This window comes from Trachurus trachurus, assembly GCF_905171665.1.
Source record: "Trachurus trachurus genome assembly, chromosome: 10".
Taxonomy (NCBI): domain Eukaryota; kingdom Metazoa; phylum Chordata; class Actinopteri; order Carangiformes; family Carangidae; genus Trachurus; species Trachurus trachurus.
In genome coordinates, this window is record NC_139894.1 from 9790207 (window position 1) to 9862295 (window position 72089).

General features: G+C 42.4%; 1 protein-coding gene across 3 annotated transcripts; it reads right to left on the reverse strand.

Annotated features, from left to right (window-relative positions):
• Positions 1-20577: 20577 nt before the first annotated feature.
• On the reverse strand, positions 20578-59382 carry ankrd50 (ankyrin repeat domain 50). Of its 3 annotated transcripts, XM_083980444.1 has the most exons (5): positions 59064-59382; positions 56357-57529; positions 41043-41275; positions 21808-25337; positions 20578-21490 (listed from the first exon to the last, which is right to left on the reverse strand). In XM_083980444.1, the coding sequence occupies exons 2-4, from the start codon at positions 56881-56883 to the stop codon at positions 21811-21813; spliced, it is 4287 nt and encodes a 1428-aa protein (XP_083836570.1). In that variant the 5' UTR covers positions 56884-57529; positions 59064-59382; the 3' UTR covers positions 20578-21490; positions 21808-21810. The 3 variants fall into 3 exon arrangements, with proteins under 3 accessions (XP_083836570.1, XP_083836568.1, XP_083836569.1); XM_083980442.1 differs by having other exon boundaries at positions 20578-25337; XM_083980443.1 differs by lacking the exon at positions 59064-59382 and adding an exon at positions 58665-59058 and having other exon boundaries at positions 20578-25337.
• Positions 59383-72089: the final 12707 nt, after the last annotated feature.

The window sequence follows — 72089 nt, forward strand, 5'->3', positions numbered from 1 at the left end:
TTTCTTCATCATGACTAGCCTTTACATTTGGTTGGTACAGGCTGAAACCAAAGATCACAGGAGAGGATCATGGGAACTTTTAAAGTAAAAAGGAGTTAAAATAAAAACTTTAACTCCTCAAATTGAGGAAAATAGTCCATTCGTTGGGGACAGTTGTCAGCCACAGATTCATGTGTTAGAGAATATATGTTCAGCAGGATTGCATTTGTGACTGTAAGAAGATACCAGCACAGATTACCACCAGACTTATGCTTAAAAAAAACTCCTCGAGTACAGTTAGGTAACATCAGTGGTTGCGGCTGAGGGTATGGGAACCTTTAGTGGTTGGAGAAAAAACATCCAACTTGGCTGTTGGTGGGAGACAGGGCATAAATTGCGGTTTCGACAGCCTAAAGTGGCAAGTTTGTAAACCCATGCGTTTGCGTTGAATTCCTGAGACTTTATTACAGAAGTGAAACGTATCTTCTGTTGTTTGCAACCTTGATCACCAACATTATAAGAGGTGGCTGCTTGTTCGGGAGCATGAAACAAAGGTCAATTCTCCACAACAAAGACAAAAAGTGATGCTTTGTTTTTTCTCATGACAACATTTCAGCTGACCATCAACTGTCAGTTAAGGCTTGAACTTGCACTCTTATACATTTAGTGACTTTTTGAATCCTTTCATAGTACTTCATAGCACTTCAAATCCTGTCAGTGCTTTGATAGCAACTGGCACATCCAGCTGTTTTAGTTGCTTAAACTACAACTCCCATATAACATCTCTAAATTCAAATATTTTTTATAGGATTTGAGGAGTTTGCACCTGTTGTGTTTAATGTAATGTAGTTTCCTAAAGTCTGATTCATATGGGTTTCATTGTCCTATTTCTGTGAGGTCCCTCAATCTTTTCAGATCTGTCTCTGCAGCAGGGCAACACAGACAGACAGACAGACTTATATGTATGTATTATGTTTGATTATATGTATGTATTATGTTTGACTGATCATAATCTAATTCAAAACTAGGAACACCTTATTTGTCAAATGCCCCATAATTAACCTACCACATAAAATGACACTGTTGTATACGTATGGATCTGGTAAACACTGTTTACTTACACAAGTGTCCTGAAGAAAAAACACAGCAGCATGTTTTATTGTAACATGTAATTATACAGTGACTTTGTTGGATGTGCTGGTTGTTTATTGCACTCACTGCATGTTTGGTTTGAAGGCTGCAACAAACAGCGGATTTAGCGAGGCTTTGCAGAGCACCAGTTAAGGAGTCACCTTTGCTTATAGGGAGAAAAGTTTTGGGAGTTTTAAAGCTGCTGTTGAGACGAACTAATTAGGGTTGATTTGCACTGCAAAGTCTGCCCAGCTCATCCATTTTTAAAACAAGTGTTGTATTAATACTCCACCACAGCAATATGTACGTATGAGGTGAAGTCATTTCTCTTTGCCCAAAGAAAATCCATTTGGGAAGGAGACAGTTTTTTCTTCATAAGGATGAGCCATAGTTTTAATATTTAATAAGTGATTAAATTACTTTGTACATGGGAGACTTTTTTTTGTTAAGACAGCGTGTTTTCATTTCTCGAATGCCAAAACTCAACTTAATAAAATGAACACATGGCAACAACTTCAGCTCTCAGAGTTTATTGAGGAATTAATCCTCGAGCTATCAGACAAAACCACGCGGTGAGTTAATTATAGGTTTGTTTCTGTCAAGCAAAGCTCAGAAGTATTTTTAGCAATGATGTGAAATGAGCTCGACACACTTTGCTTCTCGACTTGGGAAAACAAAATATAAAAAGTAAGACACAAACTCATTTACCTAACTGTTTGGCTTTAAACAGTTGCAAACCGCTTTCAAGCTTTTCAATTGAAGGCCTTCAGTTTTATGACAAGGTTTCCTACTGTCCATGATACCAAAGCTTGACATCCAGTCCAGGAGACACCTGACTGCCTCGTCCTCCTCCAAACCTCTCTGACTTTACATTATTGGCCTAAACAGATAGGAAATGAAGGGCAGGATCTTGCCTGTAGTTTCATTTATATGTTAATCTGTCTGTGGGCCTTGGTTGGGATTTGAGTGATTCCAGCATAAGGTTTGGTAATGCATTCAGCTGGACATATTCTGACGGCAGTGGAAAGCCTATACATCCTTGTAGTGCAGAGGCAATCTATCATTTGCGATGTTTGGCAGCATGTCGGCCCTCCAGACTCCATAACTGTTCCATTTACTTAGAGTGGTACCTGTAAAATATCTGTTGAATATAGAGCAGCTGCACAGCTGAGGTTAACTTTTGTCATAAATCCAGAAGACAAAGTAGGAATGTGGCTGTGTGTGATTGACTGTACTTTCTTTTCCATTCAGCAACTTGAAAATTGTAAATGGCAAGTGTGGGGAAGAAAGGAGGAAACAAGAGATTTTTCACCAGCCACTAATGCAAAGACATGCCAGCTGAAAGCCATGGAAAGAATGGCATGATGAATGGGAGCTAGTGTCTGAGAGAAGAAGGGGGGAAAAGGCTTTGGATTGGGCTGTTTGCTTTGAAAATGTTTCATATTTTACAAAGGTTTCATTGCTTGGACTGCAAACTATTGTCTATTCATCTGGCCATGAATATAATAATCTACTACTTAACATGTCATTAGCAGTCATTAGTGTTTTATTGCTCTTTATTGGTTCTATATTTTTTTATGCTGCAGCAGATGTCCATACTTTTTATTTTCTGATCAGATTTGCAATATTTTTCATATATTGTTCATGAGAATCTGCATTAAAAAAGCACATTTAAAATACACCACATCGGTAGTCTGTCTGCCATGCTAGCTGCTCTGTGAAGCTACTAAATGCCAACATCAGGTAACACGCTCATAGTGCAATGCCAATCCTGATTTACAAAAATTCACTGTCTTAGTTTGGCATGCTAATATTGTCTAATTATCATGAAATATGTTGTTTCCCCCCCCCCCCCCCCATGTTTGTTGACAAAATTTTGACTTCAAGAAACCACAGCATGAGAAGTTTAGGTACCACCGAAGTGATTACACTGAAGCCTTAGGGGATTTGAACGTCTGCAGTTCATCAAATAGTTTGTGAAACATTTCACTCAACCTTGTGATGGTGCTAGAGGAAAATTAGTGGTTCAATGATTTGTCCTCAGGGCAACATGAATGTATGAACCCAAATAGTTGTTGTGATATTGGGCCGAAGTAGTGTAGCAACCAAAGTGAAAGAAAGATTTCATAACAGCACAATAGTTCAAGTCTTTTTCCATTTGGTTCATCTTCTGGAGTGCGTTCTGTGATTTGCACTGTGGTGAGATGCATTAAGATGTCATCTTTTATCAAAATCTCATATACTATACAGTATGAAGCTGAAATGATGAACAAATGGAAAAAAATAGAATATAATTAATCCACAATCCAGCCCCATGTTTTAAGGCCAATTGAATTAAAGACTAAACCAACCCATGCATGAAGCATCCCAGCTTCACCACAGCAGGGAGAAACTCTTAGATCTCCTCCGTGCTGCACATCGGTCCCTTCTGCTCCCTGACCAGCTCCTCTTGGTCATTCATCGACAGCCTCTCCCCTGGCTAGCTGCCATGGTTCTTAATGAGGTCAGACTCCTGCTCGGCTGGGCTGATCAGCAATATGTGTGTCATTACGTGAGTGTGTACGGGAGCCACATGGATAAAGCAAACAAGACAAAGAGAAGCTCACAGAAAGACAGTGAGTGAGTGTGTGTGTGGCTTTTAGAGAGAAAAAGAGTGTGTGTGTGTGTATATTGGGGTGCATACTCTTTTGACCTGGAATAGGGTTAGTGCTAATGAGGAGAGAGGGCAACAGAGAAATGTGAAAAAGTTCAGGGTTGCCAGGTCAGGCCCAATTCACATGTAAGGGAGTCCAGATTTGAAGAGTCATGCACTGGTTGTGCTGAATAGCAGCTACTTTCAAGGTTTGGTGTCACACACAAAAGCTTGGCCAGTGATTTGAACAGTGCTAAGTGAATGTCCACAGCAAAAAGACAGACACCTCAGCCAGCAAGCATCACTAACTAATAGCTACTGTATAGCAACTGTGTAGCAACTTGTTTCAGTTATGCAAATGTCTCTCTGGCGTTCAACACAAGATTAAAAGTCTGTTGCCGTGCTAACAGAGCTGCAATAGTCAAGCAAAGAAAAACAGATAGATTTTTTTTTTTTTTTTACTATTCATAGATTCTTATCACACTTTGCCCACAGAAGACTGCACAAAGTATAGTGCTCTGTTAAATGTTAACAAGAGTGCTACTATATCTGCTATCCATGGTAACACCACTAACTAATTAACAGCACAAAGCTGAGGCAGATTTGATTGCTAATGTTAGCATACCATTCACGTGAAATATGCTTACATGATTTGGCTATTAGCGAAAACAAGGTGCAAACTAATTATTTTATCCTGTTACATTGAATGCGTAGTAGCCTAAACATTTGGAAAAACATTATTATTATTATTGTTGTTATTGTTATTTCACCTGACAAATTCAATACCATTCATTGAAGTAATTTTAATTCATTCAAAACAAATTTAACACCAACACAAAATCTAAAGTAACCCTAACCCTGGAATAGAGAGGTTCAGAAAGAAGAATAGTCATAATTCATGCTTAGCATATTAATTGACCACATTAAAGTCTCTGTTTGTATGTTTTGCTATTGTGACACAGCTAAAGTTAGCATTTGCAGCTTTTACTGTGTGTTCACACCAAAAGCTTCCAAAGCTTCAAAAACGCCCGGAAGTCATTCATTTTCAATGAGAGCCCGGCGACCTGAGCGACCAAAGCATCACCTGCCGTCAGCCGCGCTTCCAAAGCGTTCAAAGCGTCACCAGGCGAGAAGTCGAGTCTCGGTTGACTTTATGGTAATTAGCTATGACGCAGTTCGGCGGCAACCTGTCAGGATAGAGGTATCCTTCCATGTGTCCTGCTCCTGCGCGATCAAACTTTGTCGTCAATCACGTGAAGAGTGAAAGCTGTCTTGTCTGAAGTAGTAGCAGTAGCCTAACTCATCAAGAAGTGTCGTCAGCAATGGAAGTTAACCCTTTTGTTATTCTGTTGATCTTTTTCTTATGTTTCTTTTCTTCTACGTAAGTTGACAACCAGCTATGGTCCATTTCAGTCCAGTTCTGCATTCTGAATAACGTTTTGCTCAGAGGACGTGAAGTAATTGGGAAAACTGTTAGGCTAAGGCAAGGGTCAATGCTAACACTGGCTATATGTACCAATAGAAAAACATATTATTAGCTCCTTTATGTCAAGGAATGTAAATATGAAATATTTTGAAAGCTATCAAAGGAATTTTATATTTGTTGTCCCCAGTGGATGATCCCATAGGCTACAGCAGCGTTTCTCAAACTTTTTTCAGTCAGGGCACCTTTCAAAAGTGCATAAAATCTCACGGCACCCCTGTGTAAAATATAATTCAAAATGACACTGCATAGCCTAAATGTAGATGTCCTGTTTATTTAGACGGGACAGTATTACAGTATTTATGCATAGGTGCCTCTGTAGCCTACATATGCACACACACACACACACACACACACACACACACACACACACACACACACACACACACACACACACACACACACACACACACACACACACACACACACACACACACAATAATCCACAATGTGAGAGGAAGAGAGAAAGGTCTACATGCGCGGAGAGAGGAGAGGGTGTGATACGTGTGTGATCAATGTGAGACGTGAGCCTGGTACGACGCATTTTTTTCATAGCGTCCGGTGGACACGGACCCTACTGCTCTGAGTGCCCGTGACCAACGGCCGTGTCCACGGAGCTCTCTCTCTCTCTCTCTCAGAACGCTGCCGAAACGAGCCGCCTCACGTCCGAACAGAACATATCAACAACTAACAATGCCCTTTGTTAGTTGCTGATATGTTCTGTTCTGTTCTGAAGTGAAAATTTTGTTGTAGTGCCAGATATAAAGTCGGTGGGGGGTGGAGTGGCAAATCTGTATGGGATCATCCTCTGGGGACAACAAATATAAAATTCCTTCGATAGCTTTCAAAATATTTCACATTCACATTGAGTTTTGGAAAGATGATGGACAGGCAGTATTAACTTCCCCAAAGAAATGCTGCTAGCGTGGCCAATCACACTGGTTGAGTTAAATTTCAGCATTTGGAGCTGTGGAAAAAGTCTTTCTGGCAACACACTGCTAGCGATTTCCCCCCACAAAGTGATTTCTTTTTTATCTTATATTGCATCACTCTAGTGTTAGATGGATGCAATTTATATGTTTGTCCCAAAACTTCCACCTGGAATCAGACCCTTCAATTTCCAACTGCACTGTGGTGTACACACTGTGAAAACTGATATCCAGCAAAGTCTTGAGATTGCTGATTAACATCTGCTACAAAAGTCAAATCAGGTCAAATCTGTTAAGCACTCTTGACAAAACAAATTTAAATACTGGCAGAAGCAAGACGGAGCAAACAGACTGCAAAATTGAAGCCAAGAGGGCAAAGTCTCTGCCAGTTTTTTTTTTTTTGTACTTATTAATGTGCAAAACACAACTGAACAGCATCCATTTGTGATATCATGTGGCTTCTTAGCCTTAACCGGTCTTGTCATTTCAATATTTCTCGCCCTAAGTCTGTGCGTCAGAGGAACTTGGAGAATGTCTTTGTTTCATGCTCACGGTTCTCCATCTGTCCCCAGGCCCTGCTACACCCAGGACTTTGATTCGGTCGACAAACGGTGTGTGTGCAGCAGCAGCAGCAGAGCAGGGTTTTGTCCTGAGGTGAACTCTGCAGCACCCGTGTGGAGGGCTGCTGACGGAGAGAAGAAACAGGGGGAGGGAGAGCAAGCAAAGGCAGGGGAGGGCAAAAAACAGACAAAGAGAGCAAAGCGACAAAGAAGGCGGACATGACAAATAAGAGAAAGAGGAAAAGTCTAAAAGAGACAGACGAAAATTAAAAGACAAAGAGGAAAACTGTGACAATAAACAGCAGGGGTGAAGTGACATGATGGGGGAGAATGAGCCACGAGGAAGAAAAAGCATCAGGAAAACAACAAGAGAGACCAGAAAAGCAAGAAAATGAGAAGTCGAGAGAAGAGACAGGGACAGGAAAAACACAAAATAAACACACAAAGAGGATAAACACACAAAGAGGATAGGGGTTTTGGAAAAGGAAGAAAAGGAGGGGGAATAATAGACCAGAAAAGGGAGATAAATCAAAATCAACACAGACAGGTTGGAAAAACAAACAAGGTAGAAAGTGAAAAACCCCAAGATGGTGAACAGGGAGAAAGAGAATGACAGGAAAAAAACACAGACTGAAAGCAAGTAAGAAAGACCGAAAAAAAATAAAAAAAATAAAGGAAACTGCCAAGAGGAGAGAGAGAGCCAGGGAGCGAGAGACAGGGGGAACCATTGCCAACTCTGTGAAATTTCCTCAACTCCCGGCGATAATAGCTCTGCATAATAAGCCGATTTAGCAGCTCAGTACCAATAAAACACCCAGGTGGTGCTCACTTTTCTCAGCTTGATCGGCAAAAGCTGTGTTTCAAGCGAAATCTGCTTCTCATCTGCTTCTGTTTGTGCTGCACTCATAATGCTTAGGTACAGTAAAACCAGTAAGGAAGAGGCTGTGGGGGGTTCACAGGGTAACAATGATCTTCAGGTCTAGATAAAAAGTAAATAAAATAAAATGTAAAAGAAAAAGTTGTGCATTTATTGATCTGTCAAGGTCTTTGATGCACAACTCAACTTGATGTTAACATACTTTAAAGAAACAACATGTGGTTGGTTAAGAAATTCCTTTTCAAACACTTCAGTGTGTTGCGGCTGATTTAGTTGTCTATGTTTATTACAGTCAAAGAGAGGAGTTCCTCAAGGTTCAATGTTGGGTCCTCTTCCTTTCAGAATTATTGATTAATCATACTGCCTACACTATATTACTGTACAGTTATATAGACAAATAAAAGTCCACTTCCACTGAAATAAAGTGTGTACATACATTCAATGTTATTATACAACGGCAGTGGATTAGGAGGTAGAGCGGGTCGTCCAATAATCAGAGTGTTGGCAGTTAGAATCCTGCTCTCTCCCAGTCTCTGTCGTAGTGTCCTTGGGCAAGACACCTTACCCAACTTGCCGTGTGTGAACAATGAACATGTCATGGTGGTAGCCGGAGGGGCCGTTTGGTGCACATTGGCAGAAATGCTTCCATCAGTCTGCCCCAGGGCAGCTGTGGCTACACGTAGCTTACCACCACCGGTGTGAATGTGGTATGAATGAATAATGGTAAAAGTGTATTGTAAACCATTCTTATTATTATTATTAATATTATTATAATCATTATTATATTTGGAATATGAATGTTATCACTAGAAAAGATAAAACAAAAAAAGTTCAGTTGTTCCAACTTTGTCCCAGAGTTTATGATTCTGGTGTTTATATTCACAATTACTTTGAGCTAGATGCTAATGCTAGCATGCCGAGTGGCTACAACATAATGTTTAGCCATGGATATACACTATATCTACTGACTGGATGCAGCTCTATTGAGTGGAATATGTCAACGCGGTCGCCATGTTGGAACGGTGCATATCGATGGCCGAAATGCAAAACCTCCTATCTGCAAAACTTCCGAATTGTGGATTTCACTTAAAATGATGAGAACAGGGAAGGATCCTCCTATGTAGTCTGTTTGCAAGATAACCCTGCCCTTAATTGTGACAGAAAAGTCACCTAACCAAAACCTCCTATCAGGTTTGCTGGGAAAATTTTGAAGCACAAAACCTCCTATCTGCCACAGCAGCAGCCTTAGCTGGAATTTGGGATGCCTGTGTTGTGTAGACCTGTCTAAATTTCTGTCAGATTGTAATAATCCATTGTTTTCTAAATAAGACGTGTCTTGCAACCGTACTAGTGAAATATTTGATAGTATCTTTGTCAAGTTAATGATAAGAATAGTCTGAATCATGCAGGATAGCATATTAGCACCCAGTGGTGAAACTTTTAGCACATCAAAAGGGTGAGTTTATCAAAAACCTGAGGAAATAATGCTTGAAACAGCACTGTAGAATGTCATAATTGCATAATTGAGCATACTAAATAAGCATTATTTTGTAAATATTGTGTTTGTTAGCCTAACTATTGCTAGGTAAAAACCTCCTATCTGCATGTAGATAGGAGGTTTTGGCGTTGAGCATTTTGAACTTGTGGTTTAAGGTTGTCATGCTGCTTTGATGTGAACGTCTTCATCATGATCCATTGTTAATTGTTGATCAACATTGCAACACCATGAAGTGTTTAAAATGTATACATAATACAACTGTATTAGTAAGATTCTGCTTACAAAAAGATAAATTCAAGATGGCTGTCACAATTATAGATTTTCTTGGTAGGATTCACGTTTACGATTATTATGTTTTTTATAGGCTACATTAAATAATTTTACAACACTATGAATGTGTAAAATAACATTGCTACAGTAAAAATATAATTACAATTCTGATTATATAAGAAATATATTAAGTATTTCAATTATTAATGTGGAAATGTTTGAAATATTCAAGTCATTAATTGTCAACAAACACCCCTATATATATAGGGATTATGGCAATAGTCGAATTTGCCAAAATGGTGAGCTATTTCTTGAAATTCCTGCCAATTCAGTGTTATGTTAGGTGCCAATTCCTGGGTGCTCTGGTGCTGGAGCATCCACTGAACAGGTTAAAGGTGTACAGAAATGGCCGTTTGTCCTGTTTGTCGCGCCGAGTTGTCACGAGTTGCAACACGAGTTTACCCGAGTAAGGAAAACAAATTTGATTGGTCGTTATCGAGCGGGCGGGATATTCAAAGCTTGGGGCGAGACCGAGCTCCGTGTGTGTGTGCGTGTCTCAGACGTTTGAATGACGGATTACGGATCCAATATCAGTGGCTGGTGAATCGTGTACAGGCTGACGTATAATCCGTGCGCCTGCATTATCCAATGCGAGAAAAAAAAATACACACTTTCATCCTGGATTTACTCAAAAATAGAATTTTGCACAAAGTTTGGCCTACATCGTCTGAAAGATGAGTTAGACCCAGAGTGGGCTTAAATTCAATTTTCTTTTCTGTACACTTTTAACCAGGGCTTCATTTGAATCAGTACCTATTCACCTGATTGGATGCAAAATTAATTTAATTTAGCATCCAATCATCTAACCCTTTTTCTTTTTTGCAAGAGTACATTGTAGTCACCATGTGAATGGTATTTTGTTCAGTTTGTTGTATTACTGGAGGATTTTGAATAAAATAATAAATACAGTATTCCATGCAATGTTTTGAGTTGAAAATAATGTTATTAGGCAAGTCAAGTTCATTTATATACAGCATCATAACAATATCCTCTGCCGTTAGACCCTCACATCAACTGAGGAAAAACTCCCAATATTACTTCTACAGAGTTTATGTACATCCAGTACTCATTGTCATTATTTAGTAATGCAATCACTAACCATTATAGAAAACTTGACCATGTTCATTTCCAGTGCATAAGAAAGCAAAGACACTGAATTTCAGGAATTTCCCATTTAAGGGGATGGTTCAACATTTTGGCAAATTCTCCTATCACCATAATCCCTATAGTTATAGGAGTAGGTTCATCCCCTTTAATTATCGGTGTATGTTTTGAGATCTGCGGGGCAGAGTCGTGAGATGCTCAGTGAACACAATGAAACTACATTTTTGAAATCACGTGTCTGAAGATGCATTTGTCTCGAAAACAACTCTGTCACGTAATGTTACATGATTATTTCATTGCGTGGTGAATGTGCAGATCACAACTTGTCCATGAGAGGTGGACAAAGATGGTTGGATTGTGTATTTGATAAGTTTTGAGGGACAGAGGACCTGTACCGTTCACCTCCATTGTGTTCCCTTAGCACCTTGCGTCTCTACCCCACAAATCTCAAAGGGTGTTATGTGAACAAGTGGAAAATGTTCAAATTTTTGACAAAAAACTATGCATCACTTTGGACCCCTCTATACATAATTACATCCAAATGACTCACAATTATATAAAGTAGACTTCGACTTTTTTATTATGAAAGGAGCCTGATTGAGCCTTACACCGCTGACCAGCAGGACAGCCTTGTCCTGTGGTTTTCAGCCTTTTAACATCATCATTTTATTTTATTTTTATTGTATGGCAGCCATCTAGGGAAGGTTTTCACCACTGTTCTAAGCTTAGCGTTCTCCTTTAGTGGATAAAGGCGCCTCTCACCGTGATTCACTGGCGTCCCAAAGCTTTAGAAATGTCTTTGTAACACTTTCCAGACCGGTACAGTAGGTGTGAATTATTAGTTTTTTCATCTGTTCTTCATTTCTATGCATCACTTTGGACCCCTCTAGCTATACATAATTCCATCAAAATGACCCACAATTATAGAAAGTAGACTTAGACTTTTTATTATGAAAGGAGCCTGACTGAGCTTTACACCGCTGACCAGCAAATACAGTGCAGTGAAAAAGTATTTGCCCTCTTCCAAATCTCTTACTTTCTTGCAGATTTGTCACACTTAAATGTTTTATTTATTTATTTATTTTTATAGTATTTTGGCAGGATTTTGGGGGATGTGTGAAAGTTATGGATGTGTGTGCAAAATACGCTATATCTGACCCCCCCCCCCCCCCCCCCCCCCCCCACACACACACACACACACACACACACACACACACTTTTTAACCAAGGCGCCTGTCATCTCAACTTCAGTTTTCTGCGTTCCGCCGATACATCAATTTCCCGCGTGTCGTTTCTAAATAAAAGCTGACCGATATGTTTATCATGCTATTTAGGCACTGTGGCTTCTTCTATTTTTTTCTCACAGAAATTTTTACTGAGGTCCAGACCTCGGTGACCTCATAGCTGGCCATGCTGAAGGACTAATAATTGGTCCTGTATTAATAAATACTTGAACTATCCCTTTAAGGAATTCTGACGCTAGTATACTAATAACTATTACATTACCCAAACTGGCCCACCTTTTTACCTGATTTTACCTGTTTAATTTTTAAGTAACTTTTCATAATTAACCTAATTTAGAGCATTGTTTTGTAGAACCTCTTCCAACCTGCACCAAGTGCAAAAGCTCCTATCTGCAAAATGATCCAGGAAAAGTAGGGAAAAACCTCATATCTGCACTTTGTGAGGCACCAATACTGGTCGGTATTGTTAACATGTAATAATAGTAATATAGTCCAAAAACAGTGTATCATGCATTGATACCATTGACAAATAGCATTCCGCAAGAAAATAATACGTTTTTTTTAGTTTTCTCAAAAAAGTAATTTTTGCAGATAGGAGGTTTTGCATTTCGGCCATACGTTTCTCAACAAATACATCTGAATTTAGTAAATTTTTAAATTTAAAAACATAATAGATCATGTCTTGTCTTTATTTTATTTTAAAATATATGAAATTTCATTTCATTTCATTTTCAGAATGAACCCTAAATTTTTAGACCTTTGTAGATCAGCTCATGAACATGCTGCTTTTCTTTAAATTCCTGCTCTTTTCTTTAAATTACTGTGAACTGTTGTGAAATATAATCTATTAAAGCAGAAGTAAGCGATCCGGTGGTTTTGGCTAACTTCTTGTCAGCAGATGGAGTTAGCAGTCCCCGCCCTCGTCCCTACGTCACCACATTCACGCGCATCCCTTGGCTGCACACACAGAGAGGACCGCCCCTTTATGCCGTTCTCTCTCCTCATTGGATAAAGGTTGTAGGATACAAGGAAAGTTTTCTCCTCGGCTTACAGCAGAGCAGAGTGACTGACAGACCCATGTTTCGGATCAAAGACTCTATATAAGTGATTGCTGTCGGAAGATAGAACTATTTAAGACTTATATTAACACAAACATTCCGCTTACTTCTGCTTTAACTTTTTTTTTTTTTTTTTTACTACACTGACTCCCTTGTGCATCTAAATGTATATATCCCAGCATCTAAATGTATATATAGTCACACTGTTTACATTGTGTGTTTTAATCAATCCTGTAACACAGAATGTGTGACCGCACTACTGGGCAGTGACTCCCGACACCAAAACCTGAGTTGCTGCTATACTAAAGAACTCTGACATGTCAAACTTTCGGATGCGTTAGATAATTAATTCATCTGACAAACCATTATAACTATGACACCTGAAACGATAAACACAGCCTATCGATCAAAAACAAATTACCGCTTGAGTGAATTCATTTTCTGTCGTTGAAAACAGGTTCTTGAATGTAACTCGGTCAAAGTAAGACGTAACCTCAAGAATTTTTGCTGCAGCTAATGTGAATGTCATTAGCTTTACATTTGTGTGGTCATAGTATTATTGGCTGATGATTCTGTAAGAAAAGTCGGTCAAATTTATTTGCAAGTTAATCAGTGACAAACTTTACCAGATTTCAACCTGGATGCAGTGGATCACTTCAGGCCTTGACTGTAATTGAAAAGCCACAGTTTACCATTACATAGTTCATTGTGAGTCTGTCAAACCCAGCACAGCCCTCTTTTGGAAATTACTTGTATTAAGACAAACTTTGGAAAAGGAGCTTTTACCAACTTTGTACCTTAGAAATGGAGTAAACAATGAGACCAGTATTGGACCTGGCACACTTGGTTACTCTCAATTTGCTCCAGTCATTGAAACGTTGCCACAAGCTGAATATGTCTGGTTTAATCTTTAGTTTTCAGCCTTATTTGTGAACTTTATATCTTCATTGTGTAACTTTTCACGTTGTGTGCAATATTAAGTTTTGAGATTTTCTATTTCTTCATGTCTGCATCTAGTTTTGTCTGTTATGATTTTGTAAAACCCTGTAGAGAGGACACAGAAAACAGAGCTCACTCTCTGGGAGGTTTCCCTGCATGTACTGAAAGCTTTCAATTCCCAGCTGCTTCTGAGAGAATCCACCCTCCCACATGTTGTTTCTGTCAAGGGCAAACCTCGTAACTCCAACAAGGGTGAAATGGAGGTAAGGAAAAATCTCTGACCTTTTGAGCCTATGAAACCTTTTCAAAAACACTGTCCGTCCTCGAAACCTGATTGTCTTCAAGCTGAAGTCAAGAGCGAGCAGTTTTCTTATTTCCTCTCCAGCTGACATTTTGGAGGTACAAGGTTTACGCCTGAGAGCATTGGGCCTACGAAATACCGAGCTCTCTGACTTCCAGGCAGCTGCTTTCGCCTCGTACCAGAATATCTCGGCCTGTGGAGCTACAGTCCTTTCATCGGGTTAAACTCTCGCCCCATTTATTGTCCCTGGCTTCAGCCGTAATGATTAATGATGCATATTGTGCTGCTGCACTATAGCCAACTCAGCCGCGCTCAAAAGGCCGGTGCCTGAGTGTTTTGTCCCTCCCAAGAACAGACACTTTAACTTTAGATTTTACATTCAGGTGTGTTAATGATCCTATTCAGCGTTTAGCGAAAGTGGAGCACCTGTGTGCATGTTTGGCCACTGTGTTCAGCTTCAAAGAAGAAAACAGGTTTTCCACTGGGAGTTGATGAAAGCTTTTCATCCGCGCTCCTTGATGAGAGACTGTAGGGATTATGTAAACAGGCAACAAAGAGGAATACAGTATGTGTAATCTCTCATTCTCCAGCTTTGTTGGCCATGAGTTGCTGCATTGTTGTTGAGCGGAGGCCGCTTTGAGAGCTGCCTGTTTTTAAGCAGGCTTTCTTTTTTCTCTTCCAAATTTTGAATTCAACTTTTGAGTAAATGCTGCACTGCAACAGATAGTAGGGTATAATTATATATCTATGAAAAAGTCTTTGAAATCCCACCTTTTGTAAGAATTTGCTTTCATACGAGTGCATTCAGGCCTTTTGATAGATCCAAGAGCTGTAGCCTATGTATATGAAAACGGATGAGTACAAGCATGTCTGGTAATGTTAAGCTCAGGCCACTGAATACCCTCATTCCCACCTGCTATACTACTGACACAAATCCAGCCCAGAATGGCCTTGTTCAACTCAAACACTCCATGTTTGAACCGTTGCCAGTAAAGAGTATAAAATTCAACGCGCTGGCTGTCACAACAACATCTGAAACCAACTTCGTGATTACTGCTTGTTGGCATTGTGGGAGTCCAAAAGTTTATAGGAGCTATAGCTATAAGATTTATAACACCCCACTGCACAAAGTGATCATAATGTATCTGCAGGGGGAACGAAAGGGGTTTTAGATCGATACTAATAACTCAATGACTGCTTCAGAAGGATCAGAGATTTCTGGCTTTCTGACTCACTTTGAAGGCTTTTGAGGTTACAACTGTAACTGTGGTTCTCTGAGGTATGGATTATGTCCATATCATCGGTTGTTTGTAGGAGAAAGGAGTGGAAAACAAGCTTCAAGAGCCTGATGTGGATACGTGTTAAAGGTCACAAGCTTCCCAGCAACTAGTCAGTTCAATATATACAGTACTGGGATTTCTTTTTTCCAAGTATATCATCATGCAAAACGTATCTCCTTTACATATGTTGAGAGAGTTACTCAGTGACTGTATACTGGCTGTGAGGAGTTTTGATAAAGTGGCTGTGAAGCGATACCGTCATTGAGAAACTACGCTGTAAGAAACAGGGAACAACTGGGGCGTCCTGGTTGCCAAATTGTTAAAACCCACACCATGTAGCTGCTAATGTGTACTTCCGACCGTTGCATGTCACGCTCCCCCCGACCTCACACTCTCCACTTGTTTACTGTCTGTCGCGACTCTCATCTGTCCAATAATGATGGCAAAATACCAAAAAGAAACAGGAAACAAAACCCACATTCTTTGCTTCATGCAATTAAGTATTTTGCAGAGCATCTAAATGGGAAAAAAAATGCAGAGCCTCTCACACTGTCCATCACTTATTCCCTATTTATTAGCAATGCTTCGGTCTCCAGGCGTGAGACAAACAGTTCGCTGTATGACCTTTGCCTAATGAACGTCTGAGGAATGAAGCATTGGGAGAAAAAAAAAAAAAAAACTGAGTACAAGTGATGGAGCATGCAGTACTTTTTGTTTTCTCCCCGGCCAAGTATTTTTGATCCTGTGCACCTGTCACTAAGACTTTATGGTGTGTAAGTGTAAGCTGATACACTATACACTAGGCCAAAACCATTAAGTGTTTTCCATTCTCCCTCCAGTACAAAGCTCTTTCTTTGCCTGAGCTGCTGCAGTTGGATGCTTTACATCCTTGTAGTTGCATATAGCTCAAAACAAAAGACTGACATTGTTATGCACAACTTTAATACAGAGGTTACCATTGTTAACCGAGGCAATCTTATCTCTTTCGCTAACCTATACCCTCTTTATTTATTTCTTCTGTTTACTGCAGGGCCACACAGGCATATACCAGAGAGCTGGTTTTGCAACTCCTTTGTCGAGAAAAAAAGGTTAGTAACTCTGTGTTTGTTAATGAAAAGTCAGCATAGGATGTATGGTGATTTGCATCACTTTGGGAAAGAGCCATTATAATTGTTGGCAACTTAAATAGCAGCTGAGTTTATAACTGGTGAGGGAATAAATGTGCTGTTTCTTCCTGCAGGAGCTACACAGTCTAACTTTGAGGTGTGTGTACATGTGGAGCGGGGCTTTTCTCAGAACAGGTGTGGTCAACAAACGTCTTTCCTGGATACATGAAGGATAGAAACAGCATTTCCAAAGGAGGGGGAAACAATGACAAAACTGTAATTGACCCTAACTTCAAAATCACATGAAAACAGCCAAACACTTATTAAATGTACTGGCGAATGTATTTAAAGACTCTCTCAAAGCCATTGGACCTCCAACCACAACATGAATTTCCATTCAAAGCACTTAAAGTGCAGTCGTTTCCTCCTCTGAATTGTCGAGTAATTGCTGCGAGCTTGGAAAAAAGAGATCACCTTTTTTTTTTCATCTCTGTGTTTGAGCAGTGCTCCTACGCCTGCAATTCCAGTCAATCCAATTTGAAACCCGGTATGATGAAGGGCTCTGCATGGCTGCACTTGTGCCATTATTTAAAAAAATGGATGGACAGATTTAAATACCCCTTTGTCTGCCACTTGGCTGCCGCCTCCACCAAATCACTGCTGGCATTGATCCGCAGAAGTTGACTATTTATGCTTGTACGGACGCCAGGTTCCCAGAACAGCAATTAACATTTAGGAAATAAAAATGGTCTGATACAATGTGGCCTTAAACAGCCTCACTCAGGCGCTGATGGAGGCGGAAAAGGGTTCATTATAGCCAGCATATAGTCTAATATCTTATCTAGACATGAAGGCTCTCATCTAAGTTAATAGATTGACTAACCTCTGATGGTGATCCACTGGTGTTGCAATGAACATCAGGGATTGGGGAAAAAAATAAATATGACAACAGTAATCTCCCCACAGCAACAAGAGTTTTGGAGCCCATTCACACATAATGTTTAACTTTGTGCAAACATATTTCTTTTCATCTTTTGGCAAACTGAGCTTGGATTGTCCACCAGCCTAAAAAAAAAAAAGTTTTGACAACCTCCTGCTTTTGAGAAAACTAGTCTCACACTACAGTTGTAGCGCTCCAAGGCATGTCAAAAAGACTAATGTATCACTGTCTTGTGACAGCATCTGTCCTGTGATCAGCTATACTGAAGCGCAGCATGTGATCACACAGAGAGTTATCTGGAAGCAAGACACTAAGCGCACAGCTCTGCCAAACTGCAGAGAAATCTGTTGTTGTGTTAGCATTCTTGTGAAGTTCCTTGTTCCAAAGACAGGCTAGGAGAAAAAAAAAAAGCTCCACGCAAGGACACACCGGCATTTTTTCAATTTGATAATTACCTTGAGGCAGCTTTCAGCCATATGCATGTGGCTTTTCAGCGCCATAAAACAACAAAACAGCTGATTTCACTCAGAGGTTCCTTTTGCTTTGAGCTACAACAAAAGTGCTAATCAGAGAAATCCCCTGCTAAAGTGTTTTTCTGGAATATAAACCTACACATATGGCTCAGGATGGCACGTTGCATGAATGGAGGCCACTGAGTTTAAAGTTGCTTCTGGGACGAGCCGGCTGCGACGGTCGCCATGTTATGTATATTGCGTGGGAGCTTGTTAGCACTGTATCCAAAACAAGGGCATGGGTGGAGAGGAACCAGATGTGGCCACTGGCAGATGGTTTCACAAGGAGCTTCTCCAAGCTTGGACAGTGCATGCTACATGACATCAGTACCAGATGGTTTGCTCATTAACACCCACCCTCTCAAAACATGCAGCAGAGGCTGCGCTGAAGGTCCAAGCATTTGAACGCCTCCTCGGCTTCTCCGTGGCACAATGTGTCATGAAATGTTGTGTTGATGGCAATTAGGCCTAATTAGTCAGAGTAACATCTTTGTCCAATCCCTACTCTTTGAGCCAAAAGCTAAAATGCAAAACAAAGCTCAAGTGTGAGGCCATTTGTCTATTTTATAATGACTCATTCTATGATTCATATTGATAAACCAAGCAATTCTAGTTCTTATTTGATATAATGTGAATCTCTAAAATGAAACAAATCCTTAAACCCTTTCTGTGTTCGATCTCTCTTGCAGCTCCTGTTGAACTGAGATGAACCGAATGAACTGGAGGGAAGAGGGGAAGGGGGGGGGCAGCGATAGCACTTGGCACGCTTGCCTGTTCCACTTCAGCGTGATCCATGTGTTGTAATGCCTGCAGTGTCCTGGTTTGGCCCTCCACCATCAAATGACCAACAGTGAAATAGGTATTAACAGCATGGCCTGTGGTTTTTTGCAGCCTCAATACAGGGAGAGAGAAAAAAAACAGTTCAGTGAATAAAAAGGTCGTTGGATTCAAAGAAAACAAGAGGTAACTGTTAAAGGATTGGATATCTGTGAGAAAAAATAATCACCGTCTGTGCGGGTTTGTCAGGTTTTGGTCGCTGCCACTGCTTTCTCAATCAACTGTTGAGCTTTTCTATTTCACTATCCATATTTTCAAAAAAGAATGCAGACTTCTGATGAGTTAATGGAGCATCTTTTCTGTCCAAGACATCACATATCACAAATCAGCATTGAATTTCAGGAGGATTCGTCATTTCAACGGGTAAAAGACAGCAGGTGAAACATCATCCTCACTATAAATACCAGACACGTTCATTTAAAAGGTCCCATATTTTCCCCTCATCCTGTTCTGCATTTAAAGTGTTGATCCATAAGAGGATATATTTGCAGTTTTATTTACCAAAAACCATCTATGTGTAGTTTTTAACTCTACTCTCTCAGGCTTATTACAGGTCAGTGTGCCTCCTCTCCTGATTGGCTGACTGTTTTCTGTGTGATTGATTAAATATTGAGAGATTTCAGTGAAACCAAACCCTGTAAGGCCGCTCTGTTGTGACATCATAAAGTTACAGAAGTCCTGACGGCTAATTTTACGGCTCAGTTTCTGAATACAGGCTGTGTGCAATTCTCTGTGGACTGAGGCTTTGATACTTTCACAGTATAATTATAGATCCCAGAGCTGTTTTCTAATCAAACTATACATCCTCACACTATATGGGACCTTTAAATGTCTGCATACCCCAAAAATGAGAACTATTTGGGCTTCCTATATCGACAACCTGCAGGTAATACATAAAAGTGCAAAAGATGTCGTCTTCAGCAGTAAAGCAAATATGTTTATTAAGCACTTTAATATACATCAGAAAATTCCACTTCATATAATACAGGAATTCTTTTTAACTGAAAGTTGAATGTACATGGGAAGCTATTTACAATCCAATCACTGACAGTCAAATCAAAGATGACAGACAAAACACAGTCAAGACAAACAAGATAACTGCTTAATAAGACTATACAGTATGTTTTCCAACACTGTTTCTAGACCCGATCCTGCCTTGAATCCTTCTATTGACCCTTCATGGCATACTTTTGAGCTACTGTAGTACTGAAGAGCTGAGAGCTTTCACTAGGGCTTATAAGTGTTTGTGCATGCGATAGGTTTCTACTACCCCCCCCCCCCCCCCCACAGATCCCAGTTCTTGGCGAAAAATAGCTCACTGTTAACATTATGAAAAGCCTGCAAAAATATGACACAGCCTGTAAACGCTAACGCAGCTCCACATAGTTCATGAGAAACAGATGTTTCGGTTCCCTCAGCATCAGTCGGGCACCTCCTCCTCCCCTCCGTCTCCCTGCTCCCACAGGGTTAAATCCTGTCGAGCTGATACTCAGCTTCACACAGGGGGGAGGAGGAAAGTGGGACAGAGTATGTTGTTTCAACTTTGGCTTTACAACTCTGCATTTCAAACAATATCACTGACACCGCTACAAGTCGTCTTATTGGCTGAGCCCCCTTTTTGAGCCGTTTTGTGTCATGCCCCTGAAAAAAAAATCCACCAGGAATTACTGAAAATTAATCACATGACAATAAGGAAACAAAGCCTGGATTTTGTTTCTTGCAGTGCAGTAGGTTATACATGTAACTCTGCGGACAAATGCTTTTTTCTTTTGTCTGTTTTTTAAATCACTGCTGTCACTTGAAATCGCTGCATTTTAGCACCAAACATTTGTTGACGGTACACAATGGGTTATTTAAATATCTTTATGCACACAAAAACATAACACACAAACAACTCAAAAATCCCATAGGGACAAAATAAACATCTTTTTTTTTTTTTTTTTTTTTTTACATTTTCAATGCACCCCTCTCTTCCTTAGATATTTGTAATAATACACAAATGCACAAAGCCAACAAAATTGGGAGTCCAAAAATAACTGCAGGCAACTTTTGAACACAGCACCATGGTAGAGCGTAATGCAACACAAATAAAATGCAGCAAAAGTGGCTTTTTTCCAAAAAATAAATATGCTTGTATATACCCATGAAGTAAATTGCCATAGCTATAAACATATCACACACACAACATAGGCGTAGCGCACTGATCAAGGTTAACACAGATTATTTGGGGTCTCTAGAAAGGCAGACTATCAATGCGCTGAAGTTCATACCATGGCATCAGTTACTGTTATGTCCTCTGGTTTGTGACAATGTATTCTGTGTTACATTGCTGTCAGTGTGAAAAAAAGACAGAACAAACATATAAAATAATAATAATAAAAAAGCATTATATGTTTCCATCAAACAATTGTGTTGATAAAACATGGATGGGATACATAGTGAATAAAACAAATGCATGTCTGTCATTTTACTCTTTTAAAAGTGCATACACTGTTTATTAAATAGCATTACATTAAATTAAAATGATAGTTTGCATGAGTACATGAAGAAGGCTGTAACAGATGTAGGCACATCAAAGTATCAGTTCACATAAGCCTTAGGCAGCAAATCAACAATCTTCCCTAGGTATTATTATTTTGAGGTCTTCCACTGATGAAGAAAAGAAATGTGTCTTTTTTAAATGCAGATGAAAACAGTTGCTTTGGCACATTCCCTCCAATGGTGTGCATGATGAATGGCATTCAAAACATCTGAAACGGTATAGGAATGATTTAGGTTAACGTTTTGTTTGGGAGGGAAAAAGTCTGCTTCATCCAGATTGAGGCGTTCTTCATGCAAGTCTGATTAACTCCAGCTAATGATGGCTCTGTTGAGTGCAAGTAACCAATATCTAACTAAAAAGTCTGTTATTAGTCTCTATATTAGCCACTGTGAATGAACACACAAGCCAAAGTATTTATTACCTACGTGCTGTCGCTCTGACCTCAACGTCAACTTTGAGACAAATGCTTGATGTAATTGAACGGGCACATACAGGAGGATTATTTTTTTGAAATGTAACTCTTACCAGCTATAACGGAGTCTCCTTTTTGTAGTTAAACCCAGGGTCTGATCCTTCAATCTGCAGTTTCAGGGCTTGTTTAAGGCTTAGCTCGGTTTCCCCAATGGGATAGTTCTCTAGAACGTCCTGGTGCCCTCTGTTCTGCACAGTCCGAGGAACTGATACTCTACCCAGGAACACCTGATTACCCTGTAGATGATAGTTGGGGTTGGTCATGATGCCGTTCCTCTTCTTCTCGGCAGCGCTCTGCTGCTGAATGAAGAACTGGTCTTGGCTTTGTCCCCGTTCCTGCTGCACTGACCCACCGATCATGATCTTACAGTGGGGATCCTTCACTGAAATGTTCGCTACTGATTTGTTGAGGGCGATCCTCTTGTCAAACTGTGTCATCTCGTACTCCAACACCTGACCTTGCATTGAGCCACTGTTCTTGAGCTTCTTCTTGTCTCCTTTCCCATTTGATGTCCCGTTCTTACTTCCCTTTGTTGACTTGTGACCAGGTTTTAACTGGGACCAGTCAAAGTCATTGGATGGAGATGACGGCTGCTGACCGATGGACTTAGTGGTGGAGGAGGGGGACACGATGGACTGTCTGCTTCGGCTGCGAGGCAGTGAGTGCTGCTGGATTTGCTCTGTGAACGTCAGTCCGTGAAAACTGTCGATTGGCACAGTCTGTGCTGTGGCTGTGGATGATGTGGTTCTCAGGGAGGAGTTCTTTGAACTTTTGAGGGAATTGTTGGACAAGGAGGATTTCTGTCTATCTACAGTGGAGTCGGGAGATTCTGATGGCGAACTGAATGCGTGGACAGGGCCGTTGGGTATACCGCGGCCAGATGATTGCATATCTCCAGCTCCTGTGCTGCCAGAACTACTTGATTTGATAGTGAGGGACTGCATTTTACCAGTCACAGCCAGTGGCGTTTTTTCTTCCATGGTGTGTACGGGGGAGGGATTGCAGCCATTTAAAGTCGTAGCCCCGTATTTTTCCAGAAGTTTGATGATCATGGAATGGCCGCCTTTTGCTGCCACTCTCATTGCTGTGCGTCCGAACTGGTCTGCGTGGTTGGGGTCTGCGCCGTTTTCAAGAAGTATTTGCACAACATCGATGTGACCCTCCTGCGCAGCGATCCCCAGTGCCGTCGCTCCCTGGTTGCATGTATGATCCACATGTGTGCCATTCTCTATCAAAAATTGTACGACTTTCGTGTGGCCTTGCCACGCAGCAGACTGGAGGGCGGATCGCTTCTCATTGTCACAGGCGTTCACATCAGCATGATAGTTAATCAGCAGCCTCACCATTTCAACATGCCCTTGCCAGCAGGACACGTGGAGGGCTGTTCTGCCCTCGGTGTCGCAGGCTTCCACATTTGCTCCATTTTCAAGGAAATACTCCGCCATGGCCAGCTGGTTTTCAAGTGCCAATATGTAGAGCGTTGGGCGTCCGTCTGCGTCTTTGTGATCTATATCAGCACCGTGGCTCAGCAGCAGTTCAACAATGTCCCTGTGGCCTTCTAGTGCAGCCACCCTGAGAGAATTCCTCCCATCATACCCCCTCTGGTCAATGCACGACTTATTTTCCAGAAGAATCTGCACACAATCATAATGTCCCTCTTGTGCAGATAATATCAGCGGTATTCTACCATCGTTGTCTACCTCTGTACAGCGAGCACCTTGCTCAATAAGGGCGTCGCACACTTGGCGGTGACCCTCAAACGAAGCCATGTGGAGCGGGGTCCAGCCTGCGTCATCCCTGTGATTCTCATCCAGACCTCTGTCCAGCAGAGTTCTGACCACCTCCACGTTACCCTGAGCAGATGCGATGCTCAGCACAGTCCTCCCCTCGCTGTCGATGCTATCGACAGCGGCCCCCCAGAAAAGCAATGTGTTGACGACCGAGGCGTGGCCCATCGATGCAGCAGCGAGAAGAGGGGTGCGCCCGTTGTTGTCCGTGTGATCCACATCGGCTCCGCCTTCCAGAAGCAGATCGACCACATCAACGTGTCCTTCATAGCCAGCCACGAGGAGAGGGGTCATGCAGTCTTTGTCACAGTGGTCGACCTCTGCTCCCCTGTCGATCAGAAGGCTCACGACAGAAGCGTGGCCTTTACTTGCGGGGACACAGAGAGCAGCGACCGAGAGGGCCGTCCTCCCGTCCACATCTTCATGGTTGACTTCTGCCCCGTGGTCTAAGAGGTGCTCGACAATCTCTCTGTGCCCCATGTACGCTGCAGCAATGAGCGCCGTTCTTCCTTCATTGTCTGCTTTGTTGACCTCGGCTCCATGCTGGAGAAGGTTCAACACTATGTCTTCATGACCTCCCCAAGCAGCGGCTCTCAAAGCAGTTCTACCATCGGCATCGGCACAGTCCACTTTGGCCCCAGCGTAGAGCAGAGCGGATACAACCTCTGAATGTCCACCCCAAGCTGCTGAGCGGAGGGCTGTCCATCCGTCATGATCCGTGTGGTTTATGTTGGCCTCGCAACCAATTAGGCAGTTGACCACTTTGGTGTGGCCCTGCCTTGCAGCAAGGGTAAGTGCTGTTTGTCCGTGGTTGTCTTCCAGCTCCATGTTTGCCCCTCTGGATATGAGCAAATTGACCACATCGAGGTTTCCGCTGTATGCGGCATTGGCCAGCAGAGTCCTTCCACTGGAGTCGGACTGGTTCACAGATGCCCCATTGTCAAGTAATGTCCGTATCGAGTCCTCTCTCTCTAGGGCCTGTTGCACAATGCATGAGGCGTGATCGTCCTCGTTGTTAACATGAGCTCCAGCTTTGACCAGAAGTTGCAGAACTTCCTGTTCTCTTGGTATGGAGGTGGTCAGAGAGTCTTTAGCGGGAGTCCCATTCCAAACCATCCAAAGAGCCAGATTAAACGGCTCAATCTGCAGATTGGAATTGACGAGGTGTAGTGCGAATTCCTGCACTTCGAGTGGTTTAAGCTGCTTTGCCCGGCAGGTGTAACTCATTGCCAACATCCTGTGTCCCTCTGCTGCGTTGCACAAGTACTTCTGGGTGCAGTGCTTAACATCCAGTAGCCACTCTGCAAAACTGTAGTGAAAAAGGATTTTAGTACTCCCAAGGCCGTCGACCAACAACTTGGACAGAATGTCCATCTTTTTCTGAAACTCTTCCATAGTCAGTGTCATGTTTTTGGTCCAGACTGCATGGTACAGTTCTTTGACTGTGAGTGGCCTGCAGGTTGCCAGGATTACGTTCAGGATGGGTTGGACTTTGGCAAACTGTTTTCTGACAAAGAGTCTCTGGCAGAGCCACAGGTAGAGGCCGTTGAGAGTGCCAGGGATGTCACGGATCTCGCGAAGCATGATGAAGTTCTCCACCACGCCGTCCAGCACTCGCTCCAGGTACAGGAAGCAGCCGCTGCTCTTGATGTGGAGTTGGTTGAGCATCTCGGCCGTCTCCTTGGTCAGGTGCTGCCTCAGAGCCTCCTCCTGGTCCAGCCTGTGGAGGATGTACTGCTGCACATCCTTAACGATGTAGGCCTTGCGTAGATCATCGAGGCTGATTTTGCGGAATCCTAGAAGAGAAAAGAAGAAACAAACATTTGACAGGTTAATGACAGGTGTTAAATATGTGGTAGAGATCTAGAAGGTGAGAGAAGTAGTACTAAAAATAACTTCAAGGATGGGAACTGTGAAGAAATCGTAGCTGATGATAATGATTAGTGTAACTTTCCCCACGGTGCTTCTTGAGTCATTAGCTCCTGACCTTGGGATCATACCCAGTATTTATCCACTGATCTTGTACCTTTGGATAATTAGGTTAAGCCGACCTTTAATTTCCTAAAGCATAGGATAATTAACAGTAAAACCATGTTGCTATAGAGAAAAACCTTTCAGAGGAATTGAGAGCACAACCCCTATGGCTGGCAGAGGCAGACATGATCAGCGGGAGTTTGCTATCAGTTTAGCCCATAAAGCACCAAGGAAAACAAATTCATGCCAATTAGTCCTCTGCATTATGTTTGGTGCAGAAGCAATTTCAGCTGTAATAATTTAGAGTATGCCTGTAAGAGGATAACAACAGCAATAATTTAAGCATGAAAATGAGTGAAATAATGAATATATTACATTAAAATGTGCCTGTGCCCTTGCTTATCCATGTACTGCTACACCCAAAGGTAAATAACCAGTGAAAGGCAAAGAAAGTGCCAGAGTTCACAGAAAAAAAAAAACATAATTGTCTGCAAAATGTGGAACACTAAGCATAAAAGAATGATTTCTTTCAACACTGAAGCCCACTTGATTGGTCATTCAGTCCATTCACTGATTGTAGAGGTTATTAGTGCTTAATCAGCAGGAGCAAATCTGCAGTAGGGGTTGAAGATGTACAATAATGAAAATGGGGGAGAGCAAGGGAGACATCATTTTCATGCCTGTAGCACATCAATGGCCTGTAAAACATCTCTCCTGTGCCTCACTTATTACCCTGCTACATGCTCCCACCACAGACCTTTACTGTAGAGATTCTTCTGGAAAAAAAAGGAAGGAAATGATCACAGTGGGTCTTAATGAATGATCTTTAATAGGAGTTCCTCTTCAAGACGTGAAAAAAATAGCCCCATAATGGTCTCGGCTAATGGGCATAAAGTGAACTTTCCTCCATGTTAAAACAATCTGTTTCATGGGCTGTGCTGCCTGCAACCCGAGGGCAAGGGGAACATTTTTGCATACTTTTATTTACAGTTCCCATGGTTCTCGGGGGTTACTGGGACAGGAAAAATGTCACCAGATGCTCTCTCGGTGTTGGCTCCTTATCTGTTTGCTGCTCTCCTACACCCTGTGCTCCACATGTACAGTATTTTAACGCTGCCAATTTCCCAGGAAAGTGGATCTGATCTACATGTTTTTGCTGTTTCTGTTGTCACACAATGGAACAAGCATGAAATGTCACTTCTAAGACTTTTCCAAGAGGCCGTGGACTGCTAAAATCCTGATCTTATAACCATGACGCCGCCTGATTATTAACCCACCATTTATAAAACGGTTGCCCAGAGAGAAAGTCAGAAGCAACCGTATCTTTCTCACAGTGCAGTGGGAAACAAACTGTGGCTCTTCTTCTCTGCCAGGGATTAGACAGAGTGGACACAGAGAGAGGGCATTTGTGGCAGCTCTTCAATGGAAAGTAGCTTAGGTTTGTTGAAAAAAGCAGAAACATTTGTGCCATTTTGAAAAGACGTGGGTCTGAAAAGTTGAGAAATTCTGTTATAGCGGCTGTGCCAGTTCATTTTGAAACAGCCAATGAAGAAACTCCAGTCCTTAGTCAGCCCCAGTGAGTGAACCGCCCGACCGAACGTATGAAGTTACACCATTAGTCAGCTAAATGCCACGGGACTGTGTTGATTAATCAGTCAGTCAGCGACATTTGCATTTATGGGGCCCTGCTGTTGCGGTCCCACCAAGAGGTAGGTGATGGAGCCTTCATTTCAAGGCTTCTTCTTCTTCTTTTTTTTTTTTTACTGACTGAACATTTCATGTACTCACAGGAAACAACTCTAAAAGCTTTTGCTGAAAAAAATTCAGCACCAACACTTTCATCCCCACCAGTGAAAATGTGATTGCTTTGATTATATAACGCAACTTTTCCCTGTACACAATATGAATCAGACTCTGTCACCGAGCCGGAGGCGGCGCTCTGTTCATCTGCTGCGATTTGTGTGGGTTGAGAGAGAGAAAGCGAGAGAGGGAGAGAGAGAGCTGTGAGAACTTATTCCACACTCTCCCGACGGTAACCTCACCTGCAAGCCAGATAACAACCCTGATGAATTTAACCAAGAGTTCCCGAGCAGGTACTGACAGTTTGGACAGCAGATCCTGGTTAAACAGAGGAGTGATGGGTTTTTCTTTATCATCTGCTCCTGAGTTTGTTTAAGATAAGCACACACACACACACACAACCAGCGCCTCACAATAATCCTCCTTATACTTTGTCCTTGAGGCCTTCATCCTATTTCTACCTGGGATGAAGCTGTTTAAAATGTGAGAATCAGAGAAAATACTATTCTTTTTTTTTTTTTTTTTTGTGGATTAATTCTTATAAAAGACGCTCTTTAGTTGCACTTCGTGATAAGTAACAATTATCTATCATAAAATATTTTATGACAGCGCCCCGGAGAAGTAAAAGGGGTAAATTCTGGGGATTAAGGGCTTTATTATAATAGGGATCATATGGACAAGATAATTCAAACCAGACCAAACCGAGATGAATATAACAACCATAAAACACACTGATATTTTGTTTATTCTGAATATTCATGTTTAATGTTTAATGTTTAACAAGAGAGCAGCTGTGCAAACACTTTAAATTAATAAAAGCTACATAAAGTTAAGACTCCAGCAGCATAATAGCCTGATAATTACAGAAACTCAATGCCCCTAACCCACTTTCAGTCTGTCATTGTTTTCAGCGCCTGTGTGCATTTTCCACCCTCTACTCTCTCTTTACTCTGGCTTTCATGACCTCCCCCCTCCTGCTCCCCTCACCTCCCTCCTCCTCCTCCTCCTCTCCCCTCACTGACATTCCAGGAGCCAGATTCATGGCGAGCATGCAGAGCAGCTATAGGTAAAGTAGAAACACTTGAGCACTTTTACCTTAAAGGAGTAAAAACCATTAACGATTGGGCATATTTCAAACCTTTGCTCCTGACTCTTAACTCACTCTGACATGGGAACTGTAATGGGTTATTATAAGTGTGGGGATGGCTCCCTTTAGGTTTAAGGTACAGAAAAGAAACACTTGAAGGTAGCACATGATCCAAATGTGCATTCCTGTTCTCTGTGTACTCATCTGAGCTCCTCTGGCTCAGACTTAAAGCATTAAAGATCGAGTTTCAGCTATTGTGCCGTCATCTGAGGACTTTTCTCCGGCCTTTTGTTTTAACTATCTCAAGCTCTCTGTGCTGTTTTGTTCACAGTGAAGGCCAAACCAGCTCAGTTCCCTGTTTTGAACTCTCTCTCTTTTCAGGCAGCTGTGGCACAATCAGGGACATAATATCAAATCTAGTTGAGTCGGCTTTCCATTTGTGACTGCACAAACCCGCCTTTCACATGGGAGTGTAAAATATGTGACATTTTAAAGACACACACATCTGAAGCTCTGACGTCACTGACTGGTCCTCCCTCTCCATATTGACCCTGATCCTTCTTTGGCCGTTCTGGGTTCGTTCCAGCAGGGACAGGAAACCCACTAGCTGGGAAGAGGGAAGAGGCCATTAAAGGGGAAAAACAAGAACCTAAAAAAAAAAGACTTCAGGGGACTGAGAAGAGGGAAAAAAAAAACATTTTCACTTAGCCAGTCACTTCAGAAAAACGTGTGACATTTAATATTCAGTCTTGATGCTGATGTTCAGATTTGCTCTATTCACAGAGGGAGGAGGGAGGAGGGGGACTAAGGAAAACATTAAGTGTGCATTACAGCTAGATTCTGGGAGATGCTACTCTATCATGGATATTTTCTCAGGGGGGACAAAAGAAAAATGCTGCTGTGCTGTAGTTTATGATAAACAGCTTTTCCTACATTCCACGGTCGCTGACACACCAATTATGAAGACACAGCGACTTGGAAAGCTGGAGGAGGAGGAGGAGGAGGAGGCAGGACGAAGGAGGAGGAGGAGACAGATTTGACTGCAATCAGCATGAAAAACACTTTCTTAAAATCAATTTCACTGAGCTGGAAATAAAAGAATTGAACAAGCAGCGGCCTCCAGTCGGAAACCGCGTTTTGCCTCGCGTTGCTGGAAGATGAGCCACAGTTTCCACTTCATAAGCACACATCACTTTATAAGGCCTGGATGTCAACTGTGAAGTCATGCCCTACTCCTGCAGATAAAAAACATTAAATAAAAAAACAACCACAGGGGGAAAAGTCATACAACCTGTATTTGATGACTGTGGTGTAACAGGAACTACTATTAAGTACTACAGAAGAATGCAAGAATGCTGGTTGGCTATAAAGGTTCAAATGCTTTCCAAGAACAATTTTCTTTCTTTCCAAAAGAACCCAGCAGTCATGATGAGGCCTGGATTTTTTTTTTTTGCACCGTTAGACGAGGGGCTGCACAAACTGTAGCTGCATGTGTGTGTGTGTGTGTGTGTGTTTGGGCTATTTATATGTGTGAGGATGGTTTCAGAGTCTTAACAAAGGCGACTGCTAAACAAGCAACAAATGACACATTCATCAGGGTGAGGGATGCAGCTCCCGAGTACAGGCCTCTGAGCCAGCTGCTGCTCGTTACAGCACTGGATACCGGCCACGATAGACAGAGAACCCCCTGCACAAAAGAGGGACTGTTTGCCTTCGAGATTAATTTTTTTTTAGATGACAAACGAGGCGGCGTGCGTGTGCGCAATCGGGAAACTTAAAAAAAGGGGTTCGTGGCTCATCAAAACCTGGGGATTTCGGAGGGGGTGCACAGATTTCTGGCCCGTCCTCGGCGAAGAGACACCATCTTAAGTCATCGGATCCATAAAGAAAACAGAAACCCAAGCCTCTCTCTGCCCCTCTCTCCTCGGGCTCTCCAGTAAACCCCGCGCTCGACAAACGTCTGTTCGACAGCTGCAGAGTTTCCCCCGGCTTCCAAAAAAACACCAGAGGACCAACCTCCTAAACACAAGTATGTGGATGAGAGTCAGCTCCAACGGTCTGCAAACAACACTCCTTTGAAAAGTGCACTGCCATTTAGCGCTTTGAAAAATAACTCTTGAGCCCCTCGTTTGATTGTGTACACTCTCTAATTTCTCCTCGAGCAGATGAATACGGATAACACTTTCTATTTTATCGGGGGATAAATGTGGCTCGTTCACAAGTGAGAGAAAGACAAAGCAAAGTGCTGAGAAGCTTTGATAAGGCCCTAATTCAGCTGTGAGAGAGATAACTGCAGCAGGCAGGAGGAAATCATTTCAGATTAGTGCCTTCGTTTTAACACGCGCTCTATATTATTTCCTGACGTACTGAACGACCACCGGGCGAGATGCTGAAATTATTACACTTTAACAATTAATTTGTGTAATGCTGGAGGCAGAGCACATGAAAACACCTCCTGCCCAAACACGCCTCTTGCTGAGTTTCAAACGGGACGTGAGAAGGGTTTTCCAGTCAAACCTGTTGTGGTGCAACTGAACATGGCTCATGATGGTGTAGCTGGTGATAAGGGAGGAACAGGGGGGGGGGGGGGGGGGGGACACACAGCATGGCACACACACACAGCATGGCTCAGTTTGAGAGGTGCATTCAGATGAAGCTATCAAACCACCTGCACCGGGGGAATAAAACATCCATCATATGATAAAGTTTGCAGAGCGCTGCAGGGAGAGGAGCCGCCGTACTTTATGCCTTTGAATGACAGAAGCTCATTAAGACGGTTACAAAAGACTGAGTCATAAGACAGTGCACCTGGTCACTCACATGTGCCTCCTCTCGCCGAATCCCATAATGGATATCCACTCTAGTTGTCACTATATATCACAAGAGCTTCCCGCAGCTGCACAGATGTCTGGATCATCCAATTTCATCCAAGCGAAAAAAAAAAAAAAAAAAAGAAAAGAAAATTCCAGCAGAGGAGCAGAGTGTTAAGACGCAGATTAAACAGGACCAACAGAACATAAATACTATTAACATCACTCAAACTGTGCAATTTTTCCAATTCCTGCAATCGGGTGGAAAAAGTAGGGCCAATAATCCGTCTTTTCATGCCACGTAATCCTTTTCATTTTTGCCCTTAAGTTTAAAAAGTTACAGCTAAATAGGTTTTATGATGCTAAATGCAATAAGACCAATTCAAACCAGCTGTGTCATTTAAAAAAAAATGCTGTTTTGTCACTTTCTCTCTGGAGATACAAAGCTGAAGGTCTGTGGTGGCAGTAAGCCGTTGTAGCGCTGGGAGTCCCACGTCCCACTCGGGATCAAATTTCCTCAATTTCTGCCCTAGTGTTTTTGTTCATCATTACACCCAGCTGACCTCCCGGTGACCTCATTTAGCCCTCACCGGCACATGTTTCCATTCACCTGCACAAGAAACTACTCAGCCTAGCATGTCAGTCGTGTTTTATTAGCCATCCAGTCAAACAAGCCATTATCTGCCATCACCACGAAAAAAAAGTGCCAGGAAAAGTCTGGAACCATTTTGGAAACGTTTTAACATGGAAATGTCCGGGCAGCAGATTCAGCAGAGGGGAGGAAAAAAGCTGTGTGAGCTTCGCTGTGGAAAGGTGCTTTGCAGAGTCATCCTTGGCAATGCAGGTCAAGAGGCAGAGTGGTATTAAAAAAAAAAACCTGTCTGTACTTTACTTTGGAGGCCTTTCCCCCCTGCAGCAAAAAGCAGATATAAAATGTGCCAAGAACTTCCCCGCCTTTATTCCAACAAAAGTTAAATTAAGACTTAATTAAACGCCCTTCAATTAAAGAAAAATCTGACAAGTCACGCTCTGTGCACACAAAAAAACGCAGAGAATCTCAAGTCCATAAAAATTTGGCAGGGGCACGCCACATACCAAAGGGGGCATCACCTCGGGAGGAAAGAGGCCAGCCGGGTTCGTCGGCCATGTTCAGAATCTTGTTACTGCAGCGCGGCACCCAAGGTGTTACAGATACAGACACGGTAGACCTGTAATTTGCCCGGCTGTCAGACTGCGTGCTGGTAAATTACAGTATTCAGCGAGGATTACGGTCTTCAGCTCATCCAAAGTGAGGCTCAACATGCAGCCTCGCAGACGACAACTCATACATGAGTATGGACATAAATCAGCTTGTCTGTGTAAGCCAATTTTAAAGAAAAAGGTGAGGGGAGGGTAAGCTCGTTAAAGACGTGGTGGTGTCGTCCTTTGCTCTTGTTAGCCTGCGAATCGAGGTCAAGAGAGACGATCAATACCCCCCAAAAAAACTACAGGAGGGAACAGAGAAGGGGCTTTTATTAGGTTTTGCTTGCAGGAAGCATTTGTTGAATGTTCTGTTTGGTTTAGTGTGGTGCAATTTAAGCTCCCTGGAGGAGGCTGCAGCGTGGCCAAAATCTGCTGGAGTTGGTTTTTAAGGTTCTTGAAACTATTCAATAAAGGCGCTTTAATTTTCTGCTTAAAGACTCTCTTCTTCTTCCTCTTCTTCTTTCGGCGCTGAAATTGTTCTTGGCATCTCGTGTCTCTCGTGAAACTTCCAAATTTTATTTCACACACAGTTTAAAAAGTTTCTGGTACATCTGTTGCGTTCACGACGACGACGATGACATATCACACACACACACACACACACACGCTCACGCTCACGCAATTGTCTTAACAATGCAGAAAAATGTAATTTACAGAGGAGTCGTGAGCAGGGCCGCCTTTTGTCTCTCTTCAGGGAGCATTCCTCAGCGCAGAAGAAATAAACCGTCCTCGCTGCTTTTACGACTGTGTTTGTGTTGTCAGGCGGCCAGGAGGAAATCGCGCGGTCTCTCCAGTGAGGTCTCACATTTGAAAGTATACACACACACACACATGCACAGAGATGTAAAGTTTTTGTTGACCTTTGTTTTATTTGTGTCTGATTCAACCACATGCCTCGGGACAAAGAAGCCGCTCAGAGAGGTGGAGGAGGAGGAGGAGGAGGAGGTTCGGACACTTTTTTTTTTTTTTTTTTAAACCAGGCATCACTAGTGGTAAATCAGCTCTGTCTCTGTGGCGGGGCACGTGAAGAAAGCTCCATTCACGGAGGGCAGAGTGGAAGTGGACCTGCGAGGGTGGGCTGCCCCTGCTCCCTCTGCACCACCGATGAGACGCAAACACAGGAAACAAGAACCCAGGCCCTCCGCTGAGGTCGCCACTTTATATTACACAGCACTTTGTAATGACTTATCTATGCACTGTGGCCTTTTCAGGCAGACCAAACTCTGGAGAATGAGAAAATGTGTCATGTTAGGAAGGAAATGAGCAACATAGCCCCCCTTCACCCCACCACCCCGCCCCCATCATCAAAATGCCTCACAGGATGAGTGTCCTCAAAGTGGCCACACGCTCCTGAAACATTCCTCAGACTGAGCCAGGAATATAACCGTCTTAATTACAGCTGTGATTCATAACTAAGAGGGGCTTTTGTGTGTGTGTGTGTGTGTGTGTGTGTGTGTGTGTGTGTGTGTGTGTGTGTGTGTGTGTGTGTGTGTGTGTGTGTGTGTGTGTGTGTGTGGCTGTTCTCCAAGTTTTTTGGCTGGTACGAATCCTCCCATCCCGCCAAGTGGCCCTTGTGCCCAACTAAAAAGAAAGTAAAAGAGTAAAAATTGGAGAAAGAATGAAAATAATAATGTATTTTATGATAGTGGAAATCAATCTAATTGAAGTTGCTGTAACACTGCAGAGCAGGAATGTGGTTGTTTGAGGGGAGCTATTATCTTTCACGGCTCCAGTAGCACACTGATACTATATTATTATAACTACTGGCAGCACAGCTCCCAAATCCAGGGCCCTCTCTCTCTCCCTCTCTCTCTCCATCCGTCCTCATCCCTCGCTCATGTTGTACAGCTTGTGAGAGGTTTTTGTTTTGTGTTTTGCTTTAAACTGGGCTGTATCATTGTCATCTACTTCCACCTCCTCCTCCTCCTCCTCCTGGATTCGCAGATTAGCCGCAAGATGCTTCCACACAGGATTTGAAACGCAATACTCGCCTCTCTCAGATTATCTCCGATCTTAACACGTTTTTTTTTTCTTTCTCCCCACACCTCGTTTATATGACTCTGTTCTGAACGCTGGTTCTGTTTGGATCCAGTAAAACAGGCGGACTCGATAAGATAAAGAATCTTATCTTGGTTTCTGTGACAGCTAACTACATGCTCTACATTCCTGTTCCTTGAATGTTTATTAAATCTTGTCTTTATTCCTTTAAGAAATATCCTTTTGAGAATTATGCTTATTGGCTGTCTGGCTGGGAGTTAGATGAGATGATCACTATCATCCTCACGTCTGTGCGCTTGGCAGCTAGCAAAGACTCCAGAGACGAGATTTCTACGTCTTTTGTTGCTTTTTTGGTTATAAATCAGGTCCAGGTTCTGTATTAATACTGTGAAAGTTTAAAAAGTCTCAGTCTACAATGAAATGAGCGCAGCCTGTATTCAGAAACTGGGCCTTAAAATGAGCTGTCAGGATTTCTGTAACCTTGTGATGTCACAACGAAGCAGTCAAGCAGATTGTTAACTATGCTCCAAGCCCCGTCCACCAACATCCATCGTCCAGCCTCCAATCTTTGTTACATAAAAACCAGATACACCTTCTAACGGATCAACGCTTAGTATGAAACAGGAGAAAATAATAATATGGGACCTTTAATAACTTGATTGATCAGATGTCAAATTCAAATTTAACCTTATCCCTTCTTCACAGGAACGTGGTCTGGTCTCTGTCTTTGTGACCTTACATGACTTCCTGTTTCCATGTCAGACCAGGACAGCAGAGTTTCTGACTCTCTGTCTAGGCTGTTGTTGATAAAGGTGTCCGTCAAAGATGAGGTTACTGAAGCCAGGAACTTAAAACAGCCATCAGTATTTCAGTAACTTTGTGATGTCACAAAGAAGCAGTCAATCAGATTCTTAGCCATGCTCCAAACCCCGCCTAACAACATCCATCATCCAGCCTCCAATCTTTGGTACCTACTTAAAAAACAGATACACTTTCTAACAGATCAATGCTTAGAATGAAACAGGAAAAAATGTATATAGGACCTTTAATAACTTGATATTGAGATAAACTTGATTGATCAGATGTCAAATTCAACTTAAACCTCATCCTTTCTTCACAGTAAAGGGGTCTGGTCTCTGTCTCTGTGACCTTACATGACAGTTTCCATGTCAGACCAGGACAGCAGAGTTTCTGACTCTCTGTCTAAGCTGCTGTTGATAAAAGCCTCCGTCAGCCTGGAACTTTTTCAAACAGTAAATATCAATGTCAAATTAATACCAGAGTCATGTGTGGACTTGCCGGGCGGCCTCGAGGTTCAATCCTTCAACCATATCCAGCCTTTCCTTTGCTTAAATAAGACTAATCTCCACCCGTTGTCTATCAAAAAGACAATATTTACAAGCATGTTCTCACCAGATATTCTCAGGGATTTTTCAGGACTCATATGCGCCGTGCAGCGCTGTCTGCTAATCCTACCAGAGCGCTGACACATACTTGCTGCTTGAGAAACAGCGACTTTGACAAGCATGCCCCATAAACAATATTGGGCAGATGGCAGCCATTACAGTTCAGTGATGCCTCCACACGATAAAAAAAAGATCACACACTAGGCTGGATCAAAACCTGTGAAGGGGGGGGGGATTATGATTAAAATGAGGCTGTAATAGTTTTAATGTGACCCTAAGCAAAGTGAAAATGCTAAAAAACAAAAAGTAGAGACATCAAAAAATGTATAATAAATAAAAAATGCCAGCTTTAAAAATCATTACACAGCTCCAATTTGGGAGTCCCAGGGGTTTTTGATCCAGCTCAATATAAATTCTGTCCAATTTTGACAAATTGTCGCTTTTATCAGTGGTGTGCATGTATGAAAACGATGAGAGCGAGAACTGTGAGCTGTTGGAAAAGAAAAAAATAAATGTCTGAGAAGCTGTTTCTATTTAAATGCCCAACCCCACTGTCTCCCACCTCCACCCCGCCCTCTCTCTTTCCCCTTTTCCTTGCTCTCCCTGCTGCCGGAGGCCTTGTTAAATTGGCACAGATTCTACCCGGCTCCAAACCAAAATCGCTGCCTAAGTGTTTCCACTCCGCTACCCCTATCATGGTCTTACAGTAGCACAGAGCGACGGAGGGGGGGCCGGGGGGTAGGGGAGCTGAGAAAGAGCAAGCTTTCTCCCCCATAGGTCTGCTGTCACTCGGGACTTAGAGAAACATCTCCACAAACACACTGAGCACATTTGAGTTTTTTGTGTATTTGCATCTCAAGAGTGGGGTTTCAGTCCATTTAAATAAAATAAAAAACATCCACAGAGACCAGGGGCTTAATCAAAACTGGGTGATCATATAAATGTGTGTCAGCCAGCGACTAAAATTCTTGTACTCCTCCTCACAAACAGAACAGCCTTTGTTTGTAGGGGCATTAGCCGAGCGGAAGCGAGTGGGGCATTCTGCCGCAGAAGTCAGAAAGCCTCCTTCTTCCTGCTCAGTCTCAGAGGTGTTGAAAACTTCCCAAAGCACATTCCTCTCCGAGACGGACGCAGGGAATAACAGGGCGAGCTGAGGGAAAGAGAGCCATCCGACATTGTCTTAACAAAAAAAAAAAAAAGCATTGTTATAGACTTCTTCAAGCCTCTGGCAACTTTTGCTGCAAAATGACCTTGTGGTTAAAGGTCATTACACAAACTTTATCGACACTATATTCACACGACCACAGAGTTCCCATCGCCGCAGACCAGAGTATACTGGGAAACCCACACAACCTCCACCCCAGACGAAATAGGCCGCTCATATAAAATAGGAGTTGGCTCTGCACGGAGCATGAAAGTGGAGGCTTTTTTGGCAGGTCACGGCCATCTCTGACTTGTAAACAATATGCGGGGTATTTTTAGGGGACACTTGGCCTCAATTTGATACTCCGAAGTCCTTTGGTCTATTTTCGGTCCTGCGCCGCATGAATAAGGAGCATTTAGAGCGCTGCATTCATAATAATAATACCGCCGCACAAGCTAATGGAGGACACGGTAAGCGGGTGAGTGTGTTTGTGTGCACAAGTCGAGACGTGGGTGCATGTGCGTGGAGAAAAAGAAGAAGAAGAAGAAGTCGGTCTTGTGGAAGAATTTTCAGTGTTGAAGCGAAAGCGGAAGACTGAATCTAGACAAAACAAAGATGCTGCTAAAAGCATCAGAGGAGAAGGGCCAAGGCTCATTGTGGCTCTGCAGGAGCGTCTCAATGAACAAACTCAATAGCAGCCAATGAAAAGGTTCAGTTTTTTTTTTTTTTTAATCTAGAGCAGCGTGAAAAACATATGTCCTTCACAGCGTTCAAACGGGGTCATCACATCTGATGTGTGATTTCTGTTCCTCTGCTAAGATACCAAATGCCAGGCGAGTGGAATAAGGGGGGCTGACAAAAGCCTGGCCATCATCAAAGAGGAAGCACTGACATCCGGTCCAAAGGAAAGAAAAGAAACTACAAGAAGATAACTGCTGTTTATCAGATTGTCCCAAGATGAAGTTCCCTTCAAATCATATCCAAAACACAGGAGAACAGACGACTCATCAGCTACAAACACAAGTTAAGAAAAAGAAAAAAGAGGCAATCACAGAGCTCCCTGAGATCCTCTGAAGTGAGTTACAGATAAAAACTTCCCCATTAGCATTTACATCTATGGCTTATAGGGCTGTATATTCCCCTGCTGACTACACTGTCGACTTTATATGCACTCCAGATAAAAATCGGACGATTTAAAACTGTGGCTCAGGCCAGATAGAGCGCACACACACACACACACACACACACACACACACACACACACACACACACACACACACACACACACACACACACACACACACACACACACACACACACACACACACACACACACACACACACACACACACACACACACACACACACACAGTGAGAGGCAGGGCCAAACACACACACACACAGGATAAACCAGAAAATACGACTGAATGCAAATTGCTGCTGAAAGGAAATCAAATCTCCAAAGTTCCTCTCATCTGTGGGCTCAAAGTTTTTTTGGAAAACGCTGTGAGGGTTGCTTTTATACTACACTCTGATACCGATCCAGAATCTAATCTAGCACGGGCACCTACGTCGAAGCTTTGATGTTAAGACGAAAGTGTGGGTGGGTGTGTCTTAGCAATTATGAATCGGGCAGCTTGCATCACAGTTGGTTTTGCTGAATTAGACACAAGACTCCCACAAAAGACTCAAGGAGAGTTCTGGTGTCCTAAAATTAAACCTCCCTCCCTCCCCTCATCCCTCCTTCGCCCCTCGCCGCTACTGTCAACACTAATCAGATCTACACTTCCACCAGTCTGACACCTACACTTTCACTTAATCCCAAACACCCAACCACCCAATCATTTACTTGACTTTTAAAGCTGCACATAAGACTCGAGGTCTGAACACGTAACAGTCGCTCTAATGAGAGACAGATGCTGTGATGACGGCGACATCGAACCGCTCCATGAAATCAGACCCGATCAATACACAGTTGACGCAGGTTATAAAACGTGGCACATGGAGGCTGCTGAACGCTGTCCCGAAAGCTGCACATGGCTCGTTGAGTCCAGATGGACGAAACATGGTCTGAACCCCGACTGCAATCAGCGATCATGGCTCGATATGGCAGTTACTTCCTCGATGAACTGTTTTCTCCAACCAACAGTCCAGAATATTGTTCATTGTTAAAACACAGAAAACAAGAGTTAATCAGCAAATCTTCACACTGGAGGAACTGGAACCGGACAACGTTTGATGTAGTTGAGTCACCAGCAAGACAAACCATGACTGCAACAGGCCAGATCCTTCCTCCAGGTCTGGGAGGAACCTTGTGTAAACCTGCGTAACCCGGCCTTTAGATCCCAGTCTAACCGGGGCATCCCTTCATCCCTAGGACCCCACCTGAGATGCCCCCTATAGCACAGAAACCTCCTCGCCCCCTTTTTGTTTATTTACTTACTTATAATATCCCCCCCTATATCTTTTGATCTATTAATGTTCTTCCTCTACTCCCCCTCATCCTCCATCCTACTTCATCCACACCAGCACTAGACAAAAAACATGTGCAGCTAATATTAAGTCTAACAATACTGACTGTAAATTACAGAAAATATAGTTTTACACACTAACTCTGCTGCTGTTATGATTATGCACACTATCTACAGTACATTGTTTGCATTTCACCCTGAGGTTTCTCCCGTTTTCTCCCTGTTAAGGATTTTCCTGGGTCTAAGGATGTGGAGGACGTTGTTATGATGCTAGGTAAAGCCATTTGAGGCAAATTGTTTGTAAAAAAAAAAAAAAAAAGATATAGAAATAAACTTGCCTTGCCATTTAAATTTGACACATATTTCCATCAGATTTCTACTTTACCTGCAAACCACTGCAGCACTGCACAGAGCACACACCAGAATAAGAAAACCAAATGCTAAGCTTAAGCTTATTGTTGGAGCTAAATATCAGAGGGTAGTCCGTCACCAGGTTCCAATAACAATAGAGGTCGTTAGCATCTGAATGGCTCGATTGTGTATAATTCATCTTTACATTATCTTAAAATCTCCCTCCTGACCACAATACACTCCCTGACAGAGACAAATAGAAAACAAGATCATACAGGTTCCTCATTACCAGCCTATTGTACACCAGCCTGCATCCACCTCTGTGCTGCAGTCTCAGAGCCTGTTTTTATTTGTTAAATAATAATAATGATAAAGATGCGAGATAGAGAAATTATTATCTGCGGCACTTATTCAGTAAACAAATTAAAGGAGGCATGTAACTCATTCAGCTGTGGACCTGGCTCTGTGCGTCTCCTGAGTGGGGAGCAGCACAGGAACGACTGCTGAGACTGCTGGGATATTACGTAAGGGTTTTCGCGAGGCGAGCCGAGGGCACTAGAAGCTCCCACATTCAGCGGTTTTGGAAAGGTAGAGGGGGGATACGCGGCAGCGCAAGCTTTGCGGAGGAGACTTCCTCCCACACAGTCAGGTTCTTGATGAATGTTATGCCAGCTCATCACCACAGAGTAGGCTGCCGAGATGACAAGGAGATAATAGCAGCCGGTACGGTACAGTGTCAAAGGACGTGAAGGAAGTGCTGTGACTCTTTAAAAAGGGGGTTGCTGCAGCCGTGACCTTAATCTCTTTGGACATGTCGTGATGCTGGCGAGCCTTCTGCATCCGTGCCGTCTGAACAGCAGTGACAGAAAAGAAACCACGAGGCAGGTTTTGTTTGTAATCGCATAATCGGATGAAATGTATCATAATAAGAGTGAAAAAACAGCAGCTCGGAGCACGGGGCAGTGCTGACAACTTCACATATTGTCTCATATATCAAAGTGTCTCTCCCCATCAGCTCAGCTCAGTTCTGATTAAGGCATCACAATTATTTCTGACAATGATGCATGAGCTTTGGAAATGCTACATATAGCAATACTTTTTTGAGTTATTTTGGAAATAACTTCACTTCTAAGTTCAAACTTTTTTGCTAGAAATGTCTTCCCTTAAGAGAATAGAGGCCTTAATTGAGTGTATGTCAGTAAAAGCTGTGATATTTACCTGTGAAGAGTTTGGTGATGGCCTTGTTCTGGCGCCGTGCCGAGCAGATGAGCAGCAGCCACGGAGGCAGGAACTCGTGATGACTGGCCAGGAGCTCGGCGATGGTCCTAGGGGAGCCGGGGGACGACCTCTGCTCCCCCTCACCCAGCTGACAACCTTCGTCGATAGAGTCCACGAGCAGGAAGAGAGACTGCTGAGGAGGCTTCACGCTCAGGAGAGGCAAGAGGACACATCTGAGGAGAGAGAGATGGAGATGTTATCATGTCTTCATCCCACTGACAAAGAGGAGTTAAATCAGATCGTGGTTTTTGTCACTTAAATACTTTGGAGGGACAATATTTTTTGTTAATTCAGATGAATTTACACAGGTGACAAGAAACATTCAACAATTAAAACATTATAACAATCTGATTGAATCTGAATCTGCCCACTACTTAGCCACTAATGCTAGTTAGCTGACTGCTATAATGAGAGAGCAAAAAGTTAGCATGGCTATTGAACTCAGAAAATAGATAGCGTAGCTCTTTTCCTCTTTCAAATATTAAAAGAAGCTAGCTAACAGCTTGCTATTTAACCTTTTATGATTGCTAGCTAAACAGTCTAGCATGGCTAACTTGAGCCAGCAAGGTTATCTAACTTTGTTTCTTTGGTAAAACACTTTGAAACTTTGTTAGGAAGAAGTATTTGAGAGAATAAGTTTAGAATTACTTGATTATATATTGAATTTTATATTTGTATATTAATCTCTGTATTAGTTGGTCTGATGACCTTTTGTGAGCCAATATTGGCGTTGAGCTAAATCAAACCAGAACAGATTATTAACATAATATCCAAGCTGTGTAGGAGGCAGAAAATGAAGAAACATCTCCAGTGCGTTTGGTATGAAATAATAATAACAATGGTTCCTCTGTTATCACTGTCCTCTCCATGGCACAAGCTTTACTCCAGGATATATCTGTTCCTCAGTCTGCCCGACTGTGATGCAACGGTACGACACATAACAAGAGAGTGATTTTCTTGAGGCATATCAATCTCTGTTCATCAGTCTCGACTGGGAGAGAGTGTGTAGGCGTCTAAATATGTCTCTATCCAGCCCAAATTGAAACCATTAACAGGCCCACTGCAGATGATTTGAGCTCACACAAACATCCAGAGCAGATAGAGTCATTTATAATTCAGCGGGGCCTTTCTTGTTCACCAAAAAAGCTTCGCCCGAGAGCTAAACGCTCAGCCTTGAGATGATTTCAAAGATGTGAAGAAAAAAAAGTATTTAGCAACAATCATGACGCCTAAATGTGCAAGATTTTTATCCAAGTCAAAAACCTAAACAAATCTCCCTGAAACATTAATATTGATGTTTGAATATGAGCGCACAGTAAATTCAGCCCTGTGGCACGGTTTAAATGCTAAATTATCCCCTTATCAATGGAAAACTGCATGCCAGACGTAGGATCTTCTTGCTCCAGTGCTAATGAGTAACTTCACCCATAAACAGTCACTGGAGCGAGGGGTCTAACAAATGCATATTTTGTTCTGTGAAATGATGTTTGTGCTGGCAGGGCTTGCGTTCCACTGTGATTGCCACCAACGGTTTGAAGCCAGCCATACGACGACCGTTTGGGAGAATGTCATTTCCCAGGACTCGTATAATTACTTCCAGCTCAACTGGCTGCGATAAAGGATCTGAGGACTTCATATTAGTGACATTTTAATCTGGGTCTAGGTTAATTAAACATTTAAAGAGGGTTGAACAAATCAATTAATCGACATGAAAACTTGACTTGAGAGTGGAAGACGGCCTCGGGGCATCTGAGGATTTTTCACGGGTAGCTGTCGTGCAGATAAAATCGGTCACCTTCCAGATGATGGGACAGTTTTTTTAACTACCAGTCTTCCTTAATGGAACTGAAATCCAGGGTTTCCCGCAGCGCTTTCCTGTTAAGGCGGCCGCCTTAACAACAAAGAGCTGCCGCCTAAACTAACGTCTTAAAAAAATTAAAATGTAGCGATATTCACAGCACACACACACGATGGTGACATCAACGCGCGCCGCCACGTCTGCTCATAGCGCAGCAACAATGCAGCAGCGTCAGGCCGTCACTGAAACGCTCCGTGGAACCGAGACATGACACGGTGGGCCCGGTGTAAAAGTTCTCAGAATCAGCCCCGGTGACCGCGGCGCTGACGACTGGGGGTGAGTCGCGAGCGTCATAAGTCTTGGTAGAGCACGGCTGCAGCGACCCTCCGACAGTCCCATCGCTGCGTGTCAACCCCCTTCTCACTTTCTCTCCGTGTCCCCGTCTATCTCCAGCTGCCCTTTCAAAATAAATGCATAAAAAGCCAGAGAAAAAAACAAAGTAGGGGAAACACTGCTTTGTGTTTTCTGTCTTTTTATGGTTTAGTAATGATTTCATTGGTGCAGTAGCAGCGTTCAGTTACCACGAGCGTAGTTGTGACCTGTTGTGATCATAGATGGCATGGCATATGTTTTTTATGTAAGTCCCTTCGAAAAGTCCCAAGACCAGCCAAACTCCTAAAAAAAGCGTGATTTATAGTTCATAACATGGTACTTTTGGCATATGGCACCAGGGCCGTTGCTAGGAATCCTGGGCCCCCTGAAAGTATACTAAAGTGGGCCCCTGCCCCCTGACTTTTCCACTTTTACGTATCTATTATCATTTCTTATTTAGCCTACTTTGTTTTGATGCTAATGCAGCATTACTATGAGTATCAGTCAGGGTCTTATGCAGAATAATTCAGTCATACAAAGATTAGACTACTGGGGTTTTTGTGGGTCCTACTGGGCGCTGGGCCCCTATAATGATGATCACCTTTCTCCCCTATACAACGGCCCTGTATGGCACTACAGGACCAGTTAAATATAAAACACAATTTTATACAATAGCCTATATATAAGTAGGGGGTCCGTGCTCCATCTCTCCATCAGTTTGGGGGTCCTTGGCCTGGAAAACGTTGAAGACCCCTGCTCTACACACCACAGTGCAGCGCGCATGGTGAAAGCGAAGCTTAATACGGCGCACCGACCCCCCCCCCAATCAATCCATTCCCCCCCCCCCCCCCCCCCCCCCCCCCCCCCCCCAGGACAGACACCACCTTAACTAACACATTTTCTGGGGGAAACACTGGAAATCGCTTGTAAGCTTTATCATAAAACACTAAAATACTGTTTTAATGAGACTTCCTCAGGATGCTCAACAGCCTGTCACTAACCCTGCGGCTCCAAAAGCCATTCCTTTTTTAAGCATCTACCACTTTAGGTTCACATCTCACCCCAAGTTCATTATTCTTAAGCACATGGGAGCAGAAACGGCCGTGGTGCTTTCAGACCAAAGTATACACTGAAGAGGCCTTTTTTTTTTGCAACGTCTTCTCCATAGTTACTAAAGAGAAAAAATTGTAAGTCTTGCAGAGGAACTGCACTGTATTGGAAAAGTTTATGCTGATGGTCTGCCTGCAAAATGTTTCATTTCAGCATCATTGCTGTAATGTGAGGATATGTAAAAGTTTTATTACAGGATGTGCATTGTAAAGTAAGGCAAATTAACTCAGACATGCAAAGCAATAACATTTTTACCACATTATGCAAAAGAAAAACTTAATTTTCTTGCATATTGCATTATGTGCATCCCAGAATGTAAAAAAAAGAGTTACATGCAGGCCTTGTCTGCACTGATTTGCATGCATACAGTTTATTTTCCAGCGTTTTGAAATCCCATCACACCATGACCAATGATAAGATGTGTGTGATACCAACAGGCAACATTGTGTAACATATTTCACTTTCTGCGAAAAGATTTCATTCATCAAGCTGTTGATTAGTTGTCTGGTTTCAATGGATAACATGGCAAACAGACAAAAGCAGCAAAATCTCACATTTTAGACGTCAGAATTAAAACGTTCTTGCAAGTAAAATCCTCCATTAATCAACTGTTCCCTTTAACTCAAGACAAAACCCTTCAAAAATATACCTCTGCTTCCCTGCAGCTAGACACTGGGCAGTTAAATCTGTTTTTTTCCAAAGCCTCTACAATCTTCAGCTTGTATTCATAACTTTCTCCAGAGCACTTTGAGCTCTCAGCAGGAAAGAAAAGCAAATGTTCAGGCTCTCCAACCTTCACGCTCAGCCGTGATGTTGCTCAGTCTTTCAGAAACGCAGTCAATCAACTCCTCCTTCTGATGGCCGCAGCCCACAGAGACCTGCAGTGCCATCTGGGAGCCTTGCCAAAAGGAATGTCCATCCACAGGGGTGACTGTGTGTGTGAATGGTTGTGTCTGAGGCCACGCTGCCTACTGAGACAATCAAATCCACAGTGACAGCAAGTGGGCAAAACAAAGAGCCTTTCTTCTATTACAATTCAGCTACTTTGGGGCTGTCAAAGAGTCAAAAGACGAGGACTGCGGACAAAGAAAACTCCACAGGACATGGGAGATGGAGAGAAAATAAGCTCGGGAAAAGCTGATTTAGTCCGCCGCACAAAAACCTGCAGCATACCTGAGCCAGAAAATTAAAAGTATTTCAGCCACACGCGGTGGTCTTGGACGGTGTACCAACTATTTTGGTTCTCGCTCAAGTCCTCAACATATGCCCAAGTTGATGCCAATTGCTATTTAAGACAAGGAGGGAAAAAAAAACAGGGATAGAGAGGGAAGGGGGGATGTGGAAGGCATCTAATGCACCCTCCATCTGTCACGTTGTGCTCGCGACTGCGGCGGCCATTGCTCCCTCCACAATGTGCAAAGTGAAGCTTTCAGGGTGACGCTTAGTGAAGATGTCTGGGGCCGATGGGGCAGCACCGGGCGCCGAGCCAGAGCCTTACAAATTTACACAGCTCATTTTATAGAGCGGGCGCGGAGCCTGAAATCCATGCCACATTCCCAAACACCCAAACACACACACACACACACTCATAAACACACAAGCAAAAAGGGTGGGACACACACACACAGTGCGAGTCTGGCCATCTACACTGCTCCCGTTAATGGACTGATGGCGATGGCCAGCAGGTGAGTACAGCTCTCAGCTCTCAGACGGATCACCGCACAGAGTGATACTGACAAAGCCTTCCACCATTATCAGTTAAAAAACCAGAGGCCTTTTCATTAGAAGACATACCCCCCACCTCCACCACCTCACACCACCTCACCCCTCCCTCCCCCTTCATTTAGCATCGAGTCAATTTGGAGGAAGCCTGCTCAGCGTCTTTGAGAAGTCAGGAGAGCTTAGTGCCACAGAGCTGAGCGACAACAGCTGACTCATGCACCGGCTCATCCAAAAAACTGAAAGAGACAACTATCTTGCAGACCCCCCTCTTTTCTTATAGCATATCTTACATTATGCATAACTCCACTGCAATCATCTCATTCAAAGTAATCACACTGATGAGGACAATAGGAGCGACTGGAGCTGAGAGCAAATGTTATCAACAGCCAGGCTCAGACAGTTTAACTGTATTCTTCCTGTTATATCCTCCATATGCTCGCATGTGCTCCACAGTCTGTTCATCATATCTCTGCTGTTTTATCTGATTGCACCAAAAAAAAGGGTCCAAATTGTGGAATAAAGCTTCTTCATTGTTTTTTTTATTGATGCAGAGTGGTTACACGGGAGCAGAGCTGCAATTGCGTAAGCCGCGGACGGACATATTTATGTTAATTTGCGCTGAGAGCCTTTCATTAGTCAGATAACCCTCGGAGGACGTCAACCTGGCAGCGGTTAAATGACTTACTTCTCAAAACTACAGAAACGCTCATTATAATCATTTGTTCAAAACGACTGAGTGGAGAATTGGGCAGCGTTTTATTTCTTTCTTTCTTTCTTTCTTTAAAAAAAAAATCCTTACTATGCATTAACAACCACGTCGTGTCGAGGCACAAATGAGCTCGAAACCATGACGACATTATTCTGATTGACATGAAGCTGCTTGGCCAACGCCTCGAGTCTTACAGGGAGTTTTTCACATGAACACGGTTCAGGTTTTTCAGCTGCAGTTTCACAGTTGCGTAATTCAGCAAAGTCCAATTTTGATGAATTTTTAAAAAAATTCTTAATGCTGCTGGCCTGACCCGAGGTATGGTGATATCAATGTTTCGGTCTGTCAGCAGTCACTCCTCCACTTTAGTCCAAACTAAAATATTTAATTTACTACTGTATTTTCCTATCATTTTAGGTCTAAAAGAAGGAGTCTGAAGGTTTTCAGTTTAATTGCACCTGTTTTGCGGTAGTCATGTCTGTCCCTGCATCGCCACGGTAAGCCGACATGTTTTTAAAACTAGTTCTAATTCAGAGTCTGGCGCGAGACCCAAGTTGACGCGCTCGGTGTGTTTACGTGCAGTCGGAAGCTCCCGTTTGTGTCATAAGCACAGGAATATCAACTCTTGACTTGCTTGAAGTAAACAAACTTCTCGGTGCATGTTCGAGTAGCCATCTGACGCTGTCTGTGGAAAAAAAATGCAGCTTTGAGGGATGTAAACAGCCTAAGCAGCAGAACTTCAATCTGCTCCCATTCATCGCTGCCGTGGCGATGCGGGGACACAACTACCGCAAAACAGGAGCAATTAAACTGAAAATCTTCTTTTTAGACCTAAAATGTTAGGAAAATACAGCCCCGAGTTGAATTTGCCCAGATTTGTCAATAAATATAAAAACTTTGTCTGTTCTAGATTTCATATTCAATTCTTGGTTGACACTCCTCATGTGCAGCAGATACTGATGGTTCTTCCATATTTTGCTTTACAGGCCAAAAACTATTTTCCAGAATAACACAATTGTATTATGTTTCATTTCAGTCTTACGTTTAAACTAAACCGAAAATATTTGATTGGCACCCTTTTTTTCTTCTTTCTTTTCTAAAGACGTCCCGCCCCCTGGTCTGAAAGCTGAAACTCCTCCGCTAGAAACACCACACCTCAGCCGGTGATGTCAGAGCAGGTGTTTTCTGTCAGCAGCTGTCAAAGGTGGATTACCTCATATAATGACATCAGCAAAACTGAGAAAAAAAAAAAAAAAAAAAAAAAACTCCAATCACTTTAAATGGTCCTGTAAGTATCTGAAAAGTGCTTGTTTCTGCTGTTCTTCTAAAAGGTGCTGGACAATGCGAGAATTTGATCTGGGCTTAATGGACCTGGACGATCAATTCTGTGCTGGATGTGGATGCAGCAGACGAAGGCCTCGAGACGACTGTCTGGTCGAAGGGGAGGGGGGGGGGGTTACTTACAGAAAAAAACAACTATTTAAAAAAGCACAAATTGCTTCCCAGTAATAGGCTGTGAGACCCAGGCTTCTGGTGTTTTGGTTCTCAACACAGTCATGGGACTGGCCACAAACAGTGATCACATTGTTTTTATGAGGGTGGGGGGCTGCATCTGCAATCTAACCCTTTCCCCACCCTGCAACTACGTCACACCAAACTGTTGCTGTTCAACATGTCTCTCTGTGGACCTGCCCTTCTCACACACACACTTTGTTTACTCACTTCCTAAAACTCCCAATTATTTGGACCGAACCGGATCTTGAGTAATTAACGCATTCAAATCTCAAATCTGTCCTCTTCCATCATCCGGATCATACATGTTTACTTCTGTAATGCGGCTTATTAATGATTAGCAAACGTGTAAACAGGCACACTTCTTCTTCTTCTTCTTCTTCTCTGGCCAGCACGCATACCTCAGATAACTATTCCAAATCCCCAAAGCTCTTCCCAACCCAGATGAGGTGTGCATTCCTGGCCAGCGATTCAATACCGTCAAAGGAATCTGAAATTTCATCCCTTTCAACCCCCTCCCTCCTTCCCTCCTCTCTCCTGCCAGAGTTTGCCTCCAAAAAACCCCTCTCTCTCCCTCTCCCTCTCTCTATCTGCTCCCTCTCAGCTCTACACAGCTGTCTGTCCGCAAACGCCTCAAAACACAACACAAACGCACGCACGCACGCTTTTCGCCAGGTTTTCTGCGCAGACAGGTAAACCTGCGAGCTGTTCCCGAGCCAGCCAGGACGGGATTTTGTTACACAGCCTCTACCTCAACCCTGGTAACAAAGAGAGGCAGTGTGAGCTCTGGCACACGGGGGGGGGATGATGAACATGAATCTGGTGCTGAGGAAACTGGTTGTCATCAGAAATCAATATCTGTATTTATCAAAGCATTGATTAAGCATTTCATATTTCTTTTTTTTCCTAATCAGTTTCGACAGGTCCCTGCATAAACACAATTATTTATGTCAACGTTGAAATATTCCTGTTTTTTAATGTGTTTATTCCTCGGGGGTTTGATGTGGGAAAACACTGATGTCACATATTTACATCCACCAATCAGATATTGGGAGTGTTTTTTTGCTGCCAAAGCTGTCAATCAGATCTGATCAAACCACACCCACGTTGTCTTTACAAGCTGTGTTTGACTTTGAAACGCAAACTTTGTTATTCAGTCATGAAGTCCTCAGAGCTCGGTCTCGGCTCTGTGAGTTTCTCTGTGGACTGAGGCTTTGACACGTTCAAAGTATTATCAATAAAAGAGCCTGGAGCTGCTTTATAATAAAAGAAAACATGCAAATCTCACATTATACAATATGTAACCTTAATATAAAAGAGAAATACTTCACATCTGACGCCGGGTTTAAGCCTGTAAAGTAATAACTGAAGCAAAAATGACAAATTTTCACTGGTTTTACCTTCTAAAATCACACGTTAGCTGCTTTTTGCCCCCTTTGTTAATCAAATACTTTGGATTATATGGAACAAATAATCAGCACAAACACTAATAAATACAATGTGCAATGTTCACTATTGTAGAATATGTTAAATAAACATGATTGTGTGGCAGATCCAGCCCTGCTTTATCCTCATGAATGAATCCAAACCTCTGATACAAGAGTTTGAGCCCTGCAATTTGTCCAGTTTATTTACCGAGTGGGTTGACAACAATATGAATGAGTTCATGTATGCCCACAAGAGCACGTAGGCACATCCACATCCACACAAATAAACCCTCACATTAACACACACACACACTATCCGCCAGTGGCGTGGAGACAGAGGCTGGCCCCAGATTGCTGAGTCATCGTTGCAGTCGCACCAGCGCTGCTGTTTCTCCTCATCTGCTCGACTGGAGTTGATGCGTCACACTGAGAGAGTCTTCTCTTTTTTTTTTTTTTTTGTTTCTAAAATGTGGCCCTGATCTGCAGCAAGTTTTCCACAGCCATGCACCACATGAAAGACACAAGGAGGGGGAGGGACGCTTTCATTTGGCGTCCCCCTTAACCCCAATGAGAAAGGCTGTCCGACGAGCAACAGTCAGAAAGTCAACACAAAGGAAAAAAAACCACAAAGCTTCTTCTTCTCCGGCCTATTAAAAGAAAAAAAAAAAAAAGAGTCTTTAGTTCAGAGTGAAATGTGTCCGGACTTGAACGTGTTCAAACTGAGACAAAGAGGCAACAGGCAGCACATCGGTGAAATGACTGTTCCCCACTAATGTCACGTTATTAGAGGGTTTCTCTCATTTAGGAAACTGTTAGATCACAGGACGTTGCGTCATCTGCGCAAATGTCTTTCGTATTTATTTTTATCTCTGGCCGTGCAGCTCACTGTTTCCTACAGAGCCGATAACTTCGATTCACTCCAGAATTTAAGGTTAGCAGTGAGCCTGTTAATGCTGGAGGCGTGTGTGTGTGTGTGTGTGTGGTGAAATGACAATATCCACCTCCACTGGAGGCAAGAAGACGAGATCTAATCATCCCCTCCGCTTTGATTACTTATCTGAATTATCAACAGTTGTTTGGAGCGAAGCAACAGGCAAAACGGTTACAATGAAAACGTTTGATGTCGCTGCCAAGAAAATCAGCATTTTTAACCAAGAAAGAAAAAAGAGAAAAAAAAAAAACATAAAACGGTTAGTTGCAGCATCAGTTTCTTCCGCAGACACGCTGAGGGGACAAAACGCCGCCAAGAAAGTTCACATTTTGTTCACAAATTTAAACCACGGTCGTTCATCATCTCTGAAGTCTGTGCCCTTTTTGCAAAGAAATGGAAACTGATCCAGCTGCAATATAAACTTAACTCGGTGTTGAACGGCCCCCCAACAGCACATCCACATAAAGTCACACCTAGACTAAAAAGGCAGCTTTGTCCGGTCAGCAGAAAAAAAAAAAAACCTGTTGCCTTTAGTTTGACCCACATGGCTGGGTTAATTCCACCTATTTAAAACCAAGCTCTTTTGTCCTGCAGGGGGAAAAGTAAAGCGTGGTTGGATGACAGGAGCCTGACTGGTTGTTTTAAAACTCACAAATTCACTCATTCTCCAGTCAAAACAAAACACAGCAGCCAGTGGCCTTTGATAAAGACTAATGAGACACAGGAATGTGCTTCTTTGGCTTTGTCTAGAGGTGAAATCCTTGGTGATACACTGCAGTCCAAGTGCCAAAGCCCTCCAGATAGCAGCGATGGCAATGAGTCTGACCCACCTCAAGTGTCAGTCTGAGTCTGGACCAGCAGACGTCAGCTCATAAGTGGTGAGAAAAGGAAGGTGAAGCCGCCTCTTTATCTGCAGGACTGAGCTCATGACCTGCGTTGGCTGCGTCTGTCCTGCTGTTGCATCATAATACTGTTGGTAATATACATGGAAAAGGAAAGTGGAAAGTGCATCCTGGTACAGCTCTGAGAAAATACTGGTAATTATACCTTTGAATGTTCAAGAAAAGCACCTAATGTATAAAAAGAACTTGTTGAACATTGAATATTTTTAAAAACAGACTAAAATAAGTCAATTCATGATTGCATTTCAATGTGTGTGTAAAGTTCAGCCTCTGTAACCTGTTCTTCCACAACCACCAACAGTGGAAGTCACGTAAAGCTATTTTTAAAAAAGTACATTTGTCCAATTTTCCTCAACCCTTGATATCTTTACAACACTTGAATACCTTAACTGTGACTGTTGGATAATAAAGATTTAACAGTCTCCAGATGAATTAAACACCTGTTACAAAGCACAGAGGCATTTTATACGGCATCTAGGTCAAAAACAACTCACTTCAACAGTTGAACTGAAAAATAAAATGTGAAATATTCAGAAAATTCACACACACAGTTTGGTTGGTGGCTGCTCCTCTCTGCCGGGGGAATCTGTGCCTCATACCTTTGGTATTTCTAGAGTCCTGTTTACATGCCGCTCCGGTGTTTCCAGTTAGTGCTCCTTTAAAACTTCTAGGAACTTAAATTAACTCCACATCAGCCGGCTGATTAATCACATTAATGGTCTGGAGGGAACTTTACTTGGGCCTTTTCCACTTTGTGATGTTTCTAAATGCTTCTAGTGCTGCTTATATTTCAACTTTTGAATTTCTTAAACAATCATTAAACAGAGATCTAAAGGTAATTTATACAAATGCAACAGTTAAACGTGGGAACAAGTGTGTAAACAGCAGCAGCGGTGGCGGTGGCGGCTCGGTGTGAGGAGGCTTTGCAGACAGAAAATCCAAAAGCTGAGCTCTTAAACATCCACAGTCTGTTTCTGTCGCTCCGGCTGCAGACGTACAGACAGAGTGGACGTAAAAAAAAAACCCGTGTCTGAACCGGCTTCGATGTATTAACACACGACTGGTGATTACTATCAACAAACAGGCCTGTTTGTCTTTGACCAGGCTAAAGAATTTGGCAGGGCCTCATGCACTCAGTCACTAGCTAACGTTTAAAATCACAGCTACAAGTGGGGTTGGGGTGAGAGAGGAGGGGGGAGGACGGGGAGGGGGAGGGGGGGAAGTGAAACTCGTATAAATTTTATTGAGTGAAGTACAGGCCTCAATCTGTTCAATCAAAATGAGGTATGCACCTCCTGCGAGTCTTTATCCCTGATGTAAATTAGTGGGTTATAATGTTGGAATAATAATAAAGTTTTACATGGTTCCATTTCTTGCTCTGGTTTGATTTTTTTTTTTTTTTTTACATGTCGCTGCCAGATCCAGCCGACGATCTTGGCTTCTTCCCTGAAACCAGATAGCATCTCCACCAGCAGGGGGGTGAAGATTATTTGTGTACAACAACAACAGCAGCAACAGCAGCCCGGAACATTTTCTTTTTTTACACCTGAGAGGACGATAAGGCCTAAGACAACGACGATGTGTGTCTGAGGTCTTGTTGAGCCAGCGATGTGACTGACATGTCAGCAGAAATAAAAATTAAAAAATAAAACGTGAGATTGTCATCGAGTGATCCAGTTGCCTGGCTGTATTATTTAACAGTAGAATGTACTGTGATATTGTTATGTTCGATCATTCTGACATAAAAACTAATAAATAAAAAAATAATAAAACGTGGGCCGTGGACATCCAGTGTGACAGAGAGCAGAGCTGAAGTGAGAAGTCCCCGTCCCCGCTGGGCTTCTCTCTCTGTGTTTATGTCCCCATGATAACCTGCATTTTTTTTATTTTTTTCCTCCCATGTGACAGGGTCAAACCTGAGTCAGAGTCGTCGGCATGATTACGAGCAGATGACAAGAGGAGCGCTCAATTCCTTGGGAATGAGCAGCATGTTTAGGGGAAAAAAAAAAAGCGTGGCTTGAGCTGTTGACTCTGGTGAGCGTTTAAAAAATGATTTACCTTGCTGAACGTTTGACCTACATTTTTTTTTCCCCCCGGTGTGTGTGTGTGTGTGTGTGATGTTGAGATGGTGCAATAAGCGTCACCAGATGGCCAGACAAGAAGCGTGAGCTGTGTGTGTGTCAGTGTGTGTTTTCAGTGCTGCATTCCTGCCTGTGTTGCACAGACTGCCTGACCTGTGTGTGTGTGTGTGTATATGTGTGTAACTAACCCACATACACACACAGGCTCACGCGCATGCAGCTCCCGTCTAAAGCCTGTGTCTACAATAACAGTCCGTGTTGATCATGTTACATGCCCGGGCAAGGCGCTGGATGGATGGAAGTCTACAGGCCGACTCTACTGTACTCTACTGTATGTCATGTGTCTGCCGTCGCTTTGACTTGGGTCAGTCGCTACGGTAACAGTCTAGGGATGTCACGGTTATAGATTTTCTTGGTACGATTATTATCAGAGAAATAATCATGATTATCACGATTATTATATTCAATAATTTTACACATTATGAATGTGTAAAAACAAATATAGTCAAAATAGAATTGCATTACCAATTACCGGTATATAAACAAATTATATAAAGTATCTATTAATATAGGACCAATTATTAATCCTTCAGAGGAAATGTTTGAAGTATTCAAATGTTTTTTATTCTTACAAATGAGGCACTAACATTTAAATTCCTACCAGTTCAGTGTTACGTTATAGGTACATTGGCATTAACATAATTTAACCCGTTACTGTGTATTTACCTTTACTCTGGGGTACAAAGCCAGGTGGTTATCCCGCAGGTGATGGTTCATATCGTTCATAATGTTGCGTAACTTTGTTCACATTCCGTGCGAGTTGAGCTGATCTGCCGACATTATCTTTTTTGGAAAGTGACGGTATTCAGGAACCTTTCCGATTAAATAATTGTGGCGTTTAATACCGCGATTAATTGTGAAAACAAGTAATCGTGACATCCGTAGTACAGTCAGTCAGTCGCAGTTCAAAGCTCTTTCCTCAACCAGTCCAGTCCGGGTGGGTGGGGCGTGAGGGGGGGGGCACCTGAGCTCGGCTGCAACTTAAAAATATCTGACCTTTCTTAAATCAGAAGCCGAGAGGCAGCGGCGGCGGTGTCGGTGGTGGTGGTGGGGCAGTCCCACCCAACATGCCTCACCAGGGGGGAAAACCAACAAAACCATGACATCAAATAAGTGGGAAGAGGGAGTGAGGAGGGGGGGGGGGGGCTGCTGAGGCGGAGCTATGCAATGAGTGTGAGCAGCAGTAAAAAACAGAGAGAGAGAGAGAGAGAGAGAGAGAGAGAGGAGGGGGGGAGGGGTGCATCAGGGTCAGGAGGTGGAGAGGGAAGGGAGGGAGGGGGGAGGGGCTGGCTTTTGCATTTTACATTTCCAGCCAAACCGAATTCCTAGATTTCCAACAGTACCTGGAAACACCAGAGGCTCAACGGACCTGCGTGTTTCTACAGGAGGTGTCACCACGATTTGTTATGTTACAGGAGAAGGAGAGTGAAGAGCACATGGGGAGGTGGTTTTATGGGTGATTTCACATTAATTCTCCATTTATCTGCTGTTTTTTCCATATATTATTGTCCAACAATCAGCCTCAAACTCATATATACGAACTGATAGTGGTGAGAGAAGCAGCTGATCCTCACATCAAGGAGTCGCAGCCTGTTTTCTGTCCATTCATGTTTCTGTTGATCAACTGATTACACTACTCACAAAAAGTTAGGGATATCTGACAAGAATATCCCTATAAAAAGTTCATGCTACAGTGATATTCTATCATGAAAGCCTTTTAAGTAGAAGGATGCAATGGTAATTCCTTTATCTCAAACAAAAGCTAACAACAGTGGTGGCTATAGCACAACAAAAATCTCAATGTTTCAATAACTTGATCAATTTGATCAAAGTGTCGTCTTGGTCTCATGATGTCAAAATGTGAACATGGTGGAGAGGAGAGGGAGAGAGAAGAGGACTGTATTCATTGAACCAGAACATTTAGTGGTTCAATGACAACTGAACCACTAAATCAGACGGTGCTTGTGATTTTTGTGGTTAATCACCTTGTTAGAGAACAGCATGTTATTCAATAAGTATTAAAACAATTGGACATGTGCATTCAAAAGTTTAGAGAAGGTTAAATTAAAGGGGAACTATGCAAGTCCGGTCGCTTTTCCACTGTTTTGCTAACCCTCCTCCCGGCCATGTGCAATTGTTTACAACAAAGCTGGTGAGAAATCAATCAATAGAGCAGTAGATACCGTTGTATATCATATACGATGTTATGACGTGTATATTTGTGTAGTCTTATCCCTCATAAACAAGAGATTATGGTTTATGGGGCACGTTTTTCAGCCAAGAGATACTAGGTGGAAGGCAGAGAGCCTCCATTCTCCCTCGTAACAAGTTACATGTCATTTATTAAAGCATCACAATTACTCCACAGCTGTTTAATTAAGGTAAAAATGTAGCATAGTTAAGCTACAAATCCTGCATAGTTCCCCTTTAAGTTAACCTGTAAAGGTTATAGTGCATTTTAGGTGCATTCTGAACTTTAATCCAAAAGCCAAACATCCCTAACTTTATGTAAGTAGTGTATCTGTGAAACCTTTTCTCTGTTCTGTGTGTGAAAGTGAGCTGATGAGTGAAACCTGTGGAAAAGAGGAAGAGGAAGGGGAGTAAATCTGTGTGTATGTGTGTGTCCTTACCTCTTGAAAGCCTCGGTGGGGTTCCTCTCACACTCTCCGGGCTGCAGACTGCTCTGCACAGCCGGGTCCCGCACCTTCTCCTCGTAGCCCGGCAGCAGCCCGCTGCGGCAGATCTGTCCCACCAGACCGCGGATGAACCCGCCGACGCACAGCGTGTCCGAGTCGTCCGCCCGGCAGAAGTGGAAGGCCAGGCTCTGCTGCTGCAGCCCCCGGTGGGTTCCCTGCGCCGACGTGGGCCACAGCAGCTCCGTGCACAGCGCCGTCTTCCCGCTGCCCGGCCCTCCCACCAGCAGCACCCCCCACGAGCCGCCCGACTTTGTGGATCCTGTTGTCAGGCTCCCGGGGTTGGACACCGCCGCCTGCGACTGCTGCGGCGTAGACGACGGCGGTGGTGGCGGCTGCTTACTGGGAGTGCTGGTCACTCCGCTGAGGTTGTTGGTTTTCTCCTGGAGGCAGTGCTGGATCTTATGGAAGACCCACTCCCGGCAGTAAAAGCGTTTCCCCTGCAGCAAACTGGTTTGGGCCATTTTGATCTTGTGCTGCTGTTCCAGCTATTCCCTCCTCTTCATAGGGGTCCCTTCATTCTTTGCCCCTCACATTTTCAACTCCAACAGAGGCCGGCTGTAAATTCGGAAATCCATGCTGTCCGTGAGCCAAAAAAAAAAAAAAAGAAGAAAAGAAAAGAAAAGTAGCTCTCAGAAAGCAGCGTGCACTTCACTGTCCTCGGTGTTGGCGATCAGAAGAAGGAGCCAGGATGGATGCAAGTAGAGAAGCCGCTGCAGCCGAGCTTTTTGGAGCCTTACTGAATATCTAGGTCAAAATAAAAAAAGGAAAAAAAGAAACACAGGACTCAAACCATAGATTTTCCACCAACTTTTTCCAGAGCTTTCCCACTGGTTGAACTGAGTGCTCCTTGTTATTATGAGTGTGTTGCCTTAGCATGGCGCGGGGCATGGCAGGGCACCCGGCTCTTGAGTGCATCCACTGGCAAACTCAAGCCACCGCCGCTTGATACAATTAGCCATGGGAGTAGTTGCTGATATATTTCCGCTGATGCATTTCAGATGCTACCGGGGGTGACCAGAGCGCGTTTCCATTACATTAGCATGAGAGAGGGCTGCGGCCAGTGCAGAGTCGGTCTCACCAATAACATGCTAAGCACTGGCTCCTTCCCTGGAAAACAGACACACACAGAGAAAAAAGAGAGGCCAAATTAGGACACAGGCTCAAACACAGTTAATGCTTCATGCAAATGCACAATTAACCATCTGAATTACTCCTAGAGCTGTTTGTAAATGTTAATGCAGAAGTTACAACCGCCGCTACGAGCTGAAACCTGACGCTGCAACGGTTTGACACTACTTATAGTGATGCACATCGTTCTTATAGGGTTAACTCTCCTCCTGCAGCTCCAAAATAAAAAGTAAAAAAAAGTAAAAGAAAAGGTGGGCGAGTTGATTTTCGGTGCTTTCATCCTCCACATCACATCACAGCCTGGCCTGGACCGGTCCGCCTGCCCCTGCAAACTAAATTCTTGGCAGGGGGTTCGTCCAGTTTCTCTAGTCTATCCACTGATCCCCCCTTCCATCCTATGTGGCTTTAAATCCCAAACAGTCCACATCCGTCCTGCACTGTAGAGAGAGGAGGAGGAGGGGGAAGCAGGAGAAAAGTCCAAAAATGAGAGGACCCTCTTTTTCCTGCACTTACAAGGGGTTGCAGAACAGTGGGTGGGAGTGGAGCAGCAGCAGCAGCAGCAGCAGCAGCACCACCACCACCTAACAAAACTGGTTCTTCTTCTTCTTGTCTCTCTCTCTGTCTTTTTAAAATAAGGTGCAGGAGTTTAATCTAGAGTGCACGTGATGGTCAGTGACTAGGAAGTGGAGGGATCTTTAAGAAAAGAAGAGGAGTTGCAGGCTGCAGGATGTAAACTGCTTCCTATAATTTAAATGTCTGTCACTTCTCTACTGGAGCTAATGCAAATACTCCATAGACTCTCCAGCCAAGAAGAAACACACACACACAGTGAGAGAGAAGAGACACACACACACATACAGTGAGAGAGAAGAGACACACACACACATACAGTCTTGCTGGATACTTTGTACCGCTGCCAAATAACATGGATTTTACACAGGCTGCCATACATCCACCACCTCCCTGCTGCCACACAGCACACAAAGCTCAAGCCAAATTAAAATGTTGCATGCATTGCATATAAACACACAGGCTACATACATATAACACACACACACAGCAGAAAGACCAGTTGTGTTTTGAGACGCGAGGCGACAAATAAATAATCTCCTACCAAAACGCCACGGATCGACTCCAGCTGAGTGAAGAGAGTCTTTTGTACGAGCAAGCCAACAAACCTCACCCATTTCAGATGGGATACCATTTACACCTATGGGGGGGCTTTAAAAAAAAAAAATACAAAAAGAAAGAAAGAAAAGCTCCGAGCAGAGCAGACGAGAGAAGCTCACAGTTGTTGCAGCAGCTTCCCGGAGAAAAAGAAAAGAAACCCCTCCAACAATAACCGACAAACGTCGCCCCGGTTGTTGCGCTCAAACCAAACTGTTCCTTCAACTTCAATTAAGCCACTAGCGGAGCGTTTCTCTGTTTTCCTACAGTTTTAAACGCCTCTCTCTCTCTCTCTTTCTCTTTCTCTCTGTGTCTCTCTCTCTCAGACCCGCACGGCTCCTCTCACCTCTTTGCCGATTCCTCTTTCAGTGTGTGTGTATATATTTTTGGTGGGGGGAGAGGTGGTGGTGGTGATGGAGGTGGAGAGGGGGGGTATAGTCAACACCCTTCTCCAGTCCACGTTTCAAAAGCCGATGAGCGGATGGATGAAGCCGAACGGCCGTTTCCTCCTCCTCCTCTTCCTCCTCCTCCTCCTCTTCCTCCGGTGCTGGTGGTGATTCAAAGCCCGGATCCGTGCATCGCAGCGACGGTCATGTCTTTTTCTTTGAATCGCTCTTCTCTGTCGGTGTCAGCTCCTCCTGCTGCCCGACACTGATCCACAGTGAGCCGACTGACTCTCCGCCTCCAAACACTCTCTATTTCTCCCAACTGCATGCAGAGCACACACACACACACACACACACACACACACACACACACACACACACACGCCAGTGAACGCCGCAAGGCCTTGTGGGATTTGGTGTTTTTTCCTCGTCTTGACGCCATTAGTAAAATATAAATGGTGAAATATGTAAAAAAAAATTGTTATATAGTATTTTCCGATATAATTACCTCAACAATGATTTAAAAAAAAAATTGAATCCTTTTTATTTCAGGCAAATAGATATTAGGCTAATGAAAATAATCTTTCTCTCGGGCGATAAAAGGGGAAATAGGAAAACTATATTATTATTCATAATGTATTTATTGTTTTATTTTGTTATTTTATTTTATAAATTATTAATCATACTATGAAAGTATACTATGAAAACTGTAAAAACAAAAAACAAAACAATAAAGGCAAATTATATGTGATTATTGTCATTTATTTGTCCTTTGATTATTTTTTGCCACTGTTCATTCTAAATGGAGTTAGTCCAATACAGTACGATGCAATACAATATGTTAAGGTACAACGTAGTACACCATGGTACAATAAGATATGATACTATACGATTCGGTACAGTACGATAAGTTACGGTATGATACTATATGGTACGGTGCAATGCGATAACCTATGATATGATAAAAGCAAATGTCCAGGTGTCATAAATTGATTGTCAAGTTTCATTCCCTGCAAGAACACAAGTTCAACTTTACTCAAAATGTTTTTTGTTTGACTTTTTTTCAGTGAAAGATATTATATAAATATATTTCCCATAGATAAAATATTTAGTTTCCAGAATACAAAGTGGATAATCCTGATGAAACTGAATTGATTGATCGATTGATCTGTGATATCAGCCTCATAACACTCAACTCTTTTCCTTCTTGTTGTCCTTCCACAGTCTCTGTGACTTATTTAAAGAATCCTGCCATGAAAAATAAATGACTAAAAGCGAAACAAATCGACTGCCACTGATTTTCAAGTAGGCGAGAGATTTGAACTCTGGCAAGACATGAAAGAAAAGTTGGTTTGTTGGAGCTGGTTCCTCACGGCTCAAATCTGTGGTTTGCTCCCCCCCCCCCCCCCCCCCCTACACACACACACACACACACAGGAAATACACACATAAATACAGGAACCTTTTCTGGGTCGAATATTGGTGGTTTTGCTTTGACAGAGCTGTGGTGAACATGTCATGTTTTTAAGGTGGAATTATGCCTGCAACAATTCCACCTTTAAGAACTTATGAGATTCGTGGCTTCAATCCCTTGTTGGCTTTTCATCGTATGAGCACTGACAGCTCTAATACGCAGCAGATTGACAGCACAACATAGCACAGCTGAAGAAGAGCCTGCTCCTAATCAATGCGATCTTGCACTCGATAGATCTGCAGCCTGTGTGAAGTCATCACTTCTACTTTTTATATTTTTTCATCTATGTATAAAAGGGAAAGAAACATCTGCTTGGATCCCGGAGCAGCCTTTCTCCATTTCCCCTTAAAACATACAATTAAATTATTTGTACTCAATTGTGTTTGTATATTTATGCATCCACTGGGAAACAACTGAATGTAATTTAATGTGACATATATATATATATATAATATATAATAATATATATATATATATATATAATATATAATAATATATATATATATATATAAAGTTTGTTCATATATATATATATATATATATAATGTATTTGTCAAAAATACAATAAATGACTCCGTTGTTTCCATGGACGAACTGGTGATGACTGTGTTGTGTTTTCAAACCTCACAGCTGATGCGCCAGATGTTGTCATTGTTATAGCGAGCAGCAGGCAGATGTGTGTTTTGGAAATAGATTTTTTCTTTTGACACTCATCTGAGGCGGCGTTCCTCTGCCATGTCATGCCCTATTCCCCCCACTCCCACTCCCCCAATTGTGTTGCAGCAATGCCATTTGCATCAGAGCTCCGGCAGCCGGCGACAAGCACAGCAGGTTTTAAACAGGAATCAGTGACGGTTAAGCTGCAGAGAGGAATACATTTTAAAATGCAATAGTATATATATATATATAGTATGTGGGGAGAAAAAAAAGTGATTTCCAAAAGTTTGTTTTCTTTCCTCTCTCTGCAGAGACGATGCACACATCAGCGCTTTCAGGTTGATGTGTTTTGATCAAACCAGAGGCTGCTGATCTTACAACATATTTATCACTCCCTGGAGATTTACTTCTGGGACTGTTTCTTTGAGGTGAAGCGGCAGCAGGTTGTAACAACTGACAGCCAACTGATCCTGTCTGTGCTCACATGAAGATAATTCAGCCGTGTGCTGTGGTTGTTGTTGTTGTTGTCAGTCTGTTTCCACTGTAAATCAGGTTTTCTGAAGCGCTGAGCTCCGTGTTTGGGGTTAGAGCTTGGTTTAAGTGAATGTAACAGGTCAGGATGTCACAGAGATGATTGGTTGAGGTTAGGGCTAAAGTCCTCTCAGGGTTTTTCAGTTAGAGACAGAGAAGGAGATGCAAAACCATAAACTGCATCTTCACTTCAAGAATGAGCACATTTTACAGCTGAGAAGTGTGATGACGTTGAATGATGAGGCCTTGAGTCAGAGAGAAGTGTGACTGTGACCGACGCAACCAGCAGGTCAGTGTGGGTTTGCAGGAGGAAGTGATGATGAACAAGATTTCTGTGACATTTCAGTCTTGGTCTAACAAATGTAAATTAGGAATAGAAGAGTCCAAAATCAGCAACAGGTGTTAATTAAGATTTGTTGACAAATCCCTTCCAACTAAAAGAAAAGTAGAACACATGTTACGGTACTAATGTAGGGTTTACTTTAGATTAATTTTTAAAGGTCACCATATCGTAATGAGTAGTGAGATTTGTCATTATAGATCATCTCAGTTCTATATACTGTGAAAGTATCAAATCCTCAGTCCACAGAGAAACGCACACAGCCTGTGTTCAGAAACTGAGCCTTAAAACCAGCCGTCAGGACTTCCTGTCACTTTGTGATGTCACAACAAATCAGTCACCCTAAGCCCTACCCACCACCTGGACCCACCATCCAACACCTGCAGGATTTGGTTTCTCTGAGTGTTTTATTCAGAAATCTGCTGTTTTTAATAGATCATTCAGAAAACGGCTAGCCAATCAGAAGAGAGGCTCAGAGACTCCTCTCTTCTGATTGGCTGACACCAACTTGTTGTTACTAGAGCTCCAGAGAGAAGCTAAGAGATGGAAAACTACAATAAGACTATTTTTGATATTTATAACTACAAATCTTATTGAACTCAATGTTTGAAACACTGTAAAAACAAGTGTTTTCTTGTTTTGTTTTTTCTTGCACACTCAAACACAACACTGCAAGCTCATTGGCTCGTTGATATTTACTCATTTGCTCCTCAGGTATAAAGATTATTTTTAATCTGTTTCATTTGTCCACAGAAGTTTTGTGGTTCAATGCCCAGACCCAACTTTAACAATCCAGTTTAACCCACTGAACCAGCATCCTGTAAGACTCCATATCACAATTTAAAAGGATAAACACCACAGAGAAACTGTAAACCACACAGCACTCATCTGAGATCCCCACAGTAATGTGATGGTAAGGTCTGATAAGGAAGGGTCCCACAAACACACCCTGTGGTGAGCTCCACAAACATATTAGAAGTCCCAGTTGGAACATTTCAGGAACATTTGTGATCTTTTCTGTTTGGTTTTGCTGAAGAGCAAAACAAGCACTCCATTGAGATAATAACAGTGTGGAAAAAAAACACTATTACAGCAGTAGGAAGCCTGCTAATTGGGGAAAACAAAACATTTTCTCAATACTTACCAGCTGTCCGCTATCAGTCCTGTAACGAACCAAGAATGATTTCCTGCTGGGCTTTTCAAAACGCTGAATATTACAGCAGGGACTCGTGATCGTGGAGGGTTTGTGTCGTATCCCGCTCCTTCACCGTGGTTCTGATTCTGTCATTTCTGGACTTACCTGTCAGAATAATCACCTGTTTCCCCACTCCGTCATTATCTCCATATGTATGCACCAGTCTGTTTCCACTTGTGTAATGTGATCTTATCTCAGTGCTTTTTTAGCCTGTTCTGTTTTATTTTGTCCTATTTTTCTGTATTTTTTTTGGATTGTACCTCACCCTGACCCTTTGTGTTCTGTTTACCTGCTTGGAGTTTTGTATCCTTGTGTTAGACGCATTATTACTTCCACATCTGACTCCTCAGTTGTGCTCTCGAGCCCCTTTTGTTTGAGAGCCGTGACACTTTGGCGTGTTTCCAGCACCGAAAAGCATGCAGAGGTCGGCGTTCATTCAGTTTCTGTTGTGTCTGATATGCGTCTGTTGTTGTGTTTGCGTTACCATGCAGAGCGAGGAGAGAGTAGAGATGCCTCCCCCCTGTGAAGCAGAGACGAGATAAACAAATCCATATATCGCTCTTTACTCTCCAGACTAATCACAAACAGGAGGGAGATGAACCCGTCCAGGTGTTGCAGTCACCTCCAGGTAAATGTTAAGCTGGTATTATCATTATCTTAACAGTTGTTATACCTAAGCTACAATCCAAAATGTAATGTAGCTTTTCCTTTTTGCATAAATCAATATTGATTCGTTTCATATCCAAACGTAATGGCTATTTATTTAGTGCAACATAAGAACACATGTAAAAATCGTCTTTGCTTTTTTAAGGTATCCCCAATTCAGCTTTTTTGTGCTCATTGCTCATTATTTCCCAGATGTCATTACATCTCCATTTTATTTGGATCAGTGCATGTGGTTAAAAACATTACAATTTCCTCTTCCTGACCAAACGAAAACAAACTAAAATTGACCTTCGAGATGCTGCTCTCCTCAAGTGTTTGCTCCAACCACAGTTTCCAATCACGTCCGATGGATACCACACCGCCCGCTGTAAACAACCGTATCCTTTCAACATTTTAAAACAAGCAAAATACATGATTAAAATTAAAGACCGGCTGATTAAAAGTTATTCCCTTCAATTTTTTTTTCAGAGCTATACCCAATACACAATTTCCTACAGGAGCCCACTATTTGACAGTCCACTTCATTTTTATGAATAAAAAACACATAAACTGCAATTAGCAGCAACAGCCAGAGGCTTAAAAATCTTTATGAAACATGATCACAGTTTTGGCTAAAGGGCCAAAAATAATATAAGTGTATTTTTTAGCCCACATATTCACCTTGATGACAATAACAGAGAATGAGGTTAGCGAGGTTAAAGACAATTAAAAAACAATGTTTTTTTTATCAAGTCTCCACGCAGGAAGATGTTTTTATTAAATCATTGACATCAGCTGCAGTCATGCCAGAAGCTGCTTAATTAATTTGTACAACGAGGTGTGAAGTCAGATCCTCTCAGTGCTGCGGTTTCTATGAATTCTCCTTCATACTTCACCTCAGATGTTTCCATCAAGGTCAAGGAAAAGTGATTTTTTTTTTTTTACCATTTTGATCACATGAATCTGTCGAGCTGATCTATACCTTCGTCCTCGGCCTGAGTCTAGTCCAAATGCTTTAATATCTATATAGATTCTGACTTTTTTTTTCTGGTTTTGACTGACAGCCAGATAATTTATTTTCATCTTTATCTCTGCTCCAGAATTGGTCCAGATGTGGAAGTAGCATCTGACAATCATGCTGTAGCCTATATGGACCAGGCATGAGCTGCGGATACAGGTGTAAACTAGGCCAGAGGAAAACAAACATGTGGCCAAAGTGTTTTCTGTCCAGAGAGAAGCCTGAGAGAGGAGATGTAAAATATGGTAAGATCAGCTTTTACTTAAAATGAATTACAGAATAGGAGTAAAATATTGACTTTAAAGGGACAACGAGGAGTTTTGGAAAAGCGAAGCGTTTTCACACTACATTTATGAGCCTCCGCGCGCACCGTAAAATTCTTTTGACCGGCGCAAGACGGACTCATGTTTTCATTCATCAAGAATTAAAGTCAGAGGTTCAAAGAGGTTCACATACCGCCGTAGTTCCGACCATAAACGGCGATTCAGCTGCGTTATTCTCATGACTCGTTGCGAAACCGAAAGTAAAAAACGCTGGTCGGCTCGACCAGCATCTCCGCCACCACTAATAATAACAAAATAACGATAGAGACAGAACGATATATTTATCGAAAATGGACCCATTAACAAGTGTGGGTAGCGGAGATTCATCCACATTAACGTGAGACTTTTTTATAACCGAATAGAAACTCCTCGTTGTCCCTTTAAGGGCGGTTTCACACCTAAAGCTCCGTTATGTGAGCCAAACCAATGCGAGGATGATACATTGTTGCAGTTGGTCCAGTTTGCATTCACAAAGGCCAAACTCAAACAGTCCAAAAATTGTAACACAAAAGTCACCGAAAACGTCTCAGTTGCCGAAAATGTAATTCAGTTATTGGTCTTACAGACAACAAATTGTTGGTGCCATGTTGGTGCTGATCTGGACAGTAGACTTTAACGGGCCGCGCATAGGAACAGCTGGTAAGACTGTAGGTATACATTTTGCAAAAGACGCTCTGCAATCAGACAGTCGTATCACAGAAGACGACCAGTGAGATCAGTGGACAATAATAGTTCACAGTCACAAACATGTAAAAACCACAGAGTTGGCTGATCATAGAAGCAGTTCCTGTTTACAGAATCCATGCATCTCCTTGAGTGAATGAATGAAATGACGCCTAATACGGTGCGCTTCCTGTTATTGGTGCTAATACCAGAATAGAGTTCACTTGACCGAGACCATCCCTACGAAACAGACCAGAGAGTGGTGGTTTGGGAGGCCAGCGTTCACACCAACCGCACCAAGGGGGTAAAATGCTCCCGGGTTCAGTTCAAGCAGACTACTTTTTTACAGAAAACACATGCATAATAGTCTTAGGTAATTCATTTCATGAAATGGTTTTTGTTTTGACTATGGTTCGTTGGTACTGACTGGTAGTGATGGAGAGAGCCAGACACATTTTTGTGTGTATGCACCAGAGCTGATCCAGATGTGAAAGTAGCATCTGACAATCACGCTGTACAGTATATGGACCAGATTTGGGCCATGTGTACAAGCATGTGGCACAAATATGGGCCTCATTCATTTTACATAAGATTGTGCAACCAGCTGGGAGTTGTAGTTTTACAGTTGGAGATAATTCTCTGCAGACGCCTTTGGACGGTTTTCATCAAAACGTCACACTTTTGTTTCATGGATCATGTGAATGAACACTTTAGTCATTACAGTCGTACACGCACATGTTTACACCACTCTACACTCAATCACATTATGTGGCCGGCGCTTAGAGAGTGCTCAGCGGTACACCCCAATCTGCTGCCATCCCAGTATCAGCGGGAGCCAAACTACAACCTCACTTGTCCCCACAGAGAAACGCATGTTGCCATTTATTCCTTCTTTTTGTTGTTTTTTTTTCACACCAGGCTTAATGAGTGTATCTCTACTTCCATCCATGCTCACCAATCTGCCGAATTCACGTAATTACAGCAATTTCTTTTGTCTTAGTGCCGACTAAGTACCAACACGGTCCAAGTTATAAGTCCTCAGGAGGCTGGACCAGCATGAGTCGTCTCTTTTGTGAATATTCAGAAATATTCCCCACCGTGTTATTATGAGTGTGATGACGCACTTCTGGGTGATTGGGGTTTGGCTTGAAAACACCAGTGTTGCCTTAGAAAATTCAGTTGGACGGGTCCATGTCTCCCCTGTTCATGTGTGTGTCTTCTTCTTTTCCCAAGTTTTTGGCTGCAGCTCCACAGCGGTGTCAGTAAGTAAGGATGACAGCTACTTGTTGGTTGTTCTCGCATGTTTGACTGAAACCAAGTCAGAGGGTTGCAGTTAATTGGTTCACATTAATCAGCTATGTTGCATTGAGGACACTGGAGAGGTTGTATTTGTGTTCAGTTTTGAGTTTGTTATTTTACAGAGTTATCTTTTGTAATGTTTGGGAAAAAAAAGAATGCCTGTATTATTCTGAAAGCAGCATCTGTGGTCATGGAAACCATGTTTATTAGACATCTCGGAGCTCATATTTTGCCTCGCACAAAAGGCTAATTGGTTAGCTACAGGTAATTTTATTCCAAAAATAAACATTCATATCCTGGAAACAGAAGTAATGACAGAAATAAAAAGAAACAAAGAGGGTCACAGTGTTAGAGGACACTGCTCTTGTATAGATAATATTCTTGGTGTATCATCTCATCAGTTTTCCATCCATGCATACAGGCAGTTGTTTGCACAGCTCCTTCTATATTTAGACCCTACGCAGGATTAGGGTGCGGTATCACTGTTCATTATTGGTGCGAACACAATCCCTAAGATTTAATGCTGATACCAACATATGTTTTCCATACATTACTTTTAGAGTTATAAACATGTTTTTCTTTTCTTAAGTCGATCAAAGAACATTTAGTTTAATAGATAAACACATGCAGCCGTTAAAGCACTTCACACAAATACATGTTGCCTATAACTGTCAAACATGCAATGCTTTATGGCTAAAACAAGAAAGTATATGATTCATAAATGTCCACGTAACGTTAAATTACATGAGCAAAATAGTTTCAAACATGCTCGAGATAACAGGTAGTTTTAATGTTGTTAATTACATCTGTGTTTTTACTGCTCTGACAAACTAATATGTCTGCAATGGGAAAAGTTAAATGAACAAACAAAATCTGGTAAATAAGATATCACAGGTCACACAAGGAGACTTAAATACATGTGTCTGGGTGTGCATGTGCATACATATGGGAGATAAGTGTGTGTGTATGTGTCCTGACATGACATTTCATTTGATGTAGTGTGACCTAAGTGTAAAATGAAGTGAGAGGAACAAGGGGGAGGGGTTCTCTTTTATTTTGTTAAATTTGGCCACCTGCACGTCTCTGCAGAACAAACACAGTGTCATATTCACAGGGACGACTTCTACACAATGACAAGCAGAAATCGATATCTCACCACCCAGAATGATAATGTGGTAATAATGAACAATGAGGATGCTGACCATGATAACTCATGCAACAAGCACTTCACGTGGCCTCTGAAAGGAGGCTGAGCAAAAAAAAAAGAAACATAATTGGCAATCATGGAAACTGAAGCTACAGGCCTGTAAGCTGCAATTTATAATCACAGGACAGGGCGAAACTGGCACTTCAAGAGTTCTGTGTACTACGTGTGTGTATGTGTGTGCTCATGAATGACAAAGTGCACAAATAATTCAGGTGCATGATCAATTTTGGTTACTGTGGGCGATGATAAGCTGTGCAAAAACTGATTAAACCTGGCATGTACCTCGGTTGCATTCACTGCTGATTAGTGCCACCATTTATTTAGAGAAGAATATTTCATGATTTGTGGTCACCCCAGCAACCAAATAGGCCTGCATTGCAAAAAAAAAAAAATCATCCCATCAAAATAATTTTTCTGTATAATCAAGTTTCTAAAATCTCATTTTCTTGTGTGAAGAAACCCTATAGAGCAGTCCCCCTGTTTAGACTTAATGAGTTAGCTTTAGTATAATAGAATATGATTTACTTCTGTTGTCTGGTATTGACCTTGTGTTTCAGAGCAGATACATAAACACCAGGTTAGAAGTTTAATTGGTCAAATACTTTGCATTATGACCGAATACCTAAAGTTAAAGCAAACATCCTACACATTATAATTGATTAGCATTAGCATGTTCTTCTATCCTAAAAGTGTTCTTGAAACTAATTTCAAGGCTGCAGTTCACTCTTTCATCACTGACTGTAGCATTTCGGTGTCACCGCACTTTGTTTGTTTATCTGGGGTTGTGTTTACATTAATGGTCTAGTAAATACCTGTGTATTCTGCGCAGCTATTTGACCTGAGAGTGGGTATTGATTGTACAAATATGAATACAAATATGAATATGAATAAAAAGTGATTTGCATATTTAAAGAGGATATCTCATTGAAATTGGTGTTAACTTGTCTCTCTCACACAGGTTACATCAATTGCACCTTGAATTCTTTCAGTGTTTGTGTCTGTGAATAAAGAAGAATGAAACTTGAGGTTATTTCACCCAGATTGCTTCAGTTCAGGTGTTTTGGATTGGCTCAGTTTCCCCTTTTAAACCACGGCTCTATCTCAAAGGAAATCTCTTCTCCATTTGGTTTCATGTCATGTGTTTTTCAGAATGTGTTGCTTTTCTGTGATGCCTATACAGCCCCAGAGCCCCCCCCCCCTTTTTTTTTTTTACCTTTTTTTTGGAAGTAAATAGAGATTTTCTTTTTCTTCCCTGTCAGATCAGACAAGTCTTCCCTGCTCAGCATCCTCAGAATCATACACAAGCAGTTGACGAGCAAACTACATGATTCAGATGAGTGACCCCTCGGAAAATGAGGCAGCACACTTGGCAGTTTCAAGGCCAGTGAGCCGCACAGAGTTTGAAAGCAGAAAATTATGTTGTGTTTCGCAGCAGCGCCTCCTCGCATCGGAGAGACCTGGTGATAAATATGTCAGGGGTTTGGAAGCTTATTTAGGTATTTACTTTAGGGGGGGAAACATGATGTGTCCACTAATAAGAAAGCAACTAAATTAAACTGTCATGTTTTCTAAAGGACAGTTTGAATCTTTTCCAATTAGCTTATGAAACTTTGACAAATTGCACTGCGTAAACATCCATCTTACTCTCATCAATCTTGTGCTCAACCCTAAAATCATATTTCACTTAAAATATGTGTGACATATTGTTCCACTCCCAAATCAAATGCATTTAACTGATAGATGAAAAGCAGGATATATGGTGTTTTCTGATCGGGCATGTCAAAACTCTGATTCTATGAAATGAAATCTGAAACGAATAAAGCCTCAGTGAGAAGCCTTAATCCCTTCAGCCCACTGACAGAGCTCTTTCAACACTTTGAGATTTAAGATAAATAAATCAAACTTATTTCTAAGCCTGAATGACTCTGCAAGATAAAGTTTTTGAATGTTCTGTGAGCTCACAGTCAATATATAAAAAAGAAACGCCTTCAGGAACTGTCATATTGATATTTTTACTCTAGAAACAAGTCAATACAGAAGAATCTGGCATCGTCAAGACAGAAAAGAGGATAATTGATTTGATGGGAGCCAAAGGTCAAACCGTGGCACATCTGGGGTTATTAAAGGAGGTTGACATGGGAGGTTTGGGAAGACAGAGTCTCTTTGACAGTGGTGACTGCAGCTTCCGTTGTCAACTATTCTTGCAAAAGAGGTGTTTTTGTTTGTTTTTACATTTTAAATAAAGTTTTCTTTGTTTGCCACAGCATTTACAAGACAAGAGGGGATAATACTGGCAGATTTGAGGCTACACAGTGAGTTGGTATCGGAAAGTGAAGAGACCAACTGGTTATTAAGTGCGTTAACCTCGGAAGACGAAGAAGAAGAAAATTAATTACGTTTCTGAATTCCTCTGGCTGATAATAATAATACACACACACACACACACACACACACACACACACACACACACACACACACACACACACACACACACACACACACACACACACAGTATATATATATATAAAAACACTTTCATTTTGTGGCTTTTAGTTTTGTTTTGGTCTCCACCCACTTTCTTCACCAGCTGCTCACTGTCTCTGTGGGACTGATCAGGAATCCGCACATTTTAAATCTTTTAAGAGAGATTTTACCAAATGTTGTAGCTGTTTATGAGAATAGTGAAAGCTCTGAGAGTGACATAAAACAATCATGTTGCAGATAGAAACCCAAATAAAAGTCAAAAGTCAAAAACTAACAACAAAAGAAAAAGCACGAGGGGTAACTTTACATTAAAGTTCACATTAAAGAGTAATTTAATCTGTTGTTAGATTAAAAACATGAATCTGTGCTGCTTTAATCAGGAAATGCTCACAAGTTTTTATAAGGCAATTTGTTGTGTTGTTGGGAGAATTTGTATAAAACAAATAAAGCTGCACTGGGAGAAGTGGAATGAAATAACCATAAAACACCTGAGATGTTTTCAGGGGACTCGTCTCAGCCCTCAGCTTTGTTTTATAAGACATATAAATACAACTCTTTTCTTTTTGCTCGTCCTGTGAAAACAGACAGTGGATGTATTAAGAGCTCCAGGGACGAACATTTTGGATATATTTCATAATGCAGTTTTGACTCAACATCCAGTATCTTTGTGGAGATAATGGCAAAAACTGAGGAAAAGGTAAAACTGAAGCAAATCTCAGACAATCCACAGTCAACACTGAATAAAAGAAAGAAAGAAAACTTCAGAAACCTGAGCTGCTGTCTTTTATTTATTCTCTACATGTTTTAAATTTCTCCACAGAAAACGTCCTCCAGATGCAACAAACTATCAAATAATGGTGCCAGATTGCTTTTATTGACTTTAACTTATCTATACGGGCCATGAACTCATGTCTTTCTCTTCTCTAGAATCTGGTATTTGCCCCTTTCCTACGGGCTTGTCCGGCCCAGCAGACTGGAACTAACAACAACACCCTGAAATATTTATGTCCCGGGAGAGTGTGTGTGTGTGTCTTTGTGTCTGCATGGTGTGTGTGTGTGTGTGTGTGTGTGTGTGTGTGTGTGTGTGTGTGTGTGTGTGTGTGTGTGTGTGTGTGTGGCACAGCATCCAAGCTTAAGTGTGCACTGCATT

Coding starts and splice junctions, on each gene's coding strand:
- ankrd50 (XM_083980444.1), bottom strand. CDS start 56,883: ATGGCCCAAACCAGTTTGCTGCAGGGGAAACGCTTTTACTGCCGGGAG. Junction 41,276..56,356: donor CCCACCGAGGCTTTCAAGAG/GTAAGGACACAC, acceptor CTCTCTCCTCAG/ATGTGTCCTCTTGCCTCTCC. Junction 25,338..41,042: donor CATCACCAAACTCTTCACAG/GTAAATATCACA, acceptor TTTCTCTTCTAG/GATTCCGCAAAATCAGCCTC.